At 42.3% G+C, this 72,089-nt stretch overlaps 2 protein-coding genes across 2 annotated transcripts; one reads left to right on the forward strand and one right to left on the reverse strand.

The window, feature by feature from the left end:
• Positions 1-9,343: 9,343 nt before the first annotated feature.
• Positions 9,344-14,118, reverse strand: wnt9b (wingless-type MMTV integration site family, member 9B). Its single transcript, XM_054608149.1, has 4 exons — positions 14,033-14,118; positions 13,148-13,401; positions 11,363-11,628; positions 9,344-9,892 (listed from the first exon to the last, which is right to left on the reverse strand). Exons 1-4 carry the CDS (start codon positions 14,116-14,118, stop codon positions 9,431-9,433), a joined length of 1,068 nt encoding a protein of 355 aa, XP_054464124.1. The 3' UTR covers positions 9,344-9,430.
• A 1,215-nt stretch (positions 14,119-15,333) lies between these two features.
• Positions 15,334-21,412, forward strand: arf2a (ADP-ribosylation factor 2a). The gene is made up of 5 exons (XM_054606922.1): positions 15,334-15,420; positions 18,184-18,338; positions 18,452-18,562; positions 18,673-18,797; positions 19,507-21,412. Exons 2-5 carry the CDS (start codon positions 18,194-18,196, stop codon positions 19,666-19,668), a joined length of 543 nt encoding a protein of 180 aa, XP_054462897.1. The 5' UTR covers positions 15,334-15,420; positions 18,184-18,193; the 3' UTR covers positions 19,669-21,412.
• Positions 21,413-72,089: the final 50,677 nt, after the last annotated feature.

Here is a 72,089-nt window from a genome sequence, read left to right on the forward strand (position 1 = left end):
CCACATCTCAATCACCTTCCTCCGACCCTCCATCAATACGTGAGGACACCAGGAGCTACCGACGCAAATCCTTTAACCTGATTAGTGCAGTGAGCTGTTACAAGCTCCCGTTTGCCAGTGGTGGCTGTATTTGTTTACCTCTTCCAGCGCGGCAATCACAAGTCGACCCCAGACAGTTTTTTGTTTTCCGTGGCTGCCTGATGGTGCTTGAGTTGATGGTTGTATCTCCAGGCTAGACACTTCTCAACAGAGGTCCTTTTCACCCACCCCCACATGTCAGAAAAACCTTGAGGTCTGTTCATGCCACTTCTTGCTCCTGCAGTTCACCGTTTTTTCGGTTGTCATAACACATCCCCAGGGCAGCGTCTGGATGTGTGCACGGCTTTAACCTGTTGCTCAGAGAGTAGAGAAGGAGTAGAGAAAAGGGGGAGAAACAAGGCCTCCCTCTTCAAACCATTTCCAAACAGTACATGAGGCACATTTACCTCCCTCTCTCTCTCTCTCTCTCTCTCTCTCTCTCTCTGTCTCTCAAGGTCGTGGGGTTCTCTCTGTCTGTCCTTTATCTTTCAGCCCTGAGGAAAGGATGAGATGAGCTTACTGGTTTTCCTCCACACCTGAGCACCACGGGCACAAACTGGAATCGGTTTTCTCCAGGTGTGGAGCGCGATCACGCCACTCCAACTGACCGAGAGATCACATGTGGTTACACCCAGTCTGTCACTACGATGGCTTAATGCACGTACCTGGTGCAAAGTTAGAGCTCTGTCCAGTTGTTTCCTCCACCGAGGAATCTACGTCCCATTTGGCTGCTTGTTGGTCATTAGTATCTCAAATTAATATTTGCATTTAATATATATTTTTTTGTAGATTTCAATTAAAGTTTAGCAATTTCCTCTTCAATTAGAGCTCCTCAGTGGTGTAAAAGTATTGAGACCTTTATCAAAGAAGCCTTCACACAGTATTTAAATACTCTGTTACAAATAAAAGTCATGCATTCAAAATCATACTTTAGTAAAAGTACACTACTGTTATCAGCAAAATGTAGTTTGGGTATCAAAAGCAAAATAGCCCCATTCAAAGTATCTTAATTATCATATCATAAATATGTTATTTGAATATTATTATCCATTAATTTACATGTAGGCAGTATTTTAATGTTGTCAAGGGAGAGCTATCTTCATGAAGTATTGGTTAGTTTAATCTATAAAGTATATTTTAGAAACTAACCACTTGTATAAATATTAAATCTTAATCTGAAAAGTAACTTTCGATGTCAAATACATATAGTTGAATAAAAAAGCATATTATTCTTCTATCTTAAAAGGAGTGGCGTTGATGTACAAAAATGGAAATAACCATGTAAAGTACAAGTACCTTGAAACTGTAATTAAGTGCTTTACATGAGTCACACTCCACCATTGGTGCTTATATGAATGAAAATAAGACACATAAAGTGGCACATGTAGTAGAGATTTATATGTATTTAAATTCAGGATCCAGATGCAAAAATGTTTAGCATTCACTAAAATGTTGACACATTTCGAGGATTGTGCATCTTTGGTGGCCGCCTCACTGGATCCTTCAAGAATGCTTTTTCCTGGTGAAAGTCATCGCTCCTTCGGGGGCTTCAGCCGGAACCAAACTTAATTCAGCGCTGGATCAGTCTGCCTGTCCTGGTTAGACAACATGGCAGCAGAGTTGTTGTTAAGCAGAGGAAGAAAGCACTCAGTGTACTCCGTGACTATCCCCCTCAATAACACTGTTTTGTTCATCAAGAGAAGATTATATGTTACTGAATCACCTTTTCACAACATACTTAATGATGTTTTCCAGGCAATATAATACATCATAACTCTCCAATGATTGCCCAAGACAGACAGAGTGAAGAAGCCAATTATGAGGAGCAAAACCGCCTTGGGTCAACAATTTTTGGATACCAGTCATTTTTTTGCAGTCACACAGATCTTCTCACTCCCCCCGAGGGAGATGATCCACTCGTCTTTGAAGCCGTGATGAGATGCTGAATGAAAGCAAATGAGGGCCTGTCAGAGATGACAGCAGGAACTCATAAGCTCCCAGTGTCTCGGTGGGTTCTGGTGGGAAAGGGGTCCAGAGGCGGGGCCAGACGGGTGGCACAGCCCCCCCCATGAAGTGACATCACAAAGATAAACAACCACAAGGAGATGCAAAACGACTAAAAACAGACAAAAAACAACTACTGAGGGATACTAAACGATCACAAAAAGAAGCAAGACAACTACAAAGAGACACATAACAGGTGTGAAAGGTGCAAAACTAACGAAAAATGCAAAACGACTACTAAGAGATGCAAAATGATCCCAAAAAAGATGCAAAACAGCAACAAAAAACATCACAACTTCAAAGAGACACAAAACAGGCGTGTAGAGATGCAAAAGAACCACAACCACAAAAAAATGCAAAACGACTGCAAAGAGATGAAATAAACCACAAAGAGATGCTGCAAGACGACGACAAAGATAAACAAAACAGCCGTAGAGAGTATTAAAACAACTGCAAAAAAATGCAAAACTACAAAGACAGGCAAAATTACTATAAAAATGATACATAACAACCACAAAGAGAAGCAAAACAACGAAAAAGAGACGCAAAATAACTATAAAGAGACACAAAACAGCCATTATGAAATGCAAAACAACCCCAACAATGCATAACTACAAAGACCAACAAAACAAGAGATGCATAACAACCATAAAAGGATGCAAAATGACTGCAAAGACACAAAGCAGATGTCAAGAGATGCAAAACAACCCCCCCAAAGAGATGCAAAACGACCAAAAAGAGACGCAAAATGACTACAAAGAGACACAAAACAGCCATAAGGAGATGCAGAACAACCACCAAAAATGCATTACAACAAAGATCGGCAAAACAAGAGATGCAAAGCGACCATAAATAGATGCAAAACAACCATTAAATGATGCAAAACCACTACAAAGACACAAAGCAGCCGTGAAGAGATGCAAAACAACCACAAAAAAAGGTAAAACTACAAAGACACACAACAATACTACATAGAGATGCATAACAACCACAAAGAGATACAAAACGACAAAGCAGCTGAGAAGAAATGCAAAACAACCAAAAGAACAAGGCAAAATGACCACATAGAGACACAAAATGACTGTTTCATTTGTTTAGTTTTCTCTTTCTGTTTTGGTGTCTTGATCCTTTACATTTCGGAGGGTATGGGGGACCTTTTCCACGTCTGTGTCCAGGGGCCTTTTGTTGTCAGATGATCAGTCCATGGCTGTAGGTTGTTTGGAGTTACAGATAGTAGTTATTTACTGATATTCTTTAATGTTGGAATATTTAAAGTTCTTTATTTGGCATTCATTTACTGAGTGGAGAAATGGTTGTCTCTACCAATGAGAGAAACTGATCAGCCTCATAGTTTTCCTGCACTCGTTCTTCCTCCCAGCTTTATTTAGTCTTGTACTCTTGTACCCTCTTGTACTACGCACTTTGTCTTATAAAACATCTTATTAAGGTTTTTATACACTGTTGATTAACAAACCCAGTTAGCGACTCGTCAGTGTGATCAATCGACTAATATATAGGCCACAGTCTCAGTTAGTCTCTCTGTGAACAGAGTAGAGCCGCAGCAACAATTGGTTTCAATATCAGTTAATCTGTTGATTTGTCTTTTGATTCATTGATTGATCATTTGGTCAAAAAAAATGTCAGACTCACAACTGAAACTGTTCGTTCCAATTCCAATTCTACTATACTATTTAGTATGCCAGATAAATATTTAGTATGTTCCAATACTTAGCACGTCAAAAGTACCAGGATGTCTTGCTTCATCTGTTCGCATTTTACAGTTTGCAAGCCAGCGTGTTTTCTGCCAATTCTGGCCCACAATCCTCTGCACAGCGGACATATGAGCACAGGACCCTGATGACAATGTTTAATTGATACTGAGTCTGTGCTCATTCTTTTTGTTTAACTGCAGGTAACAATCACTCAAGGTCAAGCACAAGAAAATGCACTCAATGAGGTGTATTCGTATTCGTTTACTGCCCTTATCCTATTCGTAGTAGTTTGTAGCACTTATTGTATTCGTATTAGTCTGTTGCAATTATTGTTTTCGTAGTAATTTGTTTCTGCACTATACTTTTGCTCTGGTTTGTGCTTTTAGATGCTTGTTTAAGAAAGGAGATGCACTTATGACTTCTGGTGACTAGTAGTTCTCTTGAATACCTATGTTGAATACACTTATTGTAAGTCGCTTTGGATAAAAGCGTCTGCTAAATGACTGTAATGTAATGTAAATGTAATGTGGTCAATGTTCTCATCCTTTACATCAGTTTCTGCAGGAAAAAAGGGCACCAAAGTCAGTGGGATTCATCATCTGGGGACCATGAATGTCTGCAATAAATGTTATGGTGATCCATCCAACAGTTGTTGAGAAGTGTCAGTCCGGACCAAAGTGGTGGACCAACATGAACTTTATTGTAGAGCCATGGCTAAAAACGGCCATCAGAATTTCCTAAAGACCCAAACTAAATAATTCAAATTGCTTATTTTGTTCTGAGCACAAAGATATTTTGTTGAATGTCATAGAAGACAAAGAAAAACCTGCCAATGTTTATGTGTTTTTCTAAATTTGAAGGATACAGATGTCCATTTTGTTGAAAATGAAGACTTAATGGCCCGCTCGGGAAAATATTGCAATATTTATATGTTTGCAGTACTACAAACTGGGTACTAAACATATGAAGCTCATGCATCAACAAAAAGACTCCAGACTGCTTAACTGTGAGCACAGCATCATTGTTTCTACTCAAATATAAATTCTTAATCAACCCGAACTAAAGTCTTAAGATTATCAAAATAGAAGCTGATGAATTTTCTGCTGATCAAATGATAATTTAATCTCTTAAGGACACTACAGGATGTCTCTGGAAATATATTTATTTTATTTGCTTACATTTCTATTAATACTGTAATAAACTTGTATTCTTCTCTAATCTTTTTTTTTATTTTTTATCTCTGTCGTCAGGTGAAAATCCATCATTTCAACCCGGCTGCTCGCTCAGTTGACCATCACACGTGTCTACACCTTCTCTACACCTTCTCTACACCTTCTCTACACCTTCTCTACACCTTCTGCGTCTGGTCGCCCGTCGTGAGGAGCTCAGCCACCGTCCCAGTCCAGAGCCTCCGCGTTAGGCCCCCCCATAGAGGTATGCACTCAGCCCTGTCGTAGCTCTAGGCGGTGCGTGTTCTTGTTGTGGGTTGAGCAATTGCATTAGTCATTTCACATTCCAAATTCCTACCCCATGCCGTATTCACAACTCTCTCTCTCTCTCTCTCTCTCTTCTTCTTCTGCACCAAATCAGTGTCGCTCCTCATCCTCCTCATCATTTAAGTTTCTCTCTGGTGTGATGTCAGGGTGTTGTTTTTTCGGGATTAGGGCCCGGCGCTGATGCTATCTGAGCACCTTCTCTTCGGAGGCGGAAGTCTCGTAGGGTTTTAGATGTTTGACCCGAGGCTCCAAAGGTTCCGATTACAGGACGGGACTGCGCTTTGTGCCCTTGAGCAAAGTATCGACCGAGCCTCCCACGCTTCAGTTAACATCTACTGTTCTTACACAAATGAGTGATGTATAAACCTGGAAGCTATGTATGTTTGCTTTGAATAATTTTAGCTTTGTCTGCCAAGCAAAGCAAGTGAAATACATATCTCAAAAAACGCCGATTCATCTTCATCCATCAGAGCACGGAGCGCTGCTTCAGCCCGGCCTGGTTCAGGTAACCTTTACCTGAACCGGGCCGACGCAGACACAAGAGGTAGGGTTTCTAACCAGCGTCACCCTACATTGTCTCTGTCATTCAGCGTCTCCAGCAGCTCCAGCAGGCCGGCTGCCCGCACGGGAGAACCTGACAACAAACACACACACTCCCACTGAAGTGACCACAGGTGTGCACAGAGGCAAGTATGCAAAAAACCCTCTCTGCCCTCACCTGTCTCCTGTCAGGACTGATTCAAACAAACACACACACACACACACACACACACACACACACACACACACACACACACACACACACGGGAGCTTGCACACTGCACCCCTGCACCGTCCAACCCCCCCCCCCCCCACCCCCACCCCGCTCAAAGCAGCCGCCCTCGGGGCTTGTGCGTGCGAATCCGGCTGTGGACTCTGCGGCCCCCATCGCTGCCCCCCCTCCGCTCCGGGTAGCGAGGGAAATGAAGGCTTTAGGAGTTCATTATAAAACAACAACAGCAGCAGCAGCGGGGGGGAGGCCTCCTGGGGCCGAAAACTATCCCCTCTCATCCCTCCATCCTCATCTTTTTCCTTCATGTCCTTCAATATCTCAAACCCCGGTCCAGCCTGGCTTTTTTTAAATACAGCATTCACGTTGAAAAAAAGTTAAATATTGATCCGCACTATTATGATATGAGGAGTTAATATAGTGAGTCAGTAGTCTCGGCGTATGAACTTGTCTGACCTGCCGGCTGACGCATTTATGTATCACTGGACTGACGTTTTCAACGTTATTGTCTAAGAGGGAAAATTGATATAGAAGTAAATGATACAAGGACAGGTTTATATTGGTAATAAAATACTGTTATTAGATACACAAAAACATATTGTAGCTGTCCAGTGAAAACCATGCATCTCAAAAACGTCAACTCTTTGTGAGTTAAGACAAACAGCCTCGTTTTCAGCTTTGTAAAGTTGTATTTTTCAGCAAATCCAGAGTTAAAAAAAAAAACTGTATTTAACTTTAAAAGTATGAGAACTACCTCATCCTATAAATATATTCTTAATCTATCAATTAATCCCCAAAAAATGTAGAATAACCAGATTTTGATATACAAAATTGTCATTCTTTCTTTTTTTAGCAATGATCACTTTTTAGGAATCTAAAAAAAGTACTTTATATATTATATTATACTATATCTATTATCATATTTCAGGGGTTTGCTCTTTTGTTGAAAATAAAAATGTAATAAAAAGTTTAAAAGTAACTTTCAAAGGCAGACTTTTCAAATGGGATGTAGAAAGATGGACGATGATTCTCTCATAGTTATACCACGTTTTTTTTGTTTCATAAAATTTGCAGATTTTTGCCGCTAATGCATGCAGCATACTCATCCCACTGAGACATAATTTGCTCCAACAATATAATATACTAAATATCCATTATAGACATTTTTAAAGTAATTAAACCTGTGGGAGAAACCTAGTCATTTTGAAATTTTCCTATAATTCACTGCTATACTTGGGGTATTTGGTTGATGTTCTAATAAGGAATAATAATGTGTAATCACAGTAATTAGAGAGCAACATCAAAAGCACCAGAGCACTCGCTATAAGTACCTCGTACAATAGCCCTCTGTGTGCTGTAGGTTCACTGCAAATGAGTGGAAAGTTATGATTCACGGTTAATAGCACGTAAACGGCTCTCATCATCGTCATGGAGGAGCCTGATGTTACTTTCTAACGATGGATCAGGGGTCAAACGCTCTGCTCCACATTCTCCTGAGTCATCATCTTTTGTCATCATCTTCATTATGAGTGTCGTGGTGGTTGCTATGCTAGAGGCAGAACACCTGTATGCGTGTGTCCTGAACCCACCCGCCCCGTTTTTACAGGGCGGTTGTGGGCGATGCAGCGAGACCACAATCCCTTTCAGATGAAAAGGAGGGCAGGCAGTGTCTGCAGGAAGTGGTTTCTGCTGGAGAGATGACGGGTGCAGAGTTTCAGGCAGGTGTATTGCTGTTGCGTGTGGAGTGTGTGTGTGTGTGTGTGTGTGTGTGTGTGTGTGTGTGTGTGTGTGTGTGTGTGTGTGTGTGTGTGTGGGAGCACGGTTGAGGGTGACCGCCTGCGGCAGCTGATCATGACACAACAAACACATATCTCTTACAAATGCATGTCCATTTATCAATCTAATTTATTTTTAAATAAGAGTGTAATGCAACAAGATAAAAAAAAAAAAAAAAAAAAAAGCATTTGAGATCTGGATATATAATTCCAAAGAGCTGTACAAAAACCTAAAATACGATCTTTAAAACAAAGGACAGGTCATAACTCTGCATAGCTCATAAATCTAACTGATATTTGCCAAAAGATGAAGTGAGGTAGAAAATAACGATTCCACATTGTCATACGCCTGGAGCCCCGACATGAGTAATATATCATATCATATATACAGTTCAGAATCACTCAAACAAAACACAAACTGGCCAGTTAAATAAAGCCTTTGGGTGCGTCGTGCACTTTTGACCCGCACACATGGACACATGCGAGAGGTCCTGGATGTAAGGATAAGTGAATAAACATGGGGATTTTTCTTTGATTAGCAATTTGGGGAAAGTATGGAGCACGATTAGCCAAACTTCAAAGGCATTTAGAACAAATATGTGGCTAAATTAGACTTAAAAGACCAAACGGTTCAGTCAGGCAATTTAAAAAACATGAAAGTACAGCGTAGTGCGTGCTTTGATACATAGAAGAAACACAAGAGGAGGGCTCAGAAATTAAGTGTTTATCATTCTTATGTTTTTTCATAGACAGTGTTCCCCCTCACTATTACTGCAGGTATTTCTCTTTGTTCTGTTGAGCACGCATTAGGCTACATGTAGAGATTTCCATAAACATTTCCATAAGAGCAACTGAAACCCAGCGTGTCTTTACACAACAACCCTGTTAATGTATGTTACAATGCATAACAGTGGCACCCTTTAAAGCTTCCAGTGATTCCGTTTAGACATATATTTACACCTTTAACAGTTTTTATATCTTTGATTAGTTATAAACTTTGCATCATATGTAGCAAGAGCAACTTACAGTAAGTGCTTTTCTCTTTTTTCTTTTTTAAATCAGAGATGAACTCCTAAAATGTCTCCACAGCAGACAGAGAGACAGACAGATGGATTCCTTTTAAGGCCATTTTAGCCTCAGTGGCAATAACAAGAAGGTTAAAGTATAAAGCAGCAGTACAACAGACACAATGACTGATACAATAAATAGTCAAGTGGAAGGGGGGGGGGGCAATACAACAAAGTCACTGCCAGAGCTCCCCTGCAGACGGGGGTGGGGGGGGGGGTTTGACGTCGCTCCAGTCCAGTACCTGTTTAAGAGCTCATTTCCCTCCGTCCCAGTGGGATTTCAGTGCATCCAGCGAGAATAAAGAGAGAGTAGTTTGAAAAACATCCTCATCTACATGATAAGCAAATAACCAGCAATATTATAGTGTTACATGTAGTGAATTCCTCCCCAAATAACATGCAGGTGAGAGTGGAGGTCTGCAAAGACGTGTGGCTCTCCGTGGGTTTGTTGTTTACAGTTCAGGTCTCTCTCTCTTCCTCCAGTGGATCAAGTCTTTGCTTACACTTCTTCTATCTACCTCATCGTCTGTTATGCGTCCTTGCAGGTGTACACCTCCTCCTCTCTCACGCACGTCTGACACTCCACATGGCAGCACCAGCGCACCTGGCAGTGGCAGGACAGGCTGGTGAGGCGCATGGCCGTGTTGTAACCGCGTCCGCAGCACAGACTCTGACAGCTGGTGTCTTTGGCACAGGATCGGCCGCCCGTGCCGGGGGAGTAGCGCGAGGGCCTGCAGAAGCTGGGGGAGTCCTCCAGGTAGACCAGGTCGGTGGTGCGGAGGCTCTGGCCGTGGCGACGGGGGCCTGCAAGCTCCGTCTCCCCGGTGGCCGCGTTGGTGACGCTCAGCACCCTCACCGCGGTGTCGTACCTGTACTTCAGCAGCCGTCCCGTGTCGTGGAAAGGAGACAGCTGCTTCCAGCAGGTCCGCACGGCGCAAGAGCCCGAGACACCGTGACACTTACAGGTTGTTTTCAGGCCGCTCTTCACCGCCTGAGATAGGAGAAGGAAGAAAAAAAAAGAGCAAGGGAGGAAGGGGGGGGGGAAGAGTGTCAGTTCTCAGTTTGATTCATCACCTGGCCTCTTATCTGGGAGATCTATCTGGACAGAGGGAGACAGTTTCCTGCAGGGGGGGGTGTTGGTCTGCGGATAGTCTGCCTTCAGCCCACCTCAGTCAAACATTTTGACATAATGGATTGAGGGGGGGACCGTTCAGAATGTCGTATTTCATTTACCGCACATTTCTCACTTTGGACAGCTCTTGCAATTTTTTTTCTTCCTTTTTTTTTTTTTTTTTTTTTTTTTTTTTCAATGTGTTGAAACTAGCTCTTGTCTGCTTCTCCCTCCTGTCTCTCCTTCCTTAAAGCCCGAGGCAGAGGTGACAAACGGTGCAGACAGTGGAATCTCTCCACCCTGTTCTTTGTACATGCCTGCTCATGGAAAAACATTGATAAGAATTTCTGTGCAAGAAGTGCCAAAAAAGAAAATTGTAGCATTGTTTGTTTGCGATGATTCCCCTGATTTTAGGTGAATAGTTCACTGAGCTTGATGGTCAGTGATGAGAGCGCGATCACTCAGCCTGAGAGCTGCTGTCTTGGCGGGGGCCAGAGACAGGTCACACAGAGGCAGCCAGAGGGAACTACTGGGTTGAGAAGTGCTGCTCAGTTCCTCCCTTTGCAGGTATGAACCCCTCGGGGGCTTCAGAGCGCCATTACTGCGAGACCAAGGGCCGCAGACCACTCCATGTTTTTGTTAGCGCGGCTCGTGGTCTCCTCTCGGCCACATAAAGTGAGGAAAACATTTGAACTCAGTGAAGATGAGATAAGATTGCTTCCCTCAGTTCCTTCTGTTTTTTTTTTTCTTTTCTTTTTGTCTTCCGCCGACTCCACCAAAGGTGTGAGCTGCAGGGAGTAGGACCCCGGGGGCCTTCAGAGCCACACAGTGGTGCTTATGAACATTAGGTGGATTTATGAAGAGCACAGCGATCCAGTAAGTGGAAAAAAACGCTTGCTCGTATATTAAAAAGGGGCCTCGGTTATAATCGTTCTCTCCGACATGAGACCTTTAATTTTCTGCAGGCCCGCACAGCAAGCTTTATCATGTCTGAGAACACCTGGCTCCAGCGATCCCACAGCCGTCCTGTCTCCCTGCTTTACACCGCCTCACCCTCTGCCTCCGTGTTATCCACCAAGGACAACGACGGAGGCAAATGAGGGGGCGTTTGTCTGGCTGGCACTGGGAAAACTATGCAGGTGAGGATTACAATTCTGTACCCTCTGATGACACCGGAGTGTTCTAGAGGTATGATTATTGTGTACAATTGCCGCCCAACTAATTGAGCTAAGTGCGGCTCAGGTAGAGATGATGTTTATGAGGCCTTTTGAGGAGGAGGTTTGTTTCACTGAAGCACATCTGATGCAATATTTGTGCTCTACACTTTTGGGTTTATTTCTTCACACTCACCCGAATTCCGACGAGGATGTTGTGGGCGTCGACTTGAGCCCTCAGGTCCTTGCTGACCCTCTTTTGGCCGAGGAACTTCTTGAGGAACTTGGTGCTGTATTTCAGGTTGTCGCCGCAGACCCCCCACTGCCACGCCTCTCGGTGCTGGATGCCGGGGGAGTCGTCGCACGTGCACCTCTCCATTCGGCCAGAGCTGCACGCTTTGGCGAGTGCATGGGTCAGCGCTGCAGAGGACACTGCCAGCAGGAAGGCAGTCTCCTTGAATGCTGGGAAAAACAATGTGTAAAAAAATGTAATTACTTTTTTTTTATTTTTTATCCAGGACAGATTTAAATAGACATTTTTACAGAGCTTTAAATGCCATTTGTGGCAATAAAAACACATGTTCTGAGTTCAAACTGTAACGTTTAAGGGATTCATTCATAGTTTACCATCATCAAAATGTCTTTTGTGCCACAGAGGTAAAGCCTTTAAGCCCAAATGTTTACAAAGAGCTCTCTACGTCGTCATGGCTTACTACAACCTCAACATTATTCTGCAAGTTTTCTTGTGTCAGAATTCCTCATCTGACCTTTCCTTTTGGTTACGCACTGTTATTTGCTTTACCCAGAGCCGTCACCAGGGTGTATTTTGATCCAATTAATTATTATTTTGACTAGGAAGGATTTTCCCAGATGAAAGTGGGTAATCGTGCCACCCTCTTCCTCTGGGAATGGGCGCTTTCCCCTAGATAAAAATAACCACAGGGCCTGAGCACACTCCACCGCACCACATTTCTTGGCGTTCTACTCCCTCATTACCTCCGTGCTGACCTGTTCATGTTCTCCCCCACACTGATATCCATATGCATAAAGCATTTTCTGTGGACAGCAGGGCTGCAGGGGACTTGAGCTGTATCCAATATGGTGATTTATTATATCTATTTTGTTCCAAGTGAAGCTAATCAATGGTTGTATCAGGTCATTAAAAAAGTATTAAAGAACACAACTTTTTCGAAAAAACTTATTTTAGTTGAGGGACTGTGCAGAACTAAGTAAGTAAAACAGAATAACAGAAAAAGGATTCAGTCACCTGGTGTAACCAATGCTTTGACATAACAGTTGCAAGATTTGGTTTTAAGTAACATACAGCACAGTTGCCTTGTCACCGTAAACCAGCAATCTCTCCGGATGCAGCATGACTAATTGCTTATCAAAACTAATTTGTAAAATCAGTGATGCAGAAAGGAAGCTGTGGATAAAGCGTGTGATCATATTGTAGCAACAACCAATACAAACAAAAACTATTTTTATTTTGTTTACATTGTTATTCTTAAACAAGTAACCTTATTTATACACTGATATGACTTTGATCATTCTTGTGATAAATGACATAGTTTTATATGAAAATGTAACTTTAGATTGTTCAGCTTTTGATCACATCACTGTGTTGACACGTGGCTTGTGCATTGCACCGTTAATAAAACAAACTATCAATATGAACACTTTATAAAGACAGATCTTAATCATGGTTGATAAGTGCCTGGAGTCTTGGCTCCAAAAAGTTCTTAACAGCTCGACTGGAAAGAAAGAATTGGCTCATCCTATTTCTCTCTCTCTCTACTTCTGTTGTTGCAGATAATCACTCGGTTTTGAGATAAATTGATGTTGCCATGCAGGAAAATATGGCACATGTAACTTTATGCAGTGATGGAGATTAAAAGAAAAATGATGCAGCTTTGCACCTGTCTCATTTTAAGGTACATGCAGATAAAGACAACAAATAAAAAGAGATATAAATGCTCACCTCGTTTCAGAAGGCTTCCCCGGCCGTCCATGGAGCAGTTCCAGCGCTCATTCCTGAACTGGTAGCGACACTCCAGGAGGCTGAGGCGCACCGAGTCCCGCAGCGTCTCGGCCAGCCCGGGCTCCCGGCGGCACAGACGCTTCTGCCGCCGGGTCAGGGTCATCTGCTCGCACTGCTTCAGGTGGGCCTTGCCCGTCGGAGCTTCATTTGAAAAGGGACCAGGTAAAAACACCAAGGGCTCCCGACCTGTCAGCCTTGGAGGGGAAAGAAAGAAAGAAAGAAAGAAAGAAAGAAAGAAAGAAAGAAAGAAAGAAAGAAAGAAAGAAAGAAAGACATCAGAGATTGTGAATCATGTGAGTTGTATGAAAGTAAGTTTTTTTTTTTCTTCCAACAATTTTCCTGATTAGACTTCATGAAAACATGTGACTTTGTTTTAGGTTTCCTCAGTCTTGCCAACCTAAAACTGTTAATTAACTGATTTTTTTTTTTTTTTTTTAAAGTTCCCCCTGGCTGATGAAAGAAACAAAAAAAAAAAAAAATAGAAAACCGTTTAAGATAAGATAAACGCCAATCTAACAAATCCAGGAAAAAACAAGCAATACAGCCCCATGATTAAAATCAATTTGTCTGAGATGCATTTTACATTTCTCCAGGTGATGATTATGGTTCATTGTAACAAATTTAGCACGACAATCTGCAAAAACAGTAGCGGATTTAAAGCAACGCAATTGCAATATACATCGAGAGTTTGCGCGCAATTACGCGTGCGTAATTTGGATAAAGTTTGGAGTAGTGGGGGGGGGTTGCCGTTTTCATTCCCCTCTAAGGCTTTCAAAAATAACAAAGCTAATCAATTAAAGCAAAAAAAAAGCAAAATCTGCTGACCCAAAATAAGCTGCAGCGTGCGAGAGCAGGATGCAGAGCGCAGAGAGTCGCAGTAGGCAGGCGGTCCGTGGGAGCCTGGAGCGCATGGTGCCGGTCGGCGCTGCTCTTCATCTCGATGCTTCTTCAACGGAGGAAGTCTGAGCCGTCTGGCCGGAGCATCTCAGACTCTCACTGCGGTGCATTCAGGGGGCCTTAGTGGTCCACTGGGAGGCAGGGCCCTTTGGGAGAGAGAGAGAGAGAGAGAGGATTGGGGGGAGGCATCATCTTCTTCTTCTTGCTGCACCCTCATTGGATTCCCCTCCTTACTGTATGTTCCCTCCCACTGTCACAAACTAACAAACGCCACCCAGGTGGACGGAGCTGCGACAGGACTGCGTGTACCTGCTGTGGTGCTTCACCCTTCACTTGGATGCTCCAGTCTCCTGCCAGAGACGTGGTTAACCTAAACAAATGACGCCACCAGAACCCAAGTTTAACCCCACAAAGACAGCACACCTGCACCTTTGAAGTGTCCTTGAGAAAGCAAAAAAGAAAATCCCCCCTGTGTTAAACATATCATTAATTGCATTATACTCATTGCAATAAAGCAACAACATCCATCAATCATGCAAACATGTGAAAGCAGCATTCAAGAGAAGATGTTTGAATAATCAACGAAAGCCAAAAAAGAGATTAAAAGAAACAAACATTAACATTAACACGTTATTAAAGGAAATATATCCTGTAAACTCCATGTACTTTCAATCTTCATTGGTCCTTCAGAGAAATAAAAAAAAAAGTCATGGCTGGAGCCCCATCTAGTGGATTCAATAAAGAAATGCAATCTTTGAACATCAATGGATTTTTTTAAAATAAATTTAGTAAAAACAAAAATGAGGAAATCTTGCAGATTATTATTGATTAAATGATTAATCTTTAGTTGGTAAAATATCTAAACATTGTGAAAAAATCCCCTCAAAATATACCCGGTTGGTTGGTAGAAGATGTTCAATTTAGGGAATAAGGAGGCAACAAATGTGTGTTTAGGATGGACGTTAAAATACAACCAGAACACCATAATAACAATGAATCTTTAATCAATGCTGTATATCAGATTAAATCCCATCCCTTATAATATGTCTACTTAAAATACCCTGACTCTATACCGAGAATGATTGATTTAAGTTATTATTTTAAGGTATGTTGCTGAGAAGTTCATGAGATTATTTTATATATTAGTATTTAAGAAGAACTGTGCTGATTTAAACAAATATGCAATACAACCATTTATTTTTTAACACATTTTGCCACTGACAGGAACAAGAAGCCTCATTAACGACACCGGAAACAGACACATTACAGCTGAACAGGATCCAGGAAGGAAGACGGATTTTAAGGCACCAGTAAAGGTACATCTATTATTTTAATATACGTGTTTCATTTATATGTCATATACATTGGTTTTGTTTTTTTATTCAAATAAGTGTGGAACCCAAAAACGCGTCGACGTGGTCAGTTTGCTGCAAAACGCGGAAGCTTAAAAATGTGACACTTGGCGAAAAAGTTTCAGGAAGTTTTATTTTTAAAGTCTTTTTTTAATCTCTAAATATTAATTAATTTATCAATCCGTGTCGTGTTTGTGATCTACGTGACGGAGTTTATTTTCTGAGTTTTTTTACTTTCATTTCTAATTCAACGTTACGCCCTAAAACAACGTGAACACCGCTCTAAGTGACTGTTAGCTCCCCGACGGTAGTTCGCGTTAGCCACGTAACAGGCTAACGTGACGTCACTGTTTGAAATCACAGCCTGTAACAACCTTCTTGAGCTTTATTATTATTATTATATTATTATTATTATTATTATTATTATTATTATTATTATTATTATTATTATATTATTATTATTATTATTATTATTATTATTATTATTATTATATTCCTTTATTGATCCCCATGGGGGAAATTCTGGTGTTGCAGCAGCTCAACTACATAGAAACAGATAATAAATACACATATTATACAATAAAATAAAAATAAATATAACATAAAAATGTACAGTATATGTTCACAACAGTGTATGTTCACAACACACAAGGGTTGTAAAAAGTGCTAATATTAGTGTTTTGATTTATGGGAGGTGGAGCCAAATGATGAGCTTTAGGACAAAACACAAGATCCATTTATTCATTTTATTTAATTTAATTAAGTACAAGTTAAAAAGCATCTCAGACATGTACCCACACTACTCCTAGTACTAGTTTAATTCTCTATAATCATCCAAACACCTCTAAGGAAACTCGGGTATCTTGTTGCGAAAACATAAACCTGACATTCCTGTTTACTCAAAGGAGCAGCTATTAAACAGGACACGCAACTGTCTGAGAGGCTTGGCACTAACTTAACCCTCAATGAACAATATACGTCTGTTAGGGTTTTATCAGTACATAAATCAAGTCTAATGTGGATGAAATATATATAATACACTGTGCAAGATTTTCCTACATACTTGGAATGGTCCTGCAATGCAAGGAACTTTTATTTTTAATCATCAATTTGATTAATCATTATCTGAATCAACAAAATGTAAAAACCTATTGAAAGATTCAAACTTATGTCTTCAAGTTTGTATTGTTAGTTGTTGTATTGAGCCCAGCATAAGTTGGGTGTATTGGCAGGTTACTATGTCATACTTATATTAGGACTATCTGTTCAAGAGCCTGTCTCGCTCTGCCTTCAGTTATGGAGTTGGGTCTTTAATTGTTCATTCCCAACAGACGGAGGCAGAAAGATTCACTCTAGACATGAGGTCATCTATCTACAGACCGAACACGCGTGTTTAAGGACACCGGCGTTTAGAAATGTGAACCTTTTTTATTGCAATTAAACTTTAACAGGACAAGCTCGCTCTTTGTGAATTCCTCTTTAAAGTGCCACCAAATTTTGAATTTGCTTTGCTTGATGAATTACCTTAATTATCAATTGATTATCAACATAGGTGATAATTCATTTTTTCAACACACTGACAGATTAATGCAGCACTTCATGATTACAGCAGTGGGATACTTAAGCTGAGGCTACATAAGTAGGAGGACACACTGTCTGTTGACAACGATAGCCAACGTGCCTCAGCTTGTTCTGCTCATCTGTGTACAATACGCAGCTGGAGAGGGCAATATAAAATAAGCACCAAGTACGTAAAAGAGTGCGTATTCTTCAGTAGGGCTCTGTAACAGCATCTAGACTGATATAAGCAGGTGGTAGGCGGAGGAAAAACTCAATAGAAACGGGATTAACCGGACTGTCACTGAATAACTTCTGGAATGTCCTCACCCGAATGGTTGTTCATTTCCTGTTTTATTTTCCTGTCATGGTGTGACACATGACTCGTCATGACTCGTCATGATGCAGAATACGCTGAATGTATTAGGAGGCAAAGAGTGACGGAAATGTTGTCATTATTATTTTAATTTGGAGCTGTGATGATTAGTCAATTAATCTATTATCTATTAATTGACTACTTGATCAACAGATTATTAATCTGCAACTGTTTCGTTAATCAAATCATTTAATGCCAAAAAAGGCATTAAATAGAAAATAAAAAATAATATTTAATGTTTTCTGACTAATTTTGTGATAGCATCTTGTCTTTTCTGACATTTCATTGACTAAATGATTATCAAACAGTAATGAAGCTAAACATTCATTGGGGAACCTAAACCACAGATTTCTGCATACAAACAAATCAGACTTCATGACCTGCAGTCTATGTTGGCAATTTTATAACATAGATGGGGAATTTCACCTAAAGACATTGTCATTTGAACTACTGCTCTTCAGCTTAACTACGTAAAACAAGAGAGTCAGGTGAGCAGGCAGGACAGAGACCGAGTTTCTGCAGGTCTTTAATCTAATTCAGTTCCCTTTATATAGGGTCGTTAGAAGGTATATAAAAGTGGACTGTGTCTTCTTTTTTTTTATTTTTATAAAAAACTAAAGAACAGAAGAAATACTTTTTATTTTGCCCATCCATCCATTCATTTTTTTGCCCCGCATCCAAGTGTGTAAAAGTGGAACATTAATACTTGATTATTGATCTCTATGTCCTGGTTTACAGTGTGATACCCATACTTTTATAGACCTGACCATGCGATATTGCTTTCCCTTTTGCAGGTGAGCCAAGATGGGTAATTTTACTAGCCTATTTCAAAGCTTGTTCGGCAAGAAAGAAATGAGGATCCTGATGGTAGGACTGGACGCTGCTGGAAAGACCACCATCCTGTACAAGCTCAAACTGGGAGAAATCGTTACCACCATCCCTACCATCGGTGAGTCCCCTCCTCCTCCTCCTCCTCTTCATCCCCACGAAGTTCTCACCTCTCACGGCCTTCTCATCAGTGCCAAGATGTCAAACTTCTTTTTTTTTCCCCTTCATCCGCAGGTTTTAACGTTGAGACGGTAACCTACAAGAACATCACGTTTACAGTGTGGGACGTCGGTGGTCAGGACAAGATCCGGCCTCTCTGGAGGCATTACTTCCAAAACACACAAGGTGAGAGACTTCTTACTGTTGCCAGTCAAAAGTTGGTTAAATCCTCCATTACATGTGGAGACCTTTTATCCACGTCCTTCATACAAACCTCACCCAACATCTGTTTTCAGGCATTATCTTTGTAGTGGACAGTAATGACAGGGAGCGAGTCGGTGAGGCGAAGGAGGAGCTGCAGCGAATGCTGGCCGAGGACGAGCTGAGGGACTCTCATCTGCTCGTGTTCGCCAACAAACAGGTACATTTCTGTCACTGTTCTTGAAAATATAAAAAAAAAAAAAGAGCTTTATTAGTGGGAGAACCTGACGCCTATCAACTATCAATCAGCCGTTGATCTGTTAACAGGGGCTTGACCCACGCACCCTTTGATAGGTGTGATCAGAGGAGCATAGATTGCAGACGCAGTGGTCGTCAGTTTCAGAAGTCGTACTCGCCCAGTCAAACTTTCGTATAACGTAAATAATATAAGCTTATAAACGTAATAGTTTTGAGCCTGAAAAATAAGGTGCTTTGTAGGCTACATGTTGTCAGCTATTACATCTATACGTATTTAATCAATATTTAAATAAATATAAGTATCGAATAGGTCTTGGTATCAGCAGATAAACAATATTTAAAGACCAAATCATACGTATGACATTCGCCTGGAACCACATATCACCTCCTAACTTTAAGTAGAGATGCTTCATTTAGGCTTGTACAAAATTGTATTATATTTGTGATTAAAGGTTTTTATTAAGTTGCAATATTACACTTTTAAAAATGGTGAATAAGAGCACTGATACACATCCAGTATATTGGATCAGTAGTCTGCTATTAATACTAATTAAGCAATTGGTGATTGCAAGTTTCCTTTAAAAAGTGATCTGTGCAAATCTTAATGACGAATGCTGGTTGTTTTTATTCTCTCGTTTGTTAACGGAGTGTTGTGTTTTCTGCTCTTTCAGGACCTGCCCAATGCCATGAATGCAGCTGAGGTCACAGACAAGCTGGGCCTGCACAGCCTGGGCAGTCGTAAATGGTTTATTCAGGCCACGTGCGCCACCGGTGGAGACGGCCTCTACGAGGGTCTCGACTGGCTTTCCGCCATGCTAAAGCACACGAAATGATCCGCCTCCCTCCGCCTGTCACTCCTGTCTGCAGTGTGACGGTATGACGGGATGACTGTACCCGCTCTGGTCTCATTCTCTCCTTTCCTCTCTTGGACCTTTTTGACCAGTGCTCCCCATCATCTGTGTACTGTGGGAGTGTGTATTTTTGGATGGCCGAACTCTCGTGCACGTTAATCCTCCAGTTTGGGCACATCCCACACATTCCTCAAAGGAAAGAATGACACAGGATGTTGAGTCCTGTGTCATTCAGTCTTTACATCTGCTAGCGACATCCCAGATCAGTTCTCATTCTTTTTTGAAAATGATGCGTTTTGGCGCATTTAACTTTCAAATGTTACAGTGAACACTGGATGCTTTACATCTTTATATCTATCCCCATTTGTTAAATCTTTTCTTCAGTTTTTTTATATCCATTTCAGTCCCACCTCTGAAAGTTATCCATCTTTTATAACCAGATACTTTTTTTCAGTTCGCCTTGTGTTTTACACAAAGATCCATCATGACTGGGTGTCGGAAAGGCAATCAAATGATAGAGTGTATGTTTACATGTTTGGAGTTGAGAGGGGTTTTCAGCTACTTCCAAATGGAGTTTTTCTTTTTATTTACTCGCTTATTTTTCTAGTGTTTTCAGTTCTTTGCTTCAGTTTTCTGTGTTGTTGTTTTTTTGAATGTTACTGTTGATGCGCGCACCGCCTGGTGTCCTTTTGCATGAGCTGTCGTTCCAGGTGTGCATTCTCTTGGGTGAAATGCTCTTGAGGACCACTTGGTTTGATTCAGAGAGGACTCTATGTGTTCTGTATGAACCAGCACTGTAAACGCTTCCCTGCTGCTTCAGCCTTCATGGTGTTTTCCTGCATGTAGCGAGGGCTTATTTATATTATGTCCCTCTAATGCCGTTTGCACAACCTCATCAACTTGCACAACACATGTCTGTAACAAAACAGCACTAATCCATCAGCCCTTGCAATGAAACCATAGACTATATCCCCTCCCATAGTTCTACACCAGCAGACAGTTGAAATGTGCAAACCAAGAATGTTTGCACCAGTTTACCCAGTAGCAGAATCATTTTCACACACATCCACTTATGCTTAAGGCTCCTACAATAAATACTCATGCACACTGAGTGAAGATCACTCTAAGGTCATAATATCACATTTTTCTAGATTTGAGCGGATCGACTAATTCTTTGGGTTTTCTTTGTCCCTCTGTTGGGGTATTTCTTAAACATCAGTAACGTTATCGAATATTTGATATGCTAAACATCATGAAATAGAAATAGATGTAATATTTTGTAAGACAGTGTATCTACCATGGTTTGGATTTGAAGCTTTAACTTCTGAGAGGTGTATGTATATGTTTGTCTTAAGCTCATCTTGTAGCACATGTCATGCCTTTTCATTGGAATAAGGAATAACTCATTCATATGAGAAATAAATGCCTTGCCAAATAATATTTTTAAATTATTCTATAGTTAGCCAAAGTAAAGTTCACATTAAAAAAAAACACATGACAGGGAATTGGGGGTGGGGGGTTGGGGGGCCTTTTTGATTTAAGGTACTTTTGTCACCGTGGAGATATAACATAGCTTGGATTATCATAAGGGCTCTTTAAGAGTGACATTTCAAGTATATTTTTGTATTTATTTTGTTAACCTTGAAGTTTTGAGTGTGGCGTTGATCAGCCATTATTTTTGTCCAAAATTCACTTAACAAAATAAAAAGATGTGTCAACATTGTCAGTCACCTTTCGTTCTTGTTTTCCTGCTCAGTAAAACTGCTAAAACACCATCCAAAGGATGCAAACACACATCTGTCCTCTGAGGCTATTTTATCAGGCTCTTAATTGAATTCTCCCTCTAGTTTACCATCAGCAAAAAATGATGATGAACTTATTGTGATGATTAATCTTTTTGAGGTTAATAACAGTAGTAAAGCTCCAACATAACGTGTAGTGCAGAGATGTTAAATTGCCTCAACATATCTGAAAAAATGTAATACCGGTTTCTAAAAGAGCCTGGTGAATATAAGTATCTGTTAGTGGATCACCTCATGCATACCCTAAACACCTGATCTTCTTGTATTTTCACCTACACAACTCATTTATCCATATATGTAGGATCACACTGATGTGATCCTACATATCCACATTGCTCACTATCAGAAACAAGGTTTTGTATCCATGTGTGCTCAAGCTGGAGAAGCAGAATTAATATATAATATATGTATTAACATTTAGAAAATTATGCATTACAAAAACAACATTTTGCAATGTGCTAAATAAATAGATACATACATATACATTTTATTTTGAAGGCACTCACAGGAAGTGGTACTGCTTGTAACAACTTTCAAAATAAAACAATCTAAAGAGAAAGCAATGTTCCTAATATTCTGTCCACCACTTAGTTTGTAAAAGGAGATACAATTAGAGATTCACAGAGGGTGCATTTGTCCCAGAGTGTTTATTGGAGTTTATTACATAATGTGGGGCCTATGTTGTTTGAAATTAGTGTTATTAATACAGATTTATTAATATCAATATCCTTTTTGATACCTCTAAAGAATGATGATACTCAGTATAACCGTAGTATCTCACGGATTGGAGTTATAGACTTCACCTGTGAGCTTTAGGAAACAATAAACAGGATCATTTAACTTCTTCACTCAAGCTACTTGCCTTTTATTTTGAAAATAAATAGATACGAAATGTCTTAAGCAATTAGATACATAAATATAAATATATTTGAGTGGACAAATGTAAGTTTTGTGTAACCACTGGAGGGCAGCAAACACTCATGATTCTAAATACACTCAAGCAGACATTTCCGGTATGTACCTTCAAAATAAAGGCAAGAAAAAGGCATTAACCAGAGGTGTAGTCCTATTCTAGTTATTGTAATAGTATACTATCATATCTGCCTTTATGCAGGCATGGACATCTTTAGATATTAGACTGATCTCCACACCAGGAAGAGCTCTTTATTGATTCAGTTATAGTCAATACAGATGATGAACTGAACATATGTGTGTTCAAATCTGCTAATACATAATTATCCATGTCTTCAAAGTGCACTTTAAGAGAAATGTCCTGCTTTTGACTGCAGCGACTTTAACAAAAAAAACCTGACTAGGAATACTGCATGATTTTGGGCCGAGAGTTAGATGACAAGATTGATTTATTCAGCAACAGATCAAACACCAAACACACATACCTAATGGGACACTAATGGGAGTCATTTTTAGACACGCCCCCCTCTCTCTCTCACAGGTCATATAGCTTGTAGGATGACGGTTAAGGTTTTTTTTTCCTGACAATCAGAGACCGCTGTTTGCCCTCCTTTTCCACTCCATCTAGATTTCAGGTGGCCAATTCTCCATAGAGTTGTTACCTTGGAAACAGCACCTTACGTATTTATAGAGAGCAGCTGAGTAGTCATGGAGAAGGGAGAGCAGGAGACAAGACTGTGATACAGGTGATGCAGGTTTCTTTTCCCCCCCGTCTCTACTGGGAACACAGTCATACTTTTATTTTGCTCAGGCTCTTCAATTGAACAGTTGTGTTCTATGAATCACATCCTTGAAGACAAATCATCCCTCACCTACAGCAGCTTCCTGTTGCCCTTTATATTGGGATTAAAAGACGCTCCATGACCTGATCTGAGAATATATTGTTATTTAAAAGATCCTGCTCTGAGCTGTGGATCTGAATCACTTTTCTACTGGTTCAACACATTCACCATCACATCCCTTCCTGCATTAATCTACATCAGCCTCTCACACGCTCTGACTATCAAATAAAGCTGAAATGACCTGAAGTAATTCTTATAGGATATGTAGAATCACACTCTCTCTCCTAACACATTCACACACACACACACACACACACACACACACACACACACACACACACACACACACACACACACTGCACTACACTTGACCTCTGGCGGGCGCTCTCTGCTTTCCGCTAAATCTCACCTTGATGTGTGACTTCACAAATCTCACCTTGATGTGTGACTTCACAGCACATTAACCCGTCGCTCACCCCACCGTGATGTCAACTTTTCAGTTCCCCTTTTTGCACTTAAATTGTTACTATTCCTCCATGACTTCCTGATGTTGAAAGTAACCAAGTACATTTACTCGTGTACAGTTTCGAGGTTGAGTATTTCAATTTAATGCAACTACTCCACCTTATTTATTTGACAGCTGTTAGTTAATTTTCAGTCTATAGGCCAACAATTATATATATAACAACTTGTATACATCACCATGAAACTTCCCCAGATACTCACACTAAGGCCCTTATTTTTTGTATTTCATATTTTCTAATATTTTGTATGTTTTAATATGCAAATCAGGCATTCTCTTATTAAATATGTGCTAATTTGAGTATATTTTAAGGACAGGGTCTTGACATGGTTTTCAGAATATAAAGCTTTACTTGTAGTGGAATACTTTTATATTGTTATAATGTTCCTTTTACTTAAGTAAGTGTACTTCTTCCACCAGTTACGACCTCCATCACAGGAGAGCGGATGCACTGCACCATTGTTTGTTGTCGACCAGCTTCATCAACGATCCACCCTTGAAGATCACTCAAAGGATATCAGTAATGATTTGTAAAATCTAGGAGGGAGTAGACGAAGAAGTATTCATACATCAACATCCATCATCTCTTATCAGTTTTACAAATGACCAGGGGTGAATGTAGAGCAACAATTTGTGTTTATATGAATATGTGGTCCTGTTTACTACAGTGATTGTATCTTTACGAGCTCGATGCATGCTCGTGTAACATTCATGGTCAGTCGTATTTCTTGGCCTGCAGAAGTCACAGAAGGTGCTCAGCGGTGCGCCTGTGGCCTGGCTGGTATTTTAAATCCTGTCCAGCCTCCCACGCACGGCAAAAGGAAACAGAGTTCACCAGTGACTGCACCTTTTCCATAAAGGCAAGTCATCTCCAGCCTTTCACATCGCCATGGAAACACAGGCTTTGTCCAGTTGATTGGCAGTGGAGTACGGCTGAGGCCAAGAACTCTGTCATTTCATCATGCAGCTGAGTCTGTAGTCTTGTAGTTGAAGAAAGATGTCTGTTGTAAGTTAAAAAAAAAAATTACAAACTGGATCATTTAATAAGCACAAATCGTTGCCAATAAGTCACCTTTCTATTGTATTTGTTTGAACTCTATCAAATGTATTACCACTGTATATATAACATGGACATTTCATTGTATTCCCTTAATCCTCTTGTTGAGGTATTAATGTGTGAACTGTATTGATTGGACTTGGGAGTGTAGAGCAGTTCACACATTAATCATAGGGTTGGTGGTTCGATCTCTGCCTCCTCATGTTCACACGTCGATGTGTCCTCGAGCAAGAAACTATCCTCAATCAGCCAGTACTGTGCTTAGAGCTGAGCCAGTTCTAAGTACAGTACTCAAGTACTTGGATATAATATTGAGGTACTTGTACTTCTTCCTCTTTATGTAATTCCATTTTTAAGCTCCCTAACTTCTCCTCTCTCTCTCTGTCTCTCTCTTTCAGCATAAGATAAGTATTCAATGAAGAAAACAGCAGCACCCTCACCCTGCACCCTGAGTCTCCACTACCTGGGTTTGCAAGCCCTGTTACATAAAACAGTAAAATAAACCCAATATTACTCATTCCAGTGGTGTGGTCTTTGTTCGTGCTGAACTGCAGATGCAGGATTACATTGCACATTTTCTTGCTTGTGTAATCATAACTTTAAGATTTGGCCTGCGTCTTTTGAACTTTTAGTCTCGAAAAGAATCCCCCCAAAAATCTTTTTTCTAGGATTCTATGATTTTCTTATTATTAATAAATGTAAATGTAAAATGTGAATGTAATAAATTAATTATGTCTGAATCTTTTTCTTTTTTTTTTCTTTTTTCTCTCGCCGGGGACCAAATTGGAAAATGTCACTATTTCATATTATTTATGTTTCATACTGTTTTTGTTATAGCTGGCCCTTAGATAAAAACTAGTTAAACAACTCTGTTAACATACTTGTAAGAGCAGTGTGGATTTTTTATATTTTTCTTGAAAAATTACTCCGTAACTCCTATCTAACGCACCCGGTGCGATGACTCTGATTCATTCTCTGTTTAAATCACCTGCCAACATTTATTGGCTCCAAAACTCAGTTAATCTTTTCATCCCTCATGTTCAGCCTCAAACCGACTTCAAGTGAGAACGAGTTCTCGTGTCCTAAGAAGTATTTGTCACATGACTAACTCGGGTGTGTTAAAGATGAGCTTGTACCTTATATTTAATTATATATGTCATTTATTTGACTTACTGTGCTTGTTTTTTTTTATTATATATATAATTTATTTTACTTACTGTGCTTGTTTTTAAGTGGTTGTTTGGCAAATGCAGTTGAAGTAAAAGTCCCTAATTTCAAGTTAAATCCCTGCATTTCAAATTTTACTTAAGCAAAAATATGTTGTATTATCAGCACATTAGTATGAAAAGTAAAAATGCTCATAATGCTGCAGAATGTCCCTTTACATAGATATATTATTATATATTATATCATTCAATAACGTTTACTGATGCATAAACTTAAAAGCAGCATTTTAATATTGTTGTTTGTCAGGGGGAGCTCATTTCAATCACTTTATCATTTGTTAGGTATTTATAGGCAGTAATGCATGAATAACATCAGTCAATCTGAACCAGCTTTACAATGTTTTCTTATATTCTGTTAACTAAAATCTCTTACTCTTAGGAGTTGCACTATTAATATGTGTAAATGCAATTTGCCAGATCTGGCTTGTTTTCAAAGTCCTTAAATTTCTGCTTAAGTCCAACACTTGAGTAAATTTACATAGCACACATGAATCGAAGCGCTGCCCAATCATAGTAGATTCCACATACTATCTGGTGTCTAGCTTAGCATCTAATGCAGTTTAATAGCAGACCTTTATTATGGCTCTTTGTGAGCTGGCTGACTGAACATGGCTCATTGGCTCCAATAAACATTTTTCTCTATTGTCTCCACCGGACAAAGGGACATTTAGGTGCTTTGGTTGCAGTAACTCTGCTCGAATTCTGCAAAGTTTTAAATGGTTACATGATAAATGTCTGTCGTATAATTGGAACAGTCTTGGTTCACTGTGTGTTGGAGGTTTAGGGGACACGAAGTGGAGTGATATCCATCATTGTGGACATTTAGACCTTCACATTGCCTCTTACCGGTTCTCTTTGTACCCAGACGATCCCTAATGCTGCACTAGTAGCTCTAAACATACTGAAGGTTACAATAAGACATAAGCAAAGTGTGCATTAGTGCATGTGCATGCATATGGAGGATGTTACGAAGGGAGGGTTTAAAAGATGATTGATGACATTTACCGCGACAGTTACCTTAGCTCTCTCTCGTAAGTGAGAACGCTTCTGTCTGCTTGTCTTGTCTTACTGCATCCAAATCCCGCTGTCATTGACATTCATCCCCACTCCCCTGCCCCCCTCTAATAACCTCAGATGGCCAGTTTCCACTGAGGCGAGGGCAGATCTATTGTGCCACAGACTGTGTGCTGAAGTGTTTCTGGGTCGATGAGCTCTCACAGCTGAGATGGAGAGAAAGAAGGAGGACAAGCAGGACAAACTGGGTTCCTTTATGTCCTCAGGGACAACCAAACCATGTCTTTCAAGACCATGAATTTCAAAACTTGTAATCTTAAAAAAAAAAAAAAGGGCATAATTATTTTTAGATTGAGCAGCCTGATATTTCACACTGCAATATGGTCTGCTCCAGAGCTAACAATAAAATAGCAGATGTCATTTTATTAGAAAGCAGAGGCAGAGCATGCTCATCAGCTTCCACAAAAGCTACTTACTCAGCAAGATGTACCTCTGCAGCGAGCAGCTTTGTGCTTGGTAAACTACAGAAACCTAGAGGCAAAACGGGTCCATCAGCAATCCACAATCTCCAGTATTGTTTTCCTAAACAATGTATCAGGAAGTAATGTGCTGTTTAATGCTGCAGGTCGTAGCAATTATCTCAGTATGACAACAATGTCCTCCCTTGGCTGATCATCTATTAGACCTTTAGGATCTTTTATGTTTTTTTTACCTCTTTGGTATAAGATGAAATATAGCCAGACGGCATGGATGTATGTGTATAGAAGATGTAATTAAATTCTAAATTGGCATATATATTGCTTGCCAAGTGCACATGCTTGGTGTGAGGTAACAAAAATCAACAAACGTTAAATTGTAAATAATGGAAGCCAAGGATGAAACAGATCATATTTCTTCATGTTTGTGGCCTGCTGATGCTATGAATAAGATATATACAGATACATTACATTTGTATTATTGTATCCTCACTAAGTTAATCGTGTCTTATTTCAAAGGACAGGATTTTGCCTGCATAGAGGATTTTTTGGGGCCTTCCAAAGAGGTTTTTGATGATAAGAATGAAGAATAAAAATAACAATTCAAGCTAGTGCTGATGGGTAGCTCCCTGTGGTTTTAACGGTGGTATGTGATCTCAGTTGTATCCTCCAGAGTCAGGCTGTCCATCTCTTTGTGGTTTAGCTGTGTTAGCCGCCTCGTAGCTAACAGAACAAAACAGTAGCTGGCGGCAAACAACTTTTAATGATGGTATGTTGTCCGCCAGCAAAGGAGGTCAAATCGCTCCGCAGCAGGATGTGACCTCTGCAGTTTACTGCCTCTTCAAACCTCTCCTTGAAGTTAAACTGTGTTGTTTGTTTGGGTAAAGTGCTCTCTTTAAGCCAGTGTCTGATCCATGGTCTCTGCCAAAGATCATTTGTGAGGGAAGCTCGTGAAAAACAGAGTGAGTCAAAGTCAGGCGGCCACACTTGTTATTTCAATGTCCAGATGTTAATCAACAGTGCATGTCTGTGGCTGTAGGTATCTGATCAGACTTAGGACATGCAATATGAAAGGATCAGATCAGGATCAGAAAAACTTGATTGGGAACACTCATGTTCCCGTTGACCAGGATCACCTGAAGGCATCATTGGTTTCGGTCTAAGAGAGAGGATTCTTTTAAGGAAATGCTTTTAAAGGGTTAACAAGGCAGCACCAAGCCAACGGCTCCTCCAGCTGTGACGGAGGCTGAGTGCCACATTCCTGAAAGTGTGCCGGAGTGCTGATGCAAAATAATACCAATAGTGAATTGTATTTTGGGGGAAATTGAGGGAATTTGGTTTCGAGTGCAGCTATAATACCTGTATATTTACTACCTGAATGAATAGATTGTCTCTAGCATAGCCTCCAAATCTGCACCAGTTGTACCATTGAGAGAATAAGCTTCTAAAATAAAAACATACCTGTGATGCAACAAAGGTACTTATCAGCAAACCTATTGCATCCTGCAAACACTTCATTTAGCTCTTTAAGAAGTTAAATCTGTCTTGTTGCCACTTTAAATGTAATATGATTAAGAAAATGTAAGATTTCTTTCAGCACCCAGAACAGCGTGGCTTTATTTTGGGTCTTTCACAGTGTAGTTGAGCACATTTCCAAATTAGCATGTCCACACATTTACGATACTTATTTACGTTTTAATGATTAATATTATGTCTCCTGGATTTTATGTGTTTCTATCAAATATGATGACATTGCTACATCTAAAGATTCTTTTTTTTATAGCTAAATCTTACAATAATTATTTTTGATTAGTAAATTATTCTAACGACCAATTTATCAACTATTCAAAAGATAAATATTTAAAGATAAAAATAGATTTTCACTTAATAAATGTCCGATTCATATTTCAATATTTCTTTCAATCAATTCCCCTTCAAAACAAACAAATGAATCCAGATAATAGACCCTATTTGTCAGATACCTCAATTACAAAAGGATTTCTGTGACACATTACTTTATATTTATTTATATTTACAATCAATTTACTCACTGTATGTCATAGCAACCATTTCACTGAGCTGTAAAATCTGTATTTTTTGGTAGCAAATGTATTTTTGCATCAGTGTGGAGCAACGGAAATAATTAAAACGGACTGCAGCAACAGTATGTGACATAGCTTTAAGCCATATTCTCACTCATACATGGCCGTTAAAGTAAACAGAAAATATTCAAACGGCAGAATAACAACGTTAATTCTACTTTACCGTACCACTACTTTCTATTACAAACAGAAACATGTTCCGCTTGTTGATAATCCTGTTCCATCATAGTGGGGACAATAAGTAAACAGACGTTGTTTACAGACTTTGCAGAGCGCTACATTGTTGCGTCTCCGTCTAGAACTCTTCCACGCTTAAGAGGATCGTAGTCGAGGCTTTTTAACTGCAGCTTGTTCTCCGGGGGGAACGCGTTCTTTCACCGAAAGCAGCCGCACGCTATTATAGATCCATGTAATCGATGCACTAATAACCTAAGATGCATTCCATGACACGTGTAAATAAAGCGGGTTTATATTTGTATAGTCTCTGTATGGTAGACACTGACATCTGGCAGAGTATTTTAAACCTCCCTTAACCTGAACTTAAGAATCCTAACGTGTGTATTTGTGCCGTTGCAGGGTTTTTGTCGTTCTGCTTTTAGCTCGAGTGGACGCGGCGCCCACTGACAGGCTGATGGATCCTCTTCCTGAGAGCCAGCTGGACATGACGGACGGGCCGGTGTTCTGTGTAAGTCATGTGCATCCCGACCCATACATTATTCATCACTCTCATCATGAAGAGAACCTCCAGTCCTCTTTTATCTCCCCATCTCCTGGCCCTTTTTCATTTTCTCTCCGCCCTCTCTTCCTCTCCTCTTCTCTTCCTCTCTAAATTCATCAGCACCCATTAGCTACTACAGCAAGGAACAGCCTCCCTCTGTTTGACAGAAATACTCTCTCATCCACAACAAGGCACGGTTTCCACGATCCTCACTCTTGTCTTTGATTTCCCTCACACATCCGTCGTCTTCCCTCTAGCCACTTGTAGCTCTTTTTTTCTTTTGTCCTCTATCAGATACATCACTGTACATGATTGATTTCACTATGGATTTTGCCTCATTGTGTTTCAAGGTCGTTCTTGAACAGCTGACATAACGCTGTTGCTGCTCTGCTTTACCTCTGGAGTGTGGTTGTTTTGTGAGTGGAGGTGATAGTCTCCAGGATTCACAAGAGCAATAATTTATGCTTGCAAACAAACATCCGGCTTGGAAAAAGGAGCACGGGGTAACACCGACCCCGAGGCCGTCCTCCTCGTCGCCCTCACCTGCCGCTGCTCTCCCTGCGTGCCGTTTCAATCCGTCACAACCTCGCCCTGGGGCCCGAACGCAGCCTCATCATTAGCTGCTGTTGTCACTAGGGGATATCTCAAGTGTTCACTCTTGTCTCTCCCCTCCACTCTCTCTCTCCCTCTCGCATCACCTCCACCATCCTCCCCCATATTCCTGGTACAGTAGATGCTTCAAGCATTTCTCCACCCCCCACCCCCCCCCCCACCCCCCTTGCTAGCTCTGCTCCCCACACAGGACCTCGTCCCTGGACTCCCCGCTTTATTACCATATCATGAGATGTGCCCTAGGCGTGTAGCAATGCAGCGTGCAGCCTGTGTCTTTAAGAGAGAGAGAGAGAGAATATAATGAGTACTGGGGAGGAAAATAAGGCATGCAAGTGAGAGAGAGAGATAGAGAGAGAGAGAGAGTGGGTGAGGGAGTGTGAATTCATCATGGGTAACATTTGTGCTTCATTCTTGGCTGTGTGTTGAGCATCTCTGCACCGGCATGCACTACCAAGGCTCACACAGCTGAAGAGTACGCCTCTCTCTCTCTCTTTCTCTCTCTTTCTCTCTCACACACACACACACACACACACACTCTCTCCCCCTCTCACACACACACTCTCTCCCTCTCAACCTCTCCCTCACACCACATACGCACACTCACGCACGTGCTCGCTGTCACACACACGCGCAGTGCTGTCAGGAGCTGCTGGACCACAGCCATCTCGCAGAAGGAGGTTCCAGCGGAGGCGAGAGAAAGCCGGAGTGAGAGAGAGAGAGAGAGACAAAGGGGGAAGGAGGACGGTAGAAGGAGAGGAACGAATAGGAGCGCGGGGACCGGCACAAGGAAGGGAGAGACCCAGCGCTTTTGTGAAGAACAGAAAAAAAGAGCGAGGGACCGGAGGAGGGAGGAGGAGAGAGAGAGAGAGAGAGAGAGAGAGAGGAAAAAAAAGAGGAGGGGGAACAGGAAACGCGATCACTTTCAGCTGCAGCGGTCCGTGTCGCAGCATGGGCAATGCACCATCCCAAGGCATGTCAAACCCTTTATTTCTCCTTGCATACTTGTGTGGCAGGTACCTTGTTTCATTCTGTGTGTGGCGCTACCCCAACCAGCCGGCTGTCCTCCTGTTACACTCTGTGAGAGCAGAGGGATGGGGATGGGGATGGGGATGGGGATGGGGGTGATGGGATGGGGGTGGGGGGTGGTGGAGCGCTTCAGGAGGGTTGATGCTGTGAGGTACAGCATCGGGTTAAATGGGTGAGAAGGTCAGGAGCGATGGCTGGAGGACGAGGAGCTGGAAACACTGGGTGGAGGCACCATTTGTTGAAGCAGCAAGCAATTGGAGGGAAGGGGGTGGGTGGAGAGCAGAAGTACCATCAGTGAAGCAGGTGGTGCTGGTGGGTGTGGATCTGTGTGTGTGTGTGTGTGTGTGTGTGTGTGTGTGTGTGTGTGTGTGTGTGTGTGTGTGTGTGTGTGTGAGAGGTGACTATTGAGAGAGATTTTTTTTTTTTTTTGCATGTGTGTTGTTGAGCACAAGGTGTGATTGTGCTTCCCTGTTTGTGTGTGTTGCAAACCGCCTCCGTCAACCACATGGGCGACCTCATGGAAGTGAGGCACTCAAGTGTGTGTGTAGGGACACACACACACACACACACACACACACACACACACACACACACACACACACACACACACACACACACACACACACACACACACACACACACACACACACACACAATAAGACAGAGATGAAATAAAGAGAGACAAATAACATAATACGTGGATGTAATGATGAGCCTAATGAGGGAACTAGGCAGCTCCGCCTTGGATGAATGGGGGATGGTATTGTAAATGGATTATCGGGTGGGTCAACTCCTTCATGTGATGCTCTCTCTATACCCCCCCCCCCACCTCTCTCTCGCTCCCCATCTTATATTCAATCTCTCTTCTAATCTCTCTATTTCACTCTCGTTTACAATCCCCTTTGGTAAAATACCAGTTGCAAGCTTTGCAGCCTGATAATGCCGTGCATGAGAACGAACTGAAGCTCTCTGATTCAGCAGCAGGCATATTTTGCTGCTACATATACATGCATATTCTGTATTTCTGCATTTGCTATACTGTTTATATTGAAATACTATATGTGTGTCCAATGCGTGACTCATGAAGAGTGAGTGTAAATGTGGAGGCAAACAATACGAGAATAGTGCAAAGGGCATGGGGGGTTAAAGTAAGATAGATGATAGAAAACAATATACCTGGGGCATGTTGAAACACTCCTGGGATTGAAAGGCGTGTCTGATGTGCAACAGAGGAAAAGCTTCTTCTATCAAGATGCAAAGAAATAAAGAGAGGGGGGGGGGAAAGAGGGCGAACGCTCACTTTCAGAGTAAAGGGCAGCGCCGCACAGCTCTGGGAATTCATCCCTCATTTCCCCTCTCTATCTCACCTATATTTCTCCCTCCTTTCTTCCTCCTCCTCCTCCTCCTCATCCCTTGGTTGCCTCTCACCCAGGGACGTCTAGTAGCTAAAGGGGAGAGAGGGGGGCACCGAGACGAGAGATAGAAGATATGAAAGAGGCTGAAAGAATGAAAGGAAGTGCAAAAGAACAAAAGACAAAAAAAGGGTTGTCACGTAAACGGACAGGTAAGTTGTGTTTTTGAAGTCTGGCAGTGACATTATCCTTTTTTTTTAACGGTGTTTGAGCGTCTAAATGAGGCCATTACCTGGATGATTGCAGGGGCGCAACAGTGGAATAGTAAACAGCTCTTTAAGCCTGTTTGTTTGTGAGCTTCTTCTCAGATGTGTTTGGTGTAGAATATTGATGTCTTCAACTTCTCGGGTAAGTTTTTCTTTTTTTTGTCAGATGACCTTCTTGTTTCTCCAAGTTGATATTTGAATTCTTTTGGCAGACTTGTCTTATCGGTATCGTTTTGAGGCTCAGGTGAAGGCAGACACAAGCTGCAGTGTCATGAGACCTTTTACACAAGCCAGAGGTCTGTGTGTCTATCGGATTTTTATTTTTTTTGCTTTATCACTGTAAAGCTTGTCCTTGGAGGTCTGTCTGTAGTCAATGTCTATCTTAGAGGGATTGACGTGGATAAGGCTGAATACTGAGCCATTTGTGTCTCCTACATATTAAAAACAGAGAATGTAGCTGCCTGAATGGTAAAGCAATGAGTTTATTCTCTATCAAAGTACAACAGCTTTTAATTATGTGCTGGAACAAAAGGTTTTTAGCTGTATTGACCTGCAGTATTCAGAATTACCTGCTTTTGGTGGCAATTAAAGGTACTAATTGAACTTAACGCAGCCAAAGACCATGCTAATGTTTGGACTGTGCATTACGGCCATCAGCGAGACAGCCAGTCCATGTTTTAGCTTTACCAAGTTCACCAGGGAAGAAGTATACTTTAGCTGTTAGTCACCATTTACTTCCTATCACGACAAATATAAGCATTTTTCTAAGCCCATTAGAGCTGTACCAGTTCCCACTGATAGGCTAAACCGTACAGAATAGATTAAGCAGAGTCGAGCATTAAGCCCAGTATTAGCCCGCCACAGAGCTAGTGCTTATCGTGATGTCACCATTGTGCAGCGACGGCAGATCCTGGTAGCTTTTACGCCTCCATGCTACACCTAGTATGTTCAGCTGAGGTTTATGTCAACACACATGTCGGTCTCTCTGCTGATCCTCCCTGCTGAGGCGAAGGCAGAGGAAGCGCCTGGCAGCGGCCTGCAGAGACTGAGACGCTGTTTGACTGCACGTTGAAGTGATGTTACACCGTATAAATGGAGAATACTGGCAAAGAGATGCACATGGTGTGGGTGTAGACTATGATGTTATGAAGAATATGAAGTACTGGTATGGTAACACGCTGTGATTTACATATTATAAACTGTAGCATTTGGACTAAGACTGAAAGGACTGTATGAGGTAATGTGATGACCTCTTGGCCACAGTATGTTTTGTGATACGTTTGAATTAAATGTATTTTAGTCTTGACATTGGCTCAGACATGCTAACAAAACGACGACACACTCAATACTGCGAGGGGATGAACTGTAAGAGCATGGATGAAGGAGGATAAAACCTTTGTAGACTCTGTCTGAGTGAGTTCAGTCATATTTCTGAAATTGATAAATTCCTTCTCATGTCATAACACTTAGTAACAAACTGATTATAAGCCACTAAAAGACAGCATTGAGGAAAATAAGCTGATACATTTATTATTTTCTGATAGGATAATAGACTTTAAAACCACCTGGTGTGTTTTGATATCTTTTCATTTCAGAGGACAATAGTGAAAACAATGGACAGGTGGACTGTCCCTTGTTGTGTCATCATAAGCCTGCGTGACATTTATCTAGCATGCAAGGACACAAACCTCAATTCAACCTTGTTATCTCCTTTTGGTTGAAGTCTATTTAAATAAGGATCAGATGACATGTAATAAGAGATTTGGTCGAACTGTCGGTCTATTAGTAAATCAGCTGATCAAAGGGTTCAAGCATCTCTTATTGACAGCAGCGTGCAGGAGCTCGGTGTGTGTGTGTGGAGTCATTGTTTTGCACTTACGCACCTGCTCGCCTGTGCCACACAAAGCCCCACCAATGCCGCCTCGTGATTGGCTGACGATGATGCAATGCTCCACAGCGGAGGAGCTGCATGTTTTCAGGGCATTTCTGAAGTAATTGACCCTGCTGGGAATAGCGTTTCCCGGAGTTGTACTGAATCTGATATTAGAGTAAATCTGCTAAACAAAATAGTAACATGGATTTACAGACTGCACACATTCATGGGGGCACAACCTCAAATGCATAAAAGGCGGTCGAGCACATAATGATGGGTAAAATCCCCAGATTTCTCTTTCCAAAACCAGCAAACCGGTCCTTATGTTAGCTTTGCTCCATGCAGTGTCCTTGTCACAGCAGGCAGTGAATGCACCAGGGCTTCAGCTCACATATGTGCAGCCACATGTATGTGTGTAAATATGTGAACAGAAGAGGGAACGTTTTTAGGAGTTAATCTATCGAGGCATGCTTCAATAGAACATAATAGATCTGTGATAAATATGATGACTACAGAGCTGGCGCTGTCTTCACGTCTCGTTCGACAGCCTTTGCTCTTTTCTGGTTTTGTACTTGGGAGGAAATTCTTAATGTGAACTGAGGTTGGAAGTCAAAAAAATCAAACTCTTTGCGAACGGTTTGTGCTTTTACTTCAGGGGTTTGTGGTCTTTTTATGATGAGCCTCTCACAGCTGCAGTAATCACACTAGTTAGCCCTCAAGGTCGTTAATGATGCAAGAGTTTTTTAAATATTACATCCATATATCAAATGTCCTCGTTTCCGTGCCACGGTTATGTGCAAGGCAGAGTTTGATATCTGTGCATAATAATGGGCTGAATAATATAAGCCGTCCATGTAAACGCCTGTTTCATGAAAGTGATGGGTGTATGAATTATGGGAAAACCAGTGGATCAGTGTTGGTTAGTCTCTGATAGCATAAAATATATTTTTCCTCTAGTTTGATTTAGTTTCAACCTTTTCAGAGAAAATTGAAAAGAGTTGGATACTGTTGCTAGGAAGTCCTTTTGACCTTCTGTTCTCTAAAAGCACACTGGTCGCTCTGTTAAATGTTAGTTATTTTCCTTACTTATCCATCTTGAATAATATCAAATCAATAATAAATTACTTAAAACATGAATTCGGCATCGCTGTTCATATATGTTTAAGATGTTTCTTATATGTTCACATCAGGGGTTACTTCATAATTTGAGCATTTCAGTTTCCAGGTTAAAATAAGTTTGTCTGGAGCACCTTGGTAGTGGATTTGTTTATAGCGCATTGGCATATAACTGCAATCTGTTGGATTGTAGTCACAGTTACAATAATGACCAGTTGGTTAAGGTGAGTAACAATCACTGCCATGGTAAAAAGACAAAAAACTGTTTGCTGCAAGCAGGAAACAAACGTTAATGTTGAGTGTTTCGTTGACTCATCCATACGACACGACCTCCATCTTCCCATTCAAACTCAGTCCGTCTATAACAGCGTCACATGACTTCCTGCTATGCTCCAGCTGTACTTTCAATGGCTGCTCGAGGGCTTTGTCAAGTGTAAGCAACATGTGGCTTTGGCGCACTGGTTGAAATGACAGATGCTGTTGTTCGTTTTGCTTAAAAAACTTGTTGGAGGAATACTTAGATCACGGCCTCTGATCACTTTCAGCTTATTGTAAAATACATCACGTATATATAACTATATTCTCCAGCTGCTGTCCGGTATAATCACTTATTGTCAGCTGGTAGATATTGTTTGTCCGCACACAATTCAAGTTGGATGGTAAAACTTTTAGCAAACCTGGGGCTGCATCTGAGTTGTTAGATTTCCTAAAAGGGCAGAAAAGAACACAACATTTACTATACAGCAGCTTGTATAACCTGATGCTAAAGCGATTGCAGTGTGGGTCCAGGCGGCCAATATTCACTTCATTATCCTCCAGGTTCTCCCTGCTCACAAGACTGCAGTTGGTCCACAGTGGTCTGTTTGAAATGTATCGGTGCCCTAATGTGCTTCTTGAAAGCTCCAGCCTGTGAGTCATAAAAAACAAACTTGTCGTGTATTAAGTTGTTCTGTAGTCAGACATAACAAAATGGGCCCTAAATCAAAAGTAGCTTTCTGCTGACTCTTTACTTTGTGCTGCGGCAGCAGAAAGAAGAAGAACACATCCACATTTAGAAGTGGTGTTGTTTGTAATAGACAAACTGTTCTTGGCATATTAAGGGATATAAAATTCAACTTTTTAATTTGTTTGACTATTTGACAGTTTATTCATCTTATTAAACGTACCCTACCGGTAATTGCAACACTTCCAGGCAGTATTTTAAAGAAGCATCTGTTTTAGTGACAGTTGGTACAGCGCACATCAGTTTGTGAAAATATTGGAGATAATGAGGTAATTGTTCAAATTTGGCAAAAGACAGTTTGGCTTTTCTTGCAGTGATGACTGGTCCCTTTCTGCCCTTTTTAAGTCCTTTGAAAGGTCAGTTTTTCTGCAGAAATACACGTTACACGTTTTAAAAGTTACAATCACCAAGATCTGTGTTTCGTTTTCTTTGTCATATATGGAATTAAGTAGTTATTGCAGGTGTGGCTTCGATGATTTTTCTCGGGAACGTTGGCTCAGTCGTCGTGATGCTGCAAATGCAAGATCTTTTATCTGGGCCATATGCTGAATCACCAACGTGTTACCTCATTTGGTGATAGTGATTTAACAGTCGTTTATTTGAGTGAAAATCTAATGACTTACATTTTAACAGTTAAATGTTAAAATAGGTAAGTCTCTCCTCTCCCCGCCCAGCCTATGGCAGACATTACACAGATAATTGACAGCATGCACACTAATCCCACTGTCAGTATCTTCAGGATTGTCACATCTCAGTCATTTATGTTCACACAGTGTACGTTCGCTGAATTCAGACTGATAAATCCTGCCTGTGGCGGCTTTAAAACTGACTTGCAGCTCACTGAAGAGTATGTGTGTGCATTTAGATTTTGTTTACAGTTGATTTATTCTTGTAATTAAATAAACTGATGTGTCAAACAGTATTTCACTGGATGGATCTTCTGATGGAGTCAGTCCTGCTTACAGAACTCAGGCTCTTAACACTGGATTTAACCACACTGTCTGACTTTTAGCCACTCTGGCTGCAATCTACATAAGTCATGTTTTAGTCATCATTTCAGTAATTTCAGTAATATGAGAAACAGATCAATACCAATCTCATGTTTGTACGGTGAAGCTACAGCCAGCAGTCGGTTAGCTTAGTTTTAATAGAAAATAAACACCCGCCATCACTTCATCACTTCTGAAACTCATTATGTCAAACAGGAGTCCAGTCTTTATGCTAATCTATGCTAACAGACGTCTGGATCCAGCTACATATCTACCACACAGATGTGAGAGTTATATCAATCTTCTCATCTAAAGTGAACAAACTACTTTCCCAAAATGCTGACATTTATTTCAGCTATGTAACAGCAGTCATCTATTAGTCTATTTATTGCCGTCAGTCAAATCATTCTAATAAGTTGCTTTGTCCATTGCTTTCTTTATATTCACACCCTTAAGGAAATAAATACAAATGAAATACAATCCCAGGACAATATTAAGATTTATTTACGCACACTCCCTTGCGTCTTTATTACATCTGTAGAATTGAATGTTATCCAGTCAGCAGATCTACCACAAATTCTACATTTACTAAATATTGTGCAGTTGTTGTTGTTGACACTGTCAGAGAGATGTTAAGTCAACTATAGGTCTATTATTGAGGTTTTAGCTAGTGGTGGTGTTGTAGAAGAAACCTAAAGATACATAATGCTAGACTGCCTCATAATGAAATGTGTTTTGAATAATCTTCTCCCCTCATGTTTGTAAATGTGGTGGGAAACACTACTAATAGTTTAGTTATTTTAAAGGGTTTTAAAAGGCATGTTTTTTCTCATTATTGAACAAAACACGCATTTCATTTCTTCCAGTAAGGTTCTATAATTATTTTTCCCTCGTAGGCCGCAAAAAAGCATTCAGAGACTAATGAGTTCTCTGACGAGCTTTGTGTACCAGGCTGCTCGTTTCTCCAATGCATCCTAACTTACGAGTACAACCAAACGGTATCTCGTCTTGTGGAACAAAGAGGTCTAACATCCATTTAAGCCTCACCTGCTGTTTTGTCGTAGAGCAGCACTATGCACACACTCTGCTTTTCATATTCTGTAGAAATGAGGCACACAGTAATGCATCTGCTTCCTCCCTTCACGGGACATCGCTGGTCCAGACATAGCAGATGCAGATCATGTTCTCCTTCCTGCAAAGGTTGTGTATTTGTGACATAGACATGTGTTTTTTTGTGGTTATTATTAAACATTTAAAGCCAGGTGAACACTTAAAAAGGGTTCAGAGTGAATCACTTACAATCACGTCAACACCTGAGTGCAGGTTGGAGTGCATTTCATATGAGGGAGAGCCTGATTTAGCTTACATTTCAGATACCTCTGGGCTAAAGACTCATTCACAAAGAGGGCTGAGAAACATCTTTTCCCCGAAAACTTCCCCAGAAGAAAGCGAACAAAGGAAGAAATGGTGAGGGTAAATAAAGATGTTGCCAGAAGAAACAGTAATAGTCTTCTGTCTTCTCACTCAGACTGTTTCCTCCTACGTTCTCCTCCCATCACTTCTGATTTTCATTCCCAAGCTGCTCAGGCAGGAATACAAAGCAGGCAGCGCAGGCTCCGATGACTTTTAGGCCGATTAGCCTCCTTCTGCTACCGACTGGGTCCAAATATCCCTCATCTCATTCTGGTCCTGGTCTCAATAGACTCCTTAGCCCTCGCCCTATATGCTCTTATTCTCTGCTTGACACTCCCCTTAAAGACTAAAGGTTGATTCATCAAACTGCAACGAGAGATTTTGCATCACTTTGTGAACTGAAGCATCAAATATGTCTGCACTGCCTCGGGGCTGCAGCTTGGATTTCCCCATCTTTGCCCTCAATCAACGTTTAAACCTCCGTGGCGTTTACTGTCAGTACGCATCTCTTAAATCACTCATTTGTTTCAGCACATCCTCGGGTTGCCATCGCAAGTCCCTGCAGTAAAGAAAAACGAGGCTAAGCTCTGCTGCAACCTGGTGGATCACTTCTCATTTCCCTCCTTATTTTCCCCCACTAGGAGCTACCCTCCCGACAAGGAAACCAATTCCCACGTTATCGCCTACTAATATACATGTAACGGCTTGTAACCGGCTGGGAAGCAGATACGGACTAGTCCGGCTGAGCTGAAAAAGATGAATTTTCCTCTAACGGGGGAGAAACATTGCATGTGAAATCCAAGGATGAGCCTAAACCCACTGCCATGAACTATTAGAGCGGGCGAGTATGAAAAGGTCAGCACGTTTTTATTTCCCCCCCCTGAGACAGACCTGTATGCCAATAGTTCATCTGCTGCTGCCTGTGTTTTGTGCCTCTGGATCGATCAGCTGGGTGGCGTCCATCTCCTCAGGAAAACCAAGAGCTCCAACATAGTACGTGATGACATTGGCATTTTTGAAGCATGGGCCAGTGTGCTTCAGAAATACCCGGCAGGCAGGAGAGTTATGACCACTGTGCGAAGATTTTTACGAGATTATGAGCAGAGAAAGTGTTGGGATGGATCGGCTCCCTGACTGTAGTGAGCAGTGGGTGAGAAAGAGAAAGAGGGAGGAAAAGTGAGGAATATGACTGGATGTGTTCGTCTGGTGTTGTTGTTGTTGTTGTTGTTGTTGTTGTTGGTGGTGGTGGTGGTGGTGGTTCTGGCAGTGAGTCAATCTGTGGTCATAATCTCAGCAGCAAGGAGTTGCCTGCTTATGTCTGACCTTATTCAATAACTGGAGCTCTGCTGAGGACTGCACACAGAGGTAATCACTGCTGGAGTCTGAGCTCGGCTGGTAGGTTATTACAAGGTTGTTTGAAGGTTGTCATGGTGAGGACGTGCTCCTTTGTCTTGGTTTGGTTCCTCTTTCTTTTGGAACTAACAATTATTGTAATTATCAGTTGATTCATAATTTCATCCCAGAGCCCAAAAATTGCTTGTTTTGTCCAACCAACAGTCTAAAGCCCAAAGGTATACAATTTACATATCTATGAAATAGAAGCAAATCCAGAGAACATTTGGCATATTTTGTTTGATGAATAGTTTAAACAATTTGCCAGTACATTAGGTACAACTCGTCATAAAGAAATAGTAAATTAAATAGTAAATTCTACTGCTTATGTTTTTGTTGTAACTGTTATCCAGAGGTGTTAATTCAACTGTACTGACATTTTGGCCGATGTAGTTTGTGGTTGCTGTTGAACTGTACTGCATTATACTTAATGCTATTTATAACATAAAGTCCACCCTTATTGATGTAAATTGTGTGCACAAAATTAGAAGCACTTCTCATTCTGAAGCAGTATAATTTAACAGCATTATAACAATAGCTGCCAAAATGTCCATACAATTCAATCAACACCTCTTTAAAACAGTTAAACATAAACTGAACATTAGAACCTGATAAAGGTAGAATTCATTGCAGGACTGTTGTATTAGACTGCATTTGTATTAGCTACCTAATAAACTGCCAGCACAGTGTATATTCCCATGTTAAAAGAGACATTAATGCATGAAAAATCACATGTATACACACGCACTGATGTAATCAATTGGAAATCAATGCATGCATACACACAACCGCCAAGACACTCGGCGATTAGGAAAAGGCACCTCGGTCCATCAAGCCCTACATTTTTCTCCCACAGTTACTAGGAAACAAGAGGCTCTGTGAGCCGGTTGTTGATTCTGTGGCGTCGCTGCGAGGAAGCAAACCGGCAGCGAGCGGTAACGTGATTATGAAGAGTGAGGCTCTGGGGTTAACGAGTGTAAATGCTAGCTGTTGTATACATTAAAAAGATCATGTTGGCATCAAGACGCTTACACCTGTGAGCTAATGCACTTCCTGTTTTAGACTTTAGCTTCACTTACTGACAGCAAATGCATATCATCACGTGAAAACATAAACTCTTAAAATCTGCATTTATTTAGTATGTTTTCTTTGTGTTTGCACATTAAAAACACACCTTCCCAGTCTCTGACAGTGTAGATTCATACTTTCTTGTGACAAATGCGTCCACGTCCCTCATCACCCCACTCGCCAATTCTTTCACACTGATAAACAGTGTATTAACCTCATTGTGCATGCATGCTGCAGCGCCCGGCCACACATCAAGCAGCTGATCTTCCTGGAGGTGTTTGGAGACAAAGTACAGAAATCCTGACCTCTGTCTCTCTGTTGATGCACGCCAATGTGCATTTGCATGTTTATCTGTATAATGCAAGTGTATTCCCCTGCCTTCATTTTGTGTTTATGGAGGTAGCTCTTGTGTTAGATTGTAGTGTCTATTATTCCCCCCATCTGCAGAGAGGTGGCTGCTGTAGTTTGGCTCCTTCGGCCGGCTCCTTTCTGTTTGGCAGATGTGTTTTTGCTTGGCCAGGAACTGTTGGATGGCTATGTGTCCAGTGTAGCAGCTTTCTCTCTTTCCTCTTGGCACACACATGGATGCCAAAGGCCGTCACAGTACAATATCAGCTCCACCTTCTAGATGGCATTGGGTATGTTGCACCGACCGCTGCAGAGCTGCAGAGAGGAGCTCCAGGGTTTTGGCAGCGGGGCTCATCTAGCCCGGCCCACTCCGTAGCACCGCCAAACAGATGCTCTGAAGATGGAGGAGCATTACATTACAGTCATTTAGCAGACGCTTTTATCCAAAGCGACTTACAATCAGTAGTATATTACATATCATTCACCCACTGATGACAGGGCTACCATGCAAGGTGCCACCATCAGACTCTAACTAACATTCATCAGCCTTCGGGAGCAACTTGGGGTTAAGTGTCTTGCCCAAGGACACATCGACTGCCGAAGCCGGGTATCGAACCACCGACCCTCTGATTGCAGAACTACCTTGCTCTCCACTACGCCACAGCCGGCCAGGAGCGTACACAGATGGGTCGCTGTCCGTCATTCAGACCATAATGACATATTTGTTCATTGACGTGAACATTACCAAGAATGCCTGAGCAGATTAGAGGACGACGCCTACATAAGAGCAAACTGTGTCATCTGTGGTCGCTTCGCATGTCTTTGAGAACATTTTGCATATTTCTTTTATCAATGTGCATCTCTTTGAACGTGTTTTACGTCTCTTTGTTTATGTCGTACGTTTGTTTGTGGTTGTTTTGCATCTGTTGACATGCTTCGTCTCTTTAAGGAATGTTTTTTGCATTCCTTTACTGTTGTTTTTGTTTTTATAGCTCTTGAGGCAGATAACAATATTGATATTTGAGAGTTTAAAAAGAATTTGATAATGTATTGGTGAATATTTCCTTACACAGCCTATAACATAAATAAACAATTTTTAAAAGGTTCCCCTTCATTTTTTTCAATCGCAACCATGAAATGTTCTTTGCAGGACATTTTACAGTTTACTCAACAACTAAAGACTGTTTGCGCCGATTCAAAACATAACTTCAGTATTTCTGTACGTCAGTTTCTTGTCATTTATATTTACAAACTCTGATACATCTGACGATGAGCAAAGTTCGGCCCGGCTGATTCATCTGTTTGCGTCTCTTTTAAGTTGCTTTGCGTCTCTGTGACACTTTGCAGGCCTCTTGAGTGACCTATCCACGCAGGGAAGTCCTTTCTAAATGTCAGAGATAAGTCAGTGTTCATAAAGATTATTGTATAAGGTGTTTATTATCCATTTATTCCCTAAATCGCTTCCCCGCCCATATCGGATGCCTCTTCCGGTTATGCAGGCTCATTTTAGTTCCACTGACAGACTGAAACAAAGCTTCAAACATTCATAACTATGTAGAATTATTAATGCATCTGGTGCATCTTGGGGTAGTTTGTATTTTACTGGTTTCATTAAGTCATGCTGTGGAAAATGCCAGGAAAAGCTTGCTGAAGCCACTGTGGACTCCTCCTTATTGCTTTGTGTCTCCCCGACTGTTGTCTTTGAAATTAAACAACTGCTTACTTTTGTTTCTCTCTCGCCTTCTGCGTTGATCTGTCAAGTGCAACCTGAGAACAGTGGAACCGCATTTGAAGTGGAGGAAATCATACCTTGGATACATTTTGAAGCGTTTGCTGGGAGAGAAGATAATTATGTGTATTCACGTTGACGTCTACATACGAGTGTGTGTGTGTGTGTGTGTGTGTGTGTGTGTGTGTGTTTACACTGAATACAATGAAACAACAATGATTTTCTTTGGCTCACTTAACATTGCAGGTATTGACATGCAAACACATCTCCTGCTGCAATGTTTCAGAGTGAATAGAGCTCTCGGTGGACTTTAGATGTGATGTGGTGGATAAGTGCTGACTCCACGCCAAGAGTCCTGCAGAAATTGACAAAAACGTTTCAGCTCACTGCGTTATCATTGACTGTCCTGTTGTTTGTCGCAGGAGAACTTGTTAGTAAAGTGTACGCCTATAGACGATCGATGTGAAGTAGGCGATGAAATGTCGCGGACACAAAGTCCTTTTTGTAGTTTTGACGATCTCCTCTGAGCATGTACAGACAAACCCAGAGAGAGATGGAGGAAAGTGGAGACGAGTATCTTCATCTGTAGTTGAACCTTCCTGCATTACTAGTCTGCTTTGGTTCGGTGTACAAGCACGTTAACCACAAACTGTTGTTGCACAGCATGCAAATGTGCTTCTGTAGGAGAGAGGGCTCACCTTGTGTCGGCAAAGAAAGAGCCTTCTGTGTGAGTTTTTAAATGTTTCTTTGTTGCTCTCCGGTGTGTTACTGTGTGCTCTCTTAAATGGAGAGATATTTGTGGGGTTTCTTAGTATTCTGTGAGGGTGAAGTGAATATAAATGGATATTTGTTGGATGGACAAAAAAAAAGGTCTGAAGACGAGGGCTGCATCGGTTAATGAAATATTTCGAGAAATATTAAAGTCAAAATGCAAACATTTGATGATTTCACCTTTTTATCGCCTTCAATTCAATCATGATAGAATATCTTTGGATTTTGGACTGATGTCGGACAAAATAAGACATTTGATGACCTTATCTTTGGCTCTAGAATATTGTGATTGACCCTTTTCATTTTCTTCTGAGAAAAATAACCCATTAATCAATTATGAAAATAATGGTGAGTTGCTGCTGCAGACGTCACCTTAAAGTCCAGGAAGTTGAAATCAAGATTTTTCACAGTTTTCTGATGTTTAAAAGACAACATGGTTAATCAAGGAAATAATTGACGGAATCTATTTAAAATCAATCCAAAAATTGTGACATTATTATTATTAATTATTTCATCTCAGAGTAGTCATTAAATAGGGAAACATTACAATCCCAATTTCCTAGAGCCCATTGTGAAGCCTATTTTCTTCCAATCAACTGCCCAAAACCAAAAGAGTTTTAATCTATAATTATATAAAATGGGGGAAAGCAGCAAATCTTCACATTACATGAGCTTGAACCATTGATTCTTTGGCATTTTTGCTTGAAAAATTGCTTATATGATTCATTTTCTGCTGATGGCTAGCAGTTTCAGCTCTAGTATACAGACACATAGTACCCATATTTGGGCAGATTTTCATTTGAACATTTTCTAGTACATTTTTTGTGTGAGTGTGTGTGTGTGTGTGGGTCGCCGTGTGTCCCCCTTCCTCTGCTGATAACGACAGCCGGCTGTGTTTGAATGATTCATAGCTGAATACTAATGAGACATGCTGCAGATGTCTCGCAGGAGCCAAGCTGTGCCCTTTAGGTGTCACTCAGCCCTCGGGGGATGTTGGTCACCTGCACATCTCTCGCCCTCACGACTCCCCCGACTAACTGAAGCCTCACGTGAAAATACCAACTGATGCAGCAACTTTCTTTTAATTCCCCTGTTTGTTCCAGACTTAATTTAACCTTTGCTAACTTTGTGTGCGATCATGGTAATTTATGACACTTGAACATCGCGTACGTGATTGAAAGCAATATGTAGAGCAGATTAGAATAGATTAATCATTTCTGCAGGCGCTCTACTATAGATTAGTTGTTTAGGAAGAGAGTGCAACAAGATCTAACAGAAGAAGGTCACGGGCAGAGAGAACGTCGGCGCTGTGCAGCGGAGGGAGCTGTCTAATAACAATAGGGAGCAGCGTTGGCCTTCAAAATGTGCCTCATCGCTCTCTTCCTCTCCTCATCTTCTCCTTTGCTCTTCTCTCTCTCTCTCTCTCTCTCTTTTCTTGTTTCGTCTTCACGGTCGAATGTACCTGATTCTGCCTGGGCATAGCATGAGTCGGTATTGATTTCTCTTCCCTCTGCTCTGTTGGTGGGTGTTTGGCGGAGGAGTTCAGGGACACACAAGGCTTTGTTGTTGTGGCCTTTGTTACTTTTTTTTTTTTCCAAGTCCTCTCTCTGGTCCGGCCCCGTACATCACATCACAAAAAAACCCAAAAATGCCCCATCACTGCAGGTCGCCCACCTGACAGCACGCCCTCTGAATTCACGGCCTTGTTGGCGTCACAGTGTTGAGCCCAGAGCTTCCTTTAGGTCAGCAGGAAATCCATGTATATTAAACACCTTGAAACTGCGGAAATTGAGCGGTGCACTAATGGAGTTTAAAATGGCAGTTGTCGAAACAGTTATTTGAATAGAGATTAGAGCCAAGCGTACCTTTTAATGTGCTATTTACCGCCGTTAGGCACGACGAGCAATCAGCACGTTCTCAGCACCGCAAGATGGAGACTGGAGGGAGTTGTGGAGAGCAGGCATCAAGCTGTTTATTTATATAAAGAACAGTGTGTCATGTACGAAAATCAGTGAGGCAGAAGTGATGCTTTATGTCACTTTGTAGTCAATACATGTCTGGTAGAGGAAGGTAGTTTTTTGAAGCAGAGACTGAGGGCAATATTAGTTTTTTATATATTGTTCCGGCCACTTGTGTGGTTCTATATAATGTTTAGTTTACGAAAGTCTTGTATAAATCAATCTTTTCTATTCTAAATTTCGATTCTATATTAAAACATACGATGATACATAGATGATAAATGGTTTAGTCAATCAAAAAAATAACATTTTGATAATAAATTCATCATCAAGATGCTGAACATTGTTAGTTCCACAGTCACAAATATAAGGGTATGATGTTTTTTCTGTCTTTTATCAATGTAAATTGAGCATTGTTGGGTTAAAGACTGCAGCCCGACAGATTAATCCTCCCATCCTGATATGAACTTATTCATGATATATCATATCTGCGTATATATCACCTAATAAATAAAAAATAATTTGTTTTTGAGGTTATGCACTCTAACGTAAGGTAGCATGACATTTCGTGTCCACCAGAGGACACTGACAAATTTATTTTGAAATGTAAAATATCCCGCTCAGTACATATCTTAGATACAATTCTTTAAAAAATGAAGGAATCTTGATCAAAGCTAATAGTGCATATTATGGGTATAAGCAAAGGAGTATAGTTTGGCAGATTTTTGAAACTCTACATTGGTAGATATGGGCTTCATAAAAACTGTGGTCTAAGAAATGTTTTTTATAGACTGACAGATTTAACAGTATTGAAAATAATCATCATTGTTAGCCCTAAAGAGCACAGCAGTTGGTTTTATCTGATGTCCTCTCTCTGTACAGACGATTAACTTTTCTAGTGTTGCATGAATTAATATCACTCCACTGTTGAAACCCTGCAGACCACTAAAATGGGTCTGCAGGGCCTGCCAGCCTCTGTTGTGAATCAACCCGAGAGCAATTAAGAGATATAGCGTGTCTCCTTTTTGCATCGAGAGTGTATTACCGTCTCTAGGAGTTCAAAGGTCGGCTTTTATCCCCCGACTCTTTGCCCCCGTACCGTCACAAATTCCTGGCTCTTGTGTGCAAAATCCACCGCTTGGGGATTGGAGCCGCCTGGGTCTCTCTCTGCACCTGGGCCTCATTCACAGAGAGTCATGTCTGGTTTTTTTTCACTGTCATTATCATGATCATCATATTACGCTTCCCTTTCTGACACATAATCACTTTAATTGGACTGGAGCTAAAAAATAGAGGCAATTTTGTGATGGATAGGAGAGGAGGGAGGCATTTTGTATAATTGTGCTGAAAATCCTCTGTTTCCTCTCAAATATGTGAACGGGTTTAGGGGTTATGTCTATGTGTGTGTGTGTGTGTGTGTGTGTGTGTGTGTGTGTGTGTGTGTGTGTGTGTGTGTGTGTGTGTGTGTGTGTGTGTTTGCGTATTATCTTTGGGATTAAGAGGGGTAATTGTCTGTCTTTCTGTAGATTTGACAGCAGTGTTTTCCCGTAGCCATTTTGTGCATGTGCGGTTTAACATCAGCAGACCCGAGGATGTTCCAATACTCGTTTCTCTCTCGGTTATCGGCCTGTCACCGGCTCCTGGAAAACCTTAATTCACTACACACAACACAGCTCATGTCTCATGACAGAAACACACACATGCTGTAAAAGGTGGCACGCCGGTCAATTCATTTCAGTCACATCCGATTGATTTGAATCACTGTCGCTGTGGCGTCTTTGGCAGATTTAAGCGCGCTGTATTCATCCTGGCGCTGAAAGAAAAGTTGGCTTGTTATTACGTTACAGCAACATAACTCTGCATTATCGATCTGCTGCCTCGCTTATTATAGAGCAGACATGGTAGTGCTATTATTATACCCAAGACATGCATCTCATCTGTGTGGTTCTGTTGAACGACTACAAGGATGTAATTAAGTCGTTGCTTCTCAATATTTTCTTTATACACGTCAGCTTGTATGTGTCCAGAGATGGACTGCTCACATCTAGTTAAGCAGAACCAAAAAGTGTGATTTAGTGCTGCTGAGGTGTAATAAAAGGAAGTGAAATGAATCTTCCAGATACATTTATTTCATGATATGCATGCTATCTGTGCTGATCGTGTCATGATCGTGTCCTCTGCCAAAGTAACAAAGACTGAACAGATCACAGCGCCCCTCGCATTGATTTCAAACTCTTCTTTTCTGGTGGCTTTTGCCCACAAAAAGGCTAAAGTGATTCTTGATTTCCCTTCGAACGTTTGCTCTCACCACAGAGAGAGAGGTGGATATAGATTTTTGTTTTACCGTCTGGGGGGTTCTGGCTGTTTTCAGACAATGTGTCTCATCCTCTCGGCAGTTTTGTCGGTCTAGCAGCCGTCGTCTGGTTCGTCCTGCTTTCTCTCAAAGGATTAAACTTCACATAAGAAGACGTTTGTTTCCTGCTCTCTACACCAGTCCCCAGGCCTTTTCTTACCAGATTAGCAGATTAGAAAAGCAGCAACAAAAAAGTGTGTATTTATGTATGTCAGTGTATGTGTGTGCATGCTTGACTGTGTGATTTGTGTAAATATGCTGACACAAACTCCATTTTCAGAGAAACCACCAGGTATAATGCAGTAGGTGTGGCTATATTTTACTCTGTGTGGTTGGTATGGATCTCATTACACATTACATCATCTCCACATGATGTGACGCTCATATTTATGTGATCTCCTGTGTACAAATACTGCCTGCACGCTGCTGGAATATATAAATCTGTGCAAGAAAAGAGACTGTTAACCTGAGCATCTTTCTGATGTTGCACTTGCACAAACCCGTGGACAATGGCGGTTCGCAGGGCGGAGCGCCCTCTGAGTGAGCATTTCTGGTAGTACCTTAGGCCGCCAGCGCTGTCTCTGCAATCACGCTCCCATTGATGGGCAGCCTTTCATCTCGGGGGCCTTTCACATAAAAAAAACCTTTCAGACGGAGAAAGGGAAGGATGGAAAGAGGGAGATCAAGGGAGGGTGGGGAGAGAGAGGTAAGTGCAGAGGAAAGGAGAAGGGGAAGTGCTCCAGCGGCCCCGAGCGTCTCGTCTCCAATGGCGGCCGTGAATAAGCACGCCGCTGATGAAGAGCGTGCAGATGTTATGAGAGAATGTATAGTGGCGTCTGTGTGAGGAAGTGCTGTTAGTGGAGCTCTCCCATTGTGTGTGTTCACTGTGAAAAAATCTGCTTCACTCCAAACTTCAGTGTGTCTTATAAACATAATCATCGAGGCATGAAGTTACAGCGGGAGAATGGTGTTTGTGAGGTATCAATACAGTAGAGGACAGTACATCGCATCACTCAGTTGGCTGCGAGAGTTTTGGTGAGCTGAGCTGCTGAGCGGATGGATAGAGGGTGTTTGCTGGCGGTTCAGGGGGAGGGGATGTTTGGCGATGACTACCAGGTGTTCCTCCCTGACGGGCGGGCGCTCGGCCAGGTGTTGGTGCTGGGACACAGCGATCCCGCCGCAGGAGGTAAGCAGGGCGTCCATCCCCCTTCAGATCCAACGTCAATCACTTCTTCTCAAAAGCTCCCTTTTCTAAATCTGTTACGCCGCTACAGAAACCTCCATCTGCGCCAAGGTTTGCTCCGCCTCCAGGTTTGAACTTTGGACCGCTCCCCCGAAATGGAAATGTGTGGAGCTCCAAAAACTTTCATCTTTCTCTGTTTGCCATCATCAGAGTTGCTCGTTTTTCTGCTTTCTGTAGCATTTATCTAAAAACAAACAACTGGCAAGCTTTGGTGCCTCTCATAAATCATTTAGACCTACTTTGTCTGCCAAGTGGAGCCGGAGAGAACATTTTACACAGCAGTGTGAAAGAGTTTTTTTGCATTTGGATTCTCTTTGCTCCTGCATTCATACCCCGCTCTGTCTTTGTCATTACTGTGTGTGTGTGTGTGTGTGTGTGTGTGTGTGTGTGTGTGTGTGTGTGTGTGTGTGTGTGTGTGTGTGTAGCTGTGGTCCTTTATGCTCTGGCAGCTTTCTGTGTGTGCTACGGAGCTCATTTGATGTCCACGTGGCTTTGGGTAAGAGTGGACGGAGGAGAGGCTGTAGAAATCTGAGCTGTCATTGATCATCGGGGAACGAATGGGAAATGGTACAACTTCCTGTTTCCCTCTCTTCCCTATTAAAGGCAGGAAGGCTTATTAGGCAGCTCAATCCCGTTCAAAAGACTTTGAAGTGAATGGAGTCCGATATCTGGTGGAAAAATGGGAATCGATTGTAGAGCTAACTATTGCATCTCTTCTCATATCTCTTATCACTTTTCTTTTTTCTTCAATATGATCGTAATACAGATGTGAATTAAGCTCACCCACAGTGCAATCCCAGGGCGAACATCTGCTGGAGGTTTAACCACTATATTCTGCATACACAGGGAAATGTGACGGTAATGACTTCCACCTCTGCGGCAAGACAATCAAATGCTGTTAATTAGTTCTGGCGCTATAGCACCCTCAATCAGGAGAAACCCTCTGCAGCTATGGGCTGTGATGGAGAAAGTCTTTCTCTCTGTCTGTATGTGTGTGTGTGTGTGTGTGTGTGTGTGTGTGTGTGTGTGTGTGTGTGTGTGTGTGTGTGTGTGTGTGTGTGTGTGTGTGTTAGATGGTGATTATGACAGTTATTAATCATGATTATCAGCTTGATGATTTAAACAGCAGAATTCAGTCTTCCACTTTTGTCAGCTTGCATCAACGACCTCGGATGATTTGAATGAAATAGTATGTAAATGTGGCTGAGGAGGTTGGCGTGAGAAGATACCTTTTAGAGTGGGAACGAATCCTCTCGCATTAGCTTGAGTAACCCGCCTGCCACTTACATGACAGCACTGCTCGTAGTGATTTAAAAACCTGCATTTCCGTGACAAGGCAGTGTCAAGACGTCAGATGCACTGTGGTCGTGGCCTGCTGTCAACGCAGCCAGGATTCATTTTTAAAAAAGATTTGAGTGGAATTAAGGCAACAAATGCTTCAATTCCCTGTCAGTCATCAACTGTGTGACAGGCTGAGAAATGTCCCTTTTTTTGTTCAATAAAAACAAAGCGAAGCACAGCAGAGCTAAATGAAAGAGCGATATTTTGTCCGGCGTGTGACAGCAGAGATAGAGAGAGAGAGAGAGAGAGAGAGAGAGAGAGATTGGGAGACAGTGGGGAGGGATGGCAGGAGTGTGCATGATTGAGATAAGCGACAGATAGATGGAGAGCCAGGCGGAAGTCCTCTCCCCCACACTGGGATCCCAGAGAGACCTCCCACAGAAACGGTGAGGCACGCTGCAGTCCCACCGTCACGCAAGGACATGTGAAGGACAGAGAGAGAGGGGGGAGAGAGAGAGAGAGAGAGAGAGAGAGAGAGGAAGACCTTTTTTACCTGCATTGAATCATCGTACTGTAGCTCATGTTCTCCATCTTAAAATCCCATTATTGCTCAGTTTAAAGGACAAATTGAAAAGTAATACTATCCTTTTTTTCTACACCAGCAGCCTACTGTACATAGTGATGGGGACTGTGGTTGGTAATGGCTCATAAATACAATTTAGTATGCCACACCACAAGGGATGGGGGAAGCAATTGAAACTACGAGCATGATATGAATATTATTATTATTATTATTATTATTATTATTAAGAAGAAAACCCTTCCTCTGCCTTGAGAACAGATTGAATCCTGAAACTAGTCCTTCACTGATGTCGGACCTTACTCCCAGATGGAGAACCTTCAGTTCTTTGGGGGAAATCTGTCACAGTGATGTTTAGATTTGCTTGATTTTTAGCTGAAATCAGTGGATTTTATTATTAAGGTTTTGAGCTTGCATTTAGCTTAAATCTTCCTTTAATTGGTTTTCTACACGACTTGTCTTTGCAGCTGCATTTTGTTTCTGGGATCCGATATGTTTCATTGTTTTATGTCCGTCCGCCACATGAAAGCGTTTTCTCTTCACACTTCGTCCATCGTAACAGTTTCATCCCTCTAAGAGCTATCAGGTCCGATTAGATCTCTCTGAGGGTTTAAATAAACACGGTTATGTGAGCTTTCCCTCTAGTTCTCCTTCCCCATGACCAAAGTGTTAATCCCTCTTGAGTGGCCGGGTTGGATGCTGAATCAGGGTCACTGCTCACGCAACTCTTTCTTCCCGCTATTTTTAGTCACGCCGGCAGCGTGGCTGTAGGGACGACAAGGTCATCCGGTCAATCAGTCAGTTACTGCTGACTCCGGTCCAAGGTTTGGATATCTGGACAAGCATTGGACGGACTAACATGAAATTTGGTGCAGACGTTCATTGTCCCCACAGGACAAATTCCAACGTCTGTGGTCCTCCGGCTGTTATGATCCAGTGCCAAATGAAATGGCACATTTAGCTTTTTTAATTTGATGTCGGGCCAGAATGCAGCATCATTCTGTGCTGTTAATGGACGGGATATTAAGAAAGAATTACTCCTTTTTTCTGTGCCCCATTTGTGCCTCCACCCATCCTCCTTCCCCTCTGCCTCCCCTCAGCGCCGCGCTCTCATCTCCCTCCTGCCTTGCTTAGTAACCGTATCTATGCAGCAAGGTGTTTGCAGGGCCACACGGGGATTCTCTCTGATTGGCACAGGGGTTTGGCATTTTTGATCCGGGATCACATTTGACTGCGGAGTACAAAGTTCAGTGGTTTCTGCCTGGCACACACACACACACACACACACACACACACACACACACACACACACACACACACACACACACACACACACACACACACACACACACACACACACACACACACACACACACACACACACACACACACATACACCAGTAAGCCAGTTAACTACGTCTCAGTGGCTTTGTTCCGCGGAGCTGGCCATGAATAAGTCAGTGCCCTACCGTGGGTTACCGGCTTAATGAGCTGGTTGCTGCTGTTTTTGCATCGAACTTCACTGTTTTTTCCCAGCAGGTAGCGTACATGTTGAAGACGCTGGCTAGACTGTACCCTTGGCTTTCTTCACCTCGTCTGTCAGGCGAGTGCTCATGATTGGGGAGGATGGGGCCCATGGGTGACGGGCTGAGATATCCCCATCACCCCCAGCTCCACGTCCTCCTCCTCGCCCAGTGAATCTGGGTCAGACCTCGCGTGACGGACAGCCTGCCATTATCGCCACTCTGACACAAAAAAAAAAAAGGGAAAAGGCCAAGTGCTGGAGAGTGCAGTGAGGGTGGAGGGTGGAGGGGAGGGGGTTGATTGAGATGAGGAAGACGAGAGTGCTTCTCCCTCTAGCAGGAGGACAGGATTGGACGTTCCTCCCATGGGTGCCTCGTCCGTCCTCCCTTTGTCACATTCACACTCACGCATCCCTGAAAGTAGACACGCACACTGAAAATGAGATCAGTAAACGGTATCGTGATTTGTTTTTGTCTTCCGCGTTGGACTCGTGGAACGGGGTCTTCTTAGTGTTTAGTGAGTGCAGGCTCTCATTTGTTCCGTTCTCACTTTAATAGCCTTGGCTTGTAGTCATCCTGTGGTTCACTACCCGGGCTGTCATCGTCGGGATGTTGAGATGACAAGGGCACGCGCCCCCCAGCCCCCCCCACACTCTATTTCTAGACTGTCAACCCATGACAGCGGTCCCACTCAGACCTTTCCTCCCCCTCTCTGTTTCATTCCATTCTCTCCCCTCACCATTCACATCTTCATCCTTTTTTTTTTTTGAATTCCTCAAATCTGTCTCTTTCACATTTACAAATCTTCCTTTTGATTTCTTCTCCATCTCTTTTCAACCGTGCTAAACGTCTCTCCTGATCCCCTCCCCGCCTCTATTTCCCCTCACTCAGTCATTATTAACACCCAGCACACTCTGCATGCTCCCTAATTTCTTCTGACACTGACACTGCTGTGCATTCAGGTAGAAGAGACAAACAAAGCAAATGTCAAGCCTCTTCTTGTGACCTGAAGAATTGGGGAGTTGATTATAGCCGCTTCTGTGTTCTGGGTGAAAACACACAGTCTCACATAGATATTCCTGAGGATGCCCTAATCACATGCATGAATCTCTCGGGTGTCAGCTCCATGGCGATAACTCGTCTGCAGCAACCAGAGGGATCAGATCTCCGCTTTGCTGAAACCTGATAGGGCTTGTTTACCTGTCTGAATATCAGGGTCCCCTCGACACCGATGGGGTTTATGGAGACAGATGAGGAATCTCGTCACCAGAGAGGAGGATTAACCAGGATAGATGGCAGCGTTTGATTGGAGTCCATTAAGTGTGACTCGCTGAGGGTCTGGAGGGCCAAAGGGGCGATGAACCTTGAAAGCTGCTGGAGATTTTCTCAACTTAACGTGTCATGATAGCGGTCAGAAAAGGGATTCAGAGTGAGTGGGTGAGTCTTTGCACTTTCATTGGCTGCTTCAAACATTCCAAACGTGCTAGAATATTCCCTAAATGATGACTCATATGTGGGCCCAAAGGTTATTAAACAGAATTAATTAATCCTCATTGTTGTTTCAGTTTGGACCAGTGACATGGGATTCCTTTGGCGAGTTAAACACCATTTATATCGCACCTCTTTTAAACTACACAGGTTCACAATGGGCGGTTTAGGCTTAAAGAGTGCAAATGATTACCTCTACTCCAGGGCTGAACTAAGGCTGAAAGCAGGATTTTTAAGTAAAGGCTGGGAGTTCTTCTTGGATCTGTCAGGCTTAAAGTAATAAATCCACACATCTCCCTCAACAGAAGCCAGGATTACCTGTTCTCCACCCACCTGTTAACAGAGGGGACTCTGCTTTGTTTAGGAATAACAGGATGAGAGGCTTCGGTTGTGTATCTGTTCACTGTCATGACACTTAGAGATGAAAAGCTTGATCAATGTACATGAACTTATTTGCAGCTGAGACAGTAGCTGAAGAAATCTCCAGGGAGCCGACAGATCCGAGAGTTGAAAAAAAGGGTTTCTTCAGAAAAACAGGTTGTGTGAATGCAGTCTTCTTCTTCACTTGTTTATCACTGGAATGGTGTGAAACCATTAACTGGAATGTGTGTCCTCGTGTGTGCAAACTGCAAACAAAACGGGGACCCACACTTAAAAAACATCGCTCCATGGGGAACCTTTTAATTATGAATCAATTCACAGTTGTTTTCAATGACAGGGCAGCCAGAACAAGTAAGCAATTTGACAGCAGTAGTAATAATAATATTTGGCTTTTAACCCCGGCCTGCAGGATCCATGGTAGAGCAGCTCAGAGCATCCTTCTCTGACTCTGTGTCGCCATCGGAGGGCACTGTGAAGGCTGCAGCTAACAAAGGAACTCATTTGTGTTTCAGTGGAAGATCGCTGTGTTTTGTATTTAGCCCATTTTGTTCACAGGAAAAACAGCATCATTTGATATCTGAAAAACCTTGTTTGTAAGTTCTTAATTGCTCTCTGCTCTCTGCTGCAGTGAGGCTGTACAGATTTCTCCCCCAGATGGCCGTACTTGCAGTTCGCCACCGGCTCAAGAGACAAACACTCCGCCCACACTCACGGCTTTCTGCAACAGTAGACCTGACCTGCGAGTCCATACCGACACACACACACACACACACACACACACACACACACACACACACACACACACACACACACACACACACACACACACACACACACACACACACACATATATCCAAACTGTTCCACTTATCTGAGCATTTGGCTGCGACTCTTGTAGCTAAATCTAAATTATCAGTCCCTGAATACCTACATGTTGTTTTCTGTTTTTCTGTTATTTTTAGGATCTCTCTAAATGTTCTCTAAATGAAAAACTAAATTATAGTTTGTCCTCTGGAGTGATTGAAAGATGCGTTTCCTGATCAGTTGGTACATATGACTCTTAACATGTAGATGCATTTATGATGTGAGAATGCAATTGTTAAAGTTAAGGTACAAAAACAACTTGGGTTCAGTCATGGTTTGGGTTAAAATGACTACTTTGTTAAGGTTTGGGGACCTTCATCGTCATGGTTACAGCCACTAGAGAACTTTATCACTTGAATGCAAAAACATGCTTTGTGTCATTTCAGTCATTTGCTGAAACTGAAAGGGCTCCTGCCTAAATGTGTATGATTAAAATATGCAAAACACAAAAAAAACCATCAGTTTCTGCAATATAATTGTAGTTATCTAATTTGAGTTATTTTCCCGAAGAGCGATATGTTGTTTTGGGCTGCTGCCTGCAGCACACCTGGAGTCTGTAGGGTTGAGTTTTGTTGCTCAAAGGCACTACAACAGGTGCAGCTGTGGCTTGAATCATTAGGCTGCTCCTGTGCTACATCTATAGGGACCATTATGGTACAACATGATAAAGAGCTGAATGTGTTACAGCTAATTCAACCATGTTGTTTTAATTAAGATAACAGGATTTAATTAAAAACATATAATTTAAAGTGGCCAAATCAGACATTATGGAACAATAACAACCTCGTTGTTAAAGCCTGTTTTGCATTAATAGCCAGCACAATTCTTTCTTTTTTTAGCACTGTCTCATATTGTGCAGATACGCTGGTGTGGGTGTTTTGATGGTTGACACAGAGCCAGGAATGAAGAGCCCAAATTAAATTTCATCAAGGGCCCCCAGTAGACCCCGGGGCTGCCCTGTAGAGCAGAGAGAGCAGAACATAAACCTTCCATAAAACAAAAACTTTTGCCCTCAGAGACCAAAAAGGATGAGCAAAGTTTTCATATCAAGAACATAAGTGGTGTTTCAGTTTTATTCTTCTCAGTATTTATGCCTCATTTCACCACCTTTAGACACTCTACCCCTTTATTATCTTGTTCTCTCTCTCCCCTTAGCCCCGCTGAGATAACCTCGATCCCCTCTCGTACTGTATTCTACATTTTACACAGATACGACGGCTCATTATGGCTGATATTTCAGCTTGCTGTTTGATACAGGCGTCTCTAACTGCAGCCAATTAAACAGCCAATTAGTGGCTTCATCAGTGATAGTCTCTTTCTTTGCACACAGATTATCAAAGTCAACATCTGTGCAGACAAAGATTGAACAAAAACGCCACTTTTACAGTGTGTTAAAAGAAACGGGCGCCTTATTGTCAGCAGAACCTTGCTTTTTTTCTTACAAGGACGTCTGGATTTACACTGATAAGGTTGAGAGGAACAGTTAAAGAGCTGCTCGCTGGAGCCGTAAAGCCTCTTAAATAGGAGGCACTCTGGAAATATTAATACAATAATGCAGCACATTAATATCAGGGTGGAGGGTAAAGCAATGATGAACGCGTTTAAGAATTATATCAAAGCAGGAGAGGTGCATTGAGGGGTAACGCAGAAGGACGGACGGAGGTACTCGCACATTCACGCACAAAAGCACAAGTGTAGATTTGAGCTGCGCTACTTCCTCCCCCCTCCCTCCCTCCCTCCCTTCAGAGTAGTTAAAATTCCTGTCGTCATAGCAGCGGTTTGATGTAGTGGTCCCCTCACGAATGTGATGGCTGCCAGAGTGCGGGGCAGAATGTTAAGATCCAGACGAGCCACAAATTAACAGCTGAAAAGTGGGAGTGACAGAGTGTAGCCCGTGATGGTGATGGAGCCCACAGTGCAGTGCCGCCGAGCCGATACCCGATCGATATGTCACACAGTCCTGTCCGGCTTCGCGGTGAAAGAGGCCGGCCTACTCCCTTCTGGATCTCCTTCAGACCTCACTGAGTCTCTGCGTTATCCAGTGATGAATACTAATTTGTCGGCTGTGCCAGGGGCTCATGTGCGCAACATCGAACAGTCTTTAAACAGCTGCTTAGGACGTCGCAGAACACTGGGCTGCTTCTTTTTTTTTTTCTCTCTCTCTGAACCTTGTTTATGCTAATTGTTTTTAGTCCTTTATGCAACAAAATCTACATAATTTATAAACTTGAATGCATATTTGGCGGTTTGTGCAGAGTAATTCGACTCTCTCAGTAAACTGAAGAAAAGCTGTCTCCCGTCCACACTGTAATAAATGTAGAAAATATAATGACGGCTCTATCTGAGCGACATTTTCAAGCATTTAGTGGATTTCTTTTGAAGGATGAATTCTGGCTTCCTCCTCGTCATAGAGCCGGGCGGTCATCAGGGACGAAGGATTGATGGATGGACCTTGAGAGGGCAGCTTCACAGAACCGCTGACGTAGTACAGCAACATGATTAAAGCCCTGTCTATATATGGAAGTCTTTGTAACATTGGTGGACTTTTGTGAGGGGGTATATAGGGTTACTTATCCTTTATAGAGCGTACTAATTGCTCATTTTGATTCCAAGAATAAACACTCAGCAATTAGTGTTTATTTTTACAGTTTTAAAAATTCCCATACAAAGCACTGTGAAAATTGTATTTTTAAAATACCATTTGCAGAGCAAACACTCTTTGGTTTAACAGTTTGTTTTTCCACTTACTTAGAGGGACTCTGGTGCATAATCAGCAGCTCATTTGTGTTTTCTCCCCCCAAGTTCACTCTCTATTAGTGGAATATATTCTGAATATTCAACGCCGCACAAGGACTTACTTAATTGTAAACTGCTGGTGGTGGTGGGTCTTCATGCAGATGGAAACTTTGAATACATTTTGGTTGTGTGGAGATGTAAAAAGGGAGTGAAAATAGGTTTAAAATGTGCTCACCTGAAAAGGTCTTTGCAGTGAAAGTTAACTTAATCATATAAAGTACAGCATCTAGGAAACAGTATGTAAGATACAGATTTTGTTTTGTTTGTTGGCGCAGGATTAGTCTCTGCTGCAGAACATCACGACGAGTCTTTAGTGTCTTTCTTGAAGACTCGTTCAGACACAGCTTCTTTTTAAAACGATAAACTGAAGTAAACAGGGTGAATCTGAGGCTGCCGTCCTTCCACATACAGATTGATTCTCTCAAAGATGCAACCAGGATTAAATAGTATGCTTAGTTTGTTTTAGCACATTGTGTTTATCCAAATCTTTTGACAACAGCTGTTTGTCTGCCTCTCAGAGAGTGGTACACAAGGAAAAAACCTTATTACCCTTGGCTGAGTAAGGAGAGAGCAATGAATGTCTCCCCTCGTTGGTGTGTGTGCTGTTGCAGAAGCCCTTCGTTAAGTGAGAGGAAAAGCTGTCAGGAGTTTCCCCACAGTGAGAGCAGAATCAACAGACAGCACTGTGATTCACTCGCGTTCCTACATTGTTCCATTTTTAAAAGGCTAACATCCCAACATTGCTCCGCTGTCTGTTTTGGATTCCTAACGGACTGATCACATTTAATGTTAATGCGGCTCCGCAGTGCCGACTCGTCACCGATGGAGAAACTCACCCACACAGCGTCAAACACTGACTGACGCATGTTCAACACTGAGTCTGGGGGGAAAAAAAGAAGTGAAATGTAAGTCGTTTAAAAAAAGGCCGGTCTCATCACAGCCTCGCTGACTCGCTGACTCACTGACGGCCGGGCTGACTCGGGTCGTTTGTCAGAAGGTGCTGCCGCTCCTGATCACATAATACTGAGTTATAGCAGCCCAATAACATTGGATTACTGCAGTGTGGGCCACAGTGCAGTCAACAACACCTCTGAGAGGTACTGAGGGAAGAGAGGGTGGATTCAGAACGTAGATGCTTTCAGGAGAGAGGAGGGATAAAAAACAAATTAACTGAGAGACTGAGGAGACCAGGAACAAAAGAAGTGAGAGCGACGTAGTGTATGGCAGAGTTTTTAAAGGGCCGTACCCAAGGCAACGATAATGGTGGGTGGATAGTCGGGGTGTATGTGTGGAAAATCCCAGCGAAGGTTGTTCAGGGTCGCTGGTGTTCATTCTCGTGGTCTGCCTCCAGCTCAGGATCAAAGGAGGCCAAAACTCGGGAAACACATTTTGAATTTCCCCCGATTTCGTGCGCTGCCTCGGCTCCATGTCAGTATTTCTCGTCGACTACCTGGGTGCAGAGCTCAGGTCAGGCATTTTGACAACACAAAGGAGGAGGTTTCTGATGTGTTGTGACTTCTTACATGGTAGAAGGGAGTCCAAAAAAAAGCCTTTTGTCTCCTCGACTCACATTCTTTGTGTGTGCGTCAGAGAGATAACCTAAACGATACTCAAGTGTCCTTAAATGAGGCAATCTGGACGGCCCCGGCTATCCATTACTGTTAGCGTCATGATTAGCTCGCAGCCATTTACTCAGCAAATCCATCCACCCTCTCTCTCTCTCTCTCCCTCTCTCTTTCTGCTCTCTTTCTGCTCTCTTAACTCTCCCCCTTTGCACTTCTGTGGAGGCTTTCCTCCATTTTGTCGGCGTCTTCGTTTTTCTGAGACCACTTCTTATCGGCTCAACGTTTTCTCCGGGCTTGCTCTTATCTGCGTGGCTCGGCCCTGCGGCAGAGAGAGTTGTCCTGTGTGGTCAAGCCGGGGGGGGGGGGAATGAGACAGGAGCTTCTTCCTCAGCCAACTTCTCACACAGAGAGATAGTGGCTTTATCCCTCTTCCCACCGACTCTTTATCTCTGCGTGGGACCGACTGTTTACGTGAAGTGTCAAAATAAGATCTGACCCAAAAGGTCACTCGTTTTTCGCTGTGTGGACATTACAGTCTCTCTCTCTCTCTCTCTCTCTCTCTCTCTCTCTCTCTCTCTCTCTTCCTGTCTGTCTCATCTCAGGATGGCCCAGTTGAAGTCAGTAGCACCGAGGTTGTTGAAGCGGAACGAGGCAGCGTTAATTAGCTGCAGTGTGGGAGAAAGTCTAGGCAGCAGTCTGATCTACTCCTCCTTAGCCCCATAGCTAGACACCATTCACCCTCGCCCGCATTTCATCCCCTCTTTGCCTCCTTCCACCAGCTACTGATGCTGCCTTCACTCTGCCCTGTTATCTGCATTTCAGACCCTGTAACACGGGACGTTTAGCCTGAATCTGGGAGTGGTTTGTCTTTAAATTGAGTATGCATTCGACAAACTGTAGAACAGACCAGCAAACTGTACCCGAGTTGAAGTGTCGTACAGTTTTATGCACAGTCAGGAGACAATTTCTATAACAAAAGGAAGAAAACAATGTGCACATGCATATGTCATTCTTGTATTTGGATTCGGGTAATATTACAATATAATCCATGAAAGAATATAAACTTGTCTACAGTAGATTTTCCACCACTGTTAAGACTGTGGTGGCTTCCACTAATTGTTCCTGGGTGACTTAGACTTTTGTGGGAGGTTGCAAATCAATAAGCAGGACTGCTTTTATGGCAATATTGAACCTTTTTAGATGTTGTTTTTTTGCATTAATGATGAAGCACTTTTCTTTGTCAAGTATTCAATCAACTAGATTTCCCCATACAAGTTCAAGAAATTTAACCACTGTCTATCACAATATAAATCATTATCTCAATCAACAACAATCTCAATTCTATACGACAGACGTGACAGAATGTTTTATTCACTTTGTGACCTCTGTTGTGAGAGCAGAGAATAACATGCAAACCCTTTTGAGGGTAGTTGTGTTTGACAGCAACGCTCACTGGTTCCTGGACCTGCGACCTGCACTGGACCTGTGCATGTCACCAAAAAGTATACATTGTTTTCTGTTCATGTACACCAGATATGTGATGAGGAAAGTATTGGAAAACATGCTGTTGATTGAATCAACAGTAAACAAGCGCAAAGCATTTTAAACTCGTACTTAAACTCCTAGTAATAGTCACCACCTACTGTACCCCCACAATCCTGCAGGAATGGGTGCACGTTCTGTAAATACCCTCCAGCTTTCGTACATCATGTACTGCCTGATGGAGGTACTGTATGGCTAGAGAGGAGGAGGATGCAGGGGTTTTGTCGATGCATCCTCCATCCGCTGACAATACAAATGGTACATCGTCTTCCAGGACAAAAACACTCTGAGGCAGAGAGGAAATGTAAGAGGCAAGCAACGGCAAGACGGTGGGGAAGAAAACAATTGGAGGGAGATAGATAGCAATGGAAAGATGCGGTCCAGTGATAAGTGATGCTGAGACGTAGCGGGAAGGCAGGTGGGACAGGAGGAGGGAGAAAGGGAGGTGGAGGGACGGTGAAAAAAGGGCGGAGGGCTGAATAAACATCGGGGTGATTGAATGTGATGGTGGGAGGCGGAGACACAGCCTGTTTTCCAGATGCCCCGCTCTGAAGATAAAGGGGGAAGAAGGAGGCAGGGGTCCTCTCCTGGGAAATGCTCGGAGGAAGCAGAGGAGGAAGTGGGGAATAGGAAGAAGGGGGCACACAGGGGGCAAGTAGAGTTATCCAGTAATACAAGCAACGAAGGAGCAGGACAGGGTGTTAAACAGCCGCACGGAGACGGACAATATATCGCATCCTTTGTTCCATAACCAATTATGGCTTGTAATGGCCAAGTCATTTATTTGCTGATAGAGCATAATTGCACGTCAGAGGGTTTGACTAGTGGTAACTGAGCTAATAAATCTCACATGATTTAATGCAACGCACACAAACAGCCACACGCGCTCTCAGCGGATCATTTGGCGCACACAGAAAAAGAAGGGAGTGTTATCGTATCTGCTCACCGGATCTCTATTCCCCCCTCTACTGGAACATTAAGTAAAGCTGCAGAGATGCTAATGCAATTACCGCACGCTTGCTCCGTACACAAATCAGAATAATTAAAAGGTCAAAGAGGACGTAGTAAGCCATTAATATCTCATCTGTATGTATTTGTAGGTGCTAAATTGCTTGGTGGGTAGAGGGTTGTTTTTCAAAGGTAGAGGATATACGCTGTTTTGTTTGCTTTTGTTTACTTGTCCTTGCGAGGCATTAGCTCTCTGCGTTAGTTCAACAACAGGCTCTCTGGGTGTCACTTATCCACACGGGCATAGAACACAGCTTGTCTGCACACCAGCATAGCTTGTGTGTTGGTCTACATGTGTGTGTTCTCTGTGGGGGGTAAATCTGCGTGTTCAGCAGTTGTCGAGCCCTATGTGGCCATTGTTCACCTTGCACCGCTCAGCAGGTGCAGCTCTGCATAGGGCGAGACGTCTGTGGGTGACATCCTCTGCTCTTCAGTCTGCTGTGCGGTGACGGTGGTGGGCGGGGGGGGGGGGCAGCTAATGACAGACTTTTGTTCTTGATGACAGTTAAACATCTTAGGAGGTCCCTGTTTTGTTTGTACCATGCTTGTGCAGGCAGGCAACACGGTGGTGATAACCACACACTGTAAGAAGTGGAGGTTGATTTGTAAACTGCTGTTTTGAAGCCTTTAGTTCAGCATTTTGGATTTTTGCAACTAACAGAAGTGACCATATTTGGATTGCAGAGGAGTGACACAGTATACGGCTCAGGTAGCAGTGGCAAACTGTCAATCACACGGTAGCCCCACCCCAAAGCAAACTTTATTTATTGTCTATTTGACTCTAAATGGAGCATCATTTACTAAGTGAACATCATGCTGTATTGAAGAAGACTTTAAACTAGAGATTGAGATCATAAACTGATGTTTACAACGTTTACTGAAGGAATAAAGTAGGGTCATTTTCTCATAGACTTCTATTCAATCAGACTGCTATACAACCAGAGGAGTGGCACCCTGCTGGCCATTTTAATGAATGCACGTTTAGGACACTTAAGCATTGGCTTCACTTTTCAGAACTGAAGGTTGCCGCCTGGTAACATGTAAACTAATGCGGCAACATTGTTAATTAAGAGGACTGCAAGCTGGTAAAAATTATGTAAGCGATGAATGACGAAAAAAATGCATTTTACCTGTTCATCAGGCCTCAGGGATATTTGATTTTAATAACACTGCAATGGATTCATTTCATTTTATTGCTTCTGGGTGATCGTTGTTTTTAGTTATTTTTAATAAAAACAAGCTAATTAGTTACTGAAATTGTATATCTTTACAGATGTGACGAGTTTATGTTGTTCATTGCACTGAACAATAATTTGAATATTTTATGAGATGTTGCATACGTCTTCCATCGTAAAATATTTAGAATACGAGTCGTGTTTTCCTCGTATGTTTTCACGTACTTCAACCTCTTAAGCTTCTCATAATCTTCCAATATTGATGACTTCAAGACTTTAACTCTGACTGAGCATTAAGTGTGAGAATCTGAACTCACACTTTCTCACTCAAAGCAGATTCTCTCTCATTCGTTCCCTGCCTCGCTCTCTGCAGGCAGATCTTCACCTCCAGGGCTGCCTTGACCTCTCTCTGCCTGTTATGAAGCTCCGGACTGAACCTAACATGTGTTTATTAAACATCATCGATATCTCAGAGGAGCAGAAAGTCTTCACCTTCACACTCGATTTTAACCGGGGTTGTTGGTCAGCTGGGTTTCTGAGATTTGCTTAGTGTTGTCGTGGACCTAAGCCGAGACCCACTGGTGTTAATTACCCCACCAGTCCTCCACGGCCTCTGATTGGCTATCTTTATCTGAGCAGTGAAGCACCCTGGGGGATATATACACACCGCTTGATGGGCCTCTTTTTATTAGCGCGATTCGAGATGCAGAGATTGACAACCGTTACTATTCCTGTGGGCTACATTGAGTTAGCTCTGGTGGTTTAGATTTCAGAGATGGATGATATTACATTTAAAGACTTTTTCGCAGGTTATGTCGAGAGAAAAAAGGGAATTGGAGGGGAGGATGATGAGCGGAGGATAGGGGTGGAAGCAGGCAGGTAGCGGAGGTGATGCCGGGTTGACAGTAGAGGATGACGGAGTGGGACGTGCCGGTGGAGCGTCAGTAATCTGCAGCTCTGTCCGGCTGACAGGACAGTCCTACGTAGACACACACTCGCTCTCAATCCTCGGCCTCCAGCAACACAAACACAGTCCACCGGTCTGCAGTCAGCGGCCAGCAGGAGGTGGCCGGTCTGCAAGTTGTTTTTTAAGGCCGCAAAGAGCCGTGTTTTACTTCCTCCTTCCCCGATTGCTTGGCGCGACCACTCAGATGGACATAATGAGGGAAATGGAGAGAGAGAGAGAGAGAGAGAGAGAGAGAGAGAGAGAGCCAGGGACACAATCAGAACGAGAGAAAAGAGACGATTTACAGAGCTGGCAGGCTTTCTTCTCTCTCTCTCTCTATCTATCTCACTCACTCACTCACTCACTCGCTGTGTTCCTTCCCAACCTCCTCCTCTCTGCCACCTCGTTTCTCAATCCTTTTGTCCCTCCCTGCCTTCCCCTCTCTTTGATTTGTACACAATATTCCACCCGAGCCAGTGAGTTTCCCAGTGAGTTGGCGACGGCTGGCTATGAACGAGGAGATGGGTGGAGGGATGGAGTGACCTAGACGATTTAAAAAAAAAAAGAGAGCGCGGATGGAGAATGCTGGGAAACCCTCAGGTGGGCGCTTGGAAGTGGTCTCCTATTCCCTCATTTGTCCCGGTCCTGTCTGCTTTTTAAATCTCCTTTTCCCCTCTCACTTTGTTTCTAAGGCATCCTTTTAGTCGGTGCATTTGTGTTGAATGTTTGTATTTAATCTTGATAAACGTGAAGCATTCAGGGACTCTCTGGATGTGTGTGTGTGTTTTTGCGTATTCTTGTGATCGTGGTTGTTGTCATTAGAGTCACGTAGCTCTGCTGTCTGCTTCTGCCTGCCTCCTGTATGTTCAAAGGCTGTGGAGCTCGTGGCTCCTCCAGGACTCAAGCTGCTGCCGCTGCCGCTGCTGCTGCCGCCTCATTCGTGACAAGCTTTCTTCACAAACTCTGTCATGGCTTCCCGTTCGCCCTTCGGGACTTTTTAAACCATTTGTAGCCAGTCACTTTTAGTTCTCTTGATTTCTATTGTTGCTTCTCCTGCTGCCACGCTGAATCATATTTGCATGTTTTGCGAGCGGGAAAATATTTTTTGATGCCGCTGACGCTTATTTGGATTCACTGTTGAGCTTCTGCTGCCATACGTCGCATACCGAACACGTCTGTTTCCAAGGAGATGCCAGCATGTCAAAATAAAATCTCTCAGTCAGTCGGTGTTGCTTCCCCTGTTTCCAACTGTGCCTCATTTTTCATTACCCCGTCCCTCTGCTGTCGGCTCATATTAGGTGACAGGGATCTAAGGGAACTAGTTGGATGATGTTTGCAGCACAGCTGGGCCAGTTAGACTGGTTATTCTTCATAATTATACCACTCCAATTACCTCAGTGACAGCATTTGTGCGTTTGTGTGTGTGTGTGTGTGTGTGTGTGTGTGTGTGTGTGTGTGTGTGTGTGTGTGTGTTGTGTGTGTGTGTGTTGTCGGGTTGACCACGCAGTCACAGAGTGGCAAGGACACTGATGAGCGACTGGGATTTCTCTCTGGCTACATATTTCTACGCGATAACCTCGGACAAAGAGGAATGTGGTGAGCTGCTAACACACAACCCGCCAACACAGCCATATGACAGTAATGGTCATGTGGTGTGTGTATGGGTGCTTTTGTGTGTGTGTGTGTGTGTGTGTGTGTGTGTGTGTGTGTGTGTGTGTGTGTGTGTGTGTGTGTGTGTGTGTGTGTGTGTTCCTGTGTGTTTGAGGTCTCATTAGCCCACAGGGTTTGAGTCAATAGAGGCCAACACCTCTCCTCCTCTCTTTTGTGTCTCCCTTCACAGCACTGCATCGCAAATTAGGATGTGCGAGTGTGTGTGTGTGTGTGTGTGTGTGTGTGTGTGTGTGTGTGTGTGTGTGTGTGTGTGTGTGTGTGTGTGTGTGTGTGTGTGTGTATATACTTCAAGTGTGCATGTATGAAGTCTGCGCAGTGATCCTTGAATTACTGCCCGGCCTTCTCTCGCTCTCTCGTATTGTTTCTTCCCAAGAAGAATCTTTTCCCCCACGTTAATTAGTCAAGTGAACCTCCAGAGCTTAAACCATTATTTATTCATCATGCCCTCCGTTCGATCTCATCACTGAATAGGGAGTTAAGGTGTGTGTGTGTGTGTGTGTGTGCATGCGTGCAATTAGGATCAATGCCAGGAGGAGGCAGGGTTCACACAGACCAACTAAAACAAGGTGAACTCTCCCTGCGTAAACGACTCTCTTCATCGTCCTCCTCCTCTTAACGCGCCTTCTCTCTGTTGTCTTCAACAAATGAGTTTAAAGGATTCAAGGCAGCCGGAGAATAAGCAGTGGGTGATCAAAAGTGAGCAGCTGACACTTGTGTTTGTGCTCCGATTTGCTTGGAGGAGCTGCACATATGCTTTGTGACGGATAATGGATGATCTGTAGGTTTGTGTGTTTGTGTGTGTGTGTGACGGAGGAAGCTTACTTACTTCACGACATCCTCCTTACCTACTTTCATCCTACAGTAAACATTGACTTCAGCACTGTGGTTTATGAGCTTGTCATTGATGGTTCATTTGACGGCTTTTATTCGACTGTCACTTGAAAATACAAAGATATTAAGTCTGAAATCACATAAAACAGAGAAAAGCAGCATTTTCTTATTGGATAAGCAGGAATTTTCCTTGATGAATAAGATTAAAAAATGATCAAAGATGCTTAATTTTCTGACGATCGGCTAAATTACTTTAGATAACTTCTCAACAAATGCCTTCAAATCCTAAAAGATTGTCCTCTAAGCAAAAGTTTACGTTGTCATTTATCCGGTAACAAGTACGGATTCACATTAAGAGATGCATCTTTGCTTGGCCTCGTTTTTTCCCCGACGGTGGAACTTGAATCTCCGGATGTGCACTTGTTTGTCACTTCCATGGAGAAGAGAAGCGAGATGTGAGGGTGAAATCGGTCGTGAAGAGGAGACAATGAGGAGCTGTGGCAGTTTTTCTGAGAGCTCCATCTTACCCTCCAAGTGATGTTTCCAATTTGATATATTTTTTTCATTTCCTGTGAACTCGCATTGAAAAGACACGAACACTCGACACTGTCCAACACTGTTCTCCCCACAAGTGTTCAAGTTATATTTCTAATCTATCAGAAAAAGCAATTTTCTTGAGATTGTTTTTTCACCAGCCGCCTCACACACGCTGTTCTTATTAATGTATGCGCCTAATAAAAACTCACATAAGGACGGACAGGCCTTCATCTCGCTATTTCACTCTTCTGTCCAGGAAAACTTTGTGTCCATGAACCCACACAAGGATTTATTTTCTATAAGCTGCTCAACATTATGCCACATAAAGAAGATGAGCGTCTTAATCTCAATCTCTAGTGTCTAAAACGCCTCAAAGCAAAATGAACCCTTTTCTTAAAGTGGACATTATTCAAATTTAGATAATTTGTTTAGCTAAAACCTTTTCCTCTGAAAATAATCCGATATTATAGCCTCAATAATTAAAACTTAGACGGACTTTCATCCACAGAATTACAGCAAAACACACAAATCCCCTAATTTTTTTAATCAACAAAATACTGTTCTTTCAGAAATCAAAAATACAATACTTTGGCATGTTAAATCTTGGTTTCTTCAAAGAAAACAATTAGTTTTTTCAAACTCAAACATATCTTTTCACCAGTAGTCTCAATTTTTAATTTGTGAGATCTCTGTGATGATCAGAAAAATACATAAAAACGTTAAGTGCAGAAAAGTGTGTGTCATGACTTGCTGTCAGTCAGCAAAATGTTATTTCCCTGTATTGGTCTTTGTAGCACTGATGATGTAGGATGGAGGTCTTAAAAAACGTACCAATGAATGAGTTAACTGCCGCGCTGTAACACATCTTGTTTGCTCTTCTGGGTTGAACATGAAACAGAATTAAATTGCAGCATTGTGTTATTTCTAAAACTTGCAATAACCGATTTTTTTTATTTTTATTTGCCACAGCATGTGTGTAAACATTTACATTTCATTACCTTTAAGATGACATGGCAAGCGTGTTAGCGAACAGTTGCTTGTTTACAGCAGTTACAGCAACATTATCATCCATTTGGAGTTTTGGTTCTGGTCCAATACTCTGTTTCAGCTCCGGTTTTGGTCTCTAGCAGCTCCCGAGGGAAATATTTGTCTCATTTAGCTGTTAAATGCTCCACTATCTTCGCCAGCTAGTCAACTGTGTCTTCCTGCTGTTTGGTGCTTGTCACGTTCAGTTGGTTTTAAGAGCTTTCTTGCTTAAAAACAGCTGAACGCTGTGACAGAAGACGACGTGATGAGAGCAGTGAACCACAACAATACATTTGCTGCCGGATAAACAATGAGCCGAGGAGAGCTGCAGATTCGTGTGTTAATTACCTGAAGGTTTATTTCTACAAGACAGACCTTTCACATTGTTTTTAGATTATGTATGAGTACATATTGGATTAAGTTAAGTATCACATATCTTTGCAGTTAAATGTTGTTATAATAACGGTCACAAATTCTGTCACTGATGTTTTAACGTACTGAAAATTATAAATGTTTATGTCTAAATGGATTATGTCACCAGGGGAAATCAGATTAGGTGGCAGTGAGGACTGAGACAGAATCGTTAAACCAGTCATTAGTAATGATCCGTCAGTTTAAAGCAGCTACTGGCCGATGGCTTCAGGTGCAGATTGAGTCGTGGCTCTCAGCCTCCTTCATTCGTTCCCCGGGCTCAGCGACAGCTTAATGTCCCGATGATCCACAGCGGGGGCCACGGGGGGCCACGCTGAGGTCAGCAGGAGGTTCACCTGGGCCACGTTTTGGAGGATCCCTGCTGATGCTTTGGGAAGCTGGATTTGTGGAGCTTGAAATAGTTTGTGTGTGATGACATGAGGGCAAAGCTGTAGCTGGAGGCGCCGTCCACAGATGGAGAAAATGGAGCGTTTGTGCACATCTGCTCCAACCGGCCAGAGGGTGAGCAGCAGGTCAGAAACCGACATTACCAGATGTCAGCTGGAGAGGACAGTGGTTAGTTATTTCTTCTAGTTAATTAAAGGCAGTGGCAGTGTTGCGTTTTTAGCATTTTAGGGGCTGTACGAAAGGGATGCAAATAAGAGCAGAGCAAAAACTGAGTAGAGACAAAGAAGTTGGGAGAACATGCCGTGAGTGCCTGACAAGCTTTAAGGCAGAAACTGGAAATATCTCAAAAGCGCCTAGCGAAGCGTGAAGAGCTGCACATTCAGAACTCGGAGAGGGAGTGAAAAGACGGCCGAAAGAAAGAAAGAAGCCGGGACGATGAGAAAAAACGAAGAATTACTCGAGGTCATTTTGGCCTGAGTGTCATAAAACAGTTTTTTCCAGGGGGGGAATCCGTCTGTTTGTCGAGCCGTCCGTCTTCCGGGAGTTCTCCGCTGAGATTAATGTCCCGCCGTCCAATCCTAGACTCCCTCCTGTCAAACACATGCTCCAAAGCCTATTTATAACCAGACTCCCGCTCACAATCACTAATGAGTCTCCGGATGACAAATGGATTCGGAGGACACCTTACAAAAACCCCGGCTTCCTCCACTCTGCTCCCTCTTCTCCCATCATTCATCTGGCCCTCAATGCCCTCTTCTTCTTTAAGTTTCCTCCCTTCTCCCTCCGCCTCCTGTGTCCAAACATCCTCATGCCCCACTTCTTCCTGCTCTTCCTCCAGTTTTCACCTGGTTTTAAAACTCCCCTTAAAGCATCAATTTGTCTCCTCTTCACCAACCTCTTTCTGCCAGCCTCTGTATTCCCATTTTTTTTTTGGTCTGTGGCTTTCTCGGACATCCACCTCTATTCTTAGCCTCTCTCTCTTCCCGTCGCTACCTTTTGTCTCTCAATCCTCCCAAATCTGTCAATCTCCGTTTCTCTCCGTCTCTCAGCTAGTTGTGAGTCAGTGCTGGTGCTTTCTGGATTAGCCAAGTGCTCTGGGGTCTCTGGGGCGGAACACTTAACAATTGTCGGATTTTTAGTTTCATTCAGTTAGCAGGTGGCAAGAAGAAAAGGGGGAGGAACAGAA

This window comes from Anoplopoma fimbria, chromosome 11, assembly GCF_027596085.1.
Source record: "Anoplopoma fimbria isolate UVic2021 breed Golden Eagle Sablefish chromosome 11, Afim_UVic_2022, whole genome shotgun sequence".
NCBI lineage: Eukaryota > Metazoa > Chordata > Actinopteri > Perciformes > Anoplopomatidae > Anoplopoma > Anoplopoma fimbria.

Bases quoted from the DNA above. Each gene is read 5' to 3' on its own strand.
- wnt9b (XM_054608149.1), bottom strand. From the start codon at position 14,118: ATGCGCTCCAGGCTCCCACGGACCGCCTGCCTACTGCGACTCTCTGCG. The intron at 13,402-14,032 runs GTCAGCAGATTT...TTCCCCTCCAAG, and splicing joins CACGCTGCAGCTTATTTTGG to GCTGACAGGTCGGGAGCCCT. The intron at 11,629-13,147 runs GTGAGCATTTAT...TGTTTTTCCCAG, and splicing joins GGGAAGCCTTCTGAAACGAG to CATTCAAGGAGACTGCCTTC.
- arf2a (XM_054606922.1), top strand. From the start codon at position 18,194: ATGGGTAATTTTACTAGCCTATTTCAAAGCTTGTTCGGCAAGAAAGAA. The intron at 18,563-18,672 runs GTGAGAGACTTC...ATCTGTTTTCAG, and splicing joins TTACTTCCAAAACACACAAG to GCATTATCTTTGTAGTGGAC. The intron at 18,798-19,506 runs GTACATTTCTGT...CTGCTCTTTCAG, and splicing joins TCGTGTTCGCCAACAAACAG to GACCTGCCCAATGCCATGAA.